Source organism: Antechinus flavipes, chromosome X (genome assembly GCF_016432865.1).
Source record: "Antechinus flavipes isolate AdamAnt ecotype Samford, QLD, Australia chromosome X, AdamAnt_v2, whole genome shotgun sequence".
In the NCBI taxonomy this organism is placed as follows: Eukaryota; Metazoa; Chordata; class Mammalia; order Dasyuromorphia; family Dasyuridae; genus Antechinus; species Antechinus flavipes.
Window position 1 is genome coordinate 36,480,385 of NC_067404.1, and position 62,560 is coordinate 36,542,944.

The 62,560-nt window shown below is 41.6% G+C and overlaps 1 protein-coding gene across 1 annotated transcript; it reads left to right on the forward strand.

The window, feature by feature from the left end:
• The first annotated feature begins 34,851 nt into the window (after positions 1-34,851).
• SOX3 (SRY-box transcription factor 3) lies at positions 34,852-36,706 on the forward strand. Its single transcript, XM_051968487.1, has one exon. The coding sequence runs from the start codon at positions 34,873-34,875 to the stop codon at positions 35,899-35,901; it is 1,029 nt and encodes a 342-aa protein (XP_051824447.1). The 5' UTR covers positions 34,852-34,872; the 3' UTR covers positions 35,902-36,706.
• Positions 36,707-62,560: the final 25,854 nt, after the last annotated feature.

The window sequence follows — 62,560 nt, forward strand, 5'->3', positions numbered from 1 at the left end:
ACAATTAAAGAACTATATCTATCTATTTACTAGCTCTGGTCCAGAAGCATATTTTCATATACTTGGGGGTGTTTTAGCCATGGGAACAATAGCGATCACCCTGATTTTCGAACCATCCCCCACGTAAGGTTAAAAAAAATAAAAAGGAGAGGCTCCACAGTGTCTAGTTGTATTTGTCTCATCTGCAGGATGCAAAAATTCACTAGTGAAATATGATGCTGACCGTTTTCATAATACTGAATTCTAAGTTGTAAGACAAGTAGCTGAAAAGGGAAGGTTTTGTTTGGAGAGAACAAAAACAAATGAACTATCTTGTCAAGATATATAAGGTACCTGTGATGAGACAGCTCATCTTAGAGGTACAGTAGATGGTAAGTTCCAGGGGCATATTTTTAAAAAGCCTTGATTCTTTGAGTCAGCCCTGAACACCTGCAAGAACAGTTAACATAAATGAATACAATCTCAGATGTGTTACTATCTTTTAGTACTTGTGCTTTGGCTAACATAATAGCTGTTTAAGGTACCCTATTATTTCGATTTGGAAAATTGCATCCTTTGTGTTAGGTCTTGTACCCTAGGATGCAAGATGGATATAAGTATTTGATAAGACACAATTACAGATATCTATTACTTGAAAGGTGAGTCAGAATGATTTTTTTGCAAGGAATCCTTAGTTCAGTCCAAGTCTTCCTTAGTTTTTCAGTTCTCTAGATCAGTAGCTGAGTAAAATTCTGGCAGGTAGTCAGCAGGAAAGGATTCTTACAGTCTTTGCCAATTCCAGAGCTATAGGTCAGATACACGGGCTGATAGAAACTGGCATTTATGGGTAGCAAATGAGTATTTACAGATGAATAGCTCCACTGGACAGTACAAGAACTGGTTTTAAGTAATAAAATATTAACAAAAGTTAATATATTTCATGTGCAAATGTAAATAGGAGGAAAAGGGCTAGCATTGGGGGCAGAGGACCTATTCCCTGTGACTTAGCATCTCTCTCTCTGTGTAACCTTCAGTTCAGCTCTCTGGGCCTCAGTTCCCCATCTGTAAAAAGAGGCACTGAACTAATGTGGCCACTGAGATTTCTTTCAACTATAAAGTGATGTTCCCAAGATGAGAAGAGTCATGTGTGTACATCTTCCTAGAGAGCTCACCTTCTGGATGGAATAGAGAAATGAAATTTTCTTGAGGCAAAGTCCCAAAGAGCATTTTTTGCCCTCCAAAGGGGAAAAGGCTGAATGAAACCAAAGGACAATATGCTAAGTTCCACTAGAATTGAATGGATGGTAAATAGATGTTTTTCCTCAATGGCATGAAAAGCAATGCTCAAAGAAGGAAGAGGCCCTCTTCCTCAGCATAAGTGATCCTGAAGGCTGGAAAGGTCAGTTTAGGATTTGATGGCCTTTCCCAAACCCCCTTAATTTTAGGGCCTTTCCTCTATTATCTCCAGTTTACACTGTGTGTGTATGGGAGGGAGGGGATAGAGACAGAGATCCACACAAATGATACCCATATGTATGGATAGATATAGACATATTGTTTGTATATAGTTTGGGTTGTTTTGCACATTGTATCTTCCATTAGACTGTAAGCTCCCTAAAAGTAAGGACTGGGGTTTTTTTGTCTTTCTTTGTATCCTCAGTGCTTAGCACAGTGTCCTTCCCATAGTAGGTACTTAATAAATGCCAGTTGGTTGAATAGTCATTTAATACAAGTCATTTAATGTCTCCAAGATTTAGTTTTCTCATTTGTAAAATGAAGGATTATGCTAGTTTGCTCCAAGACCTTTTCTACCTCTAAAGCTGTAACTTTTAAAAGCTAAGAAGGAAATGACTGAGGGTTCAGTTGAAGTCTAAGAAAAACTATTTTATGACTAAAAGGATTATTTCAGAAAGGCCTGGAGAGACTTACATGAATTGATGCTGAGTGAAACAAGCAGGACCAGGAGATCATTATATACTTCAACAACAATACTATATGATGATCCATTCTGATGGACCTGGCCACCTTCAGAAATGAGATGAACCAAATCAGTTCCAATGGAGCAGTAATGAACTGAACCAGCTACTCCCAGCGAAAGAACTCTGGGAGATGAATAAGAACCATTACATAGAATTCTCAATCCATTTTTGTCCTCCTGCATTTTTTATTTCCTTCACAGGCTAATTGTACACTATTTCAGAGTCCGATTCTTTTTGTACAGCAAAATAACAGTTTGAACATGTATACTTATTTTGTATTTAATGTATACTTTAACATATTTAACATGTATTGGTCAACTTGCCATCTGGGGGAGGGCATGGGGGGAAGGAGGGGAAAAATTGGAACAAAAGGTTTGGCAATTGTCAATGCTGTAAAATTACCCATGCATATAACTTGTAAATAAAAAGCTATTAATAAAAAAAATGGGAAGGAAAAAAAAGATTAAAAAAAAGAAAAAAGAAAGAAAAACTATTTTGCCTATCAATACTAGAGGCATTTGTAAGTACCACTGGCCCCAAAGGAAATAAAATACAGAAGAGAAAGATAAGGAAAATGAGAGAGGGGAAGGAACTTGGAGAAAAGGAAAGAAAGACAGGGAAACAAAAGAAAAAGATGCATTTGGTAGGATGACATTTAAAAAAAAAATCATTGTGTGCCCCACCCTCATTTGGTACCAGAATCCTAGATTGCCTCCTCCTGGCTCGACCAGAAATTGTTGCTACTAGCCTTTGGCAAAGGATTCTAGGAATCCTCCATCAGGTAACAATCCATGATCGCTGCATTCTACGGCTAATGCACATGGGGGACACCTAGCAATCATTAAAAAAAAAAAATCTGAACATGAACACCAAAAAAAAAAAAAAAAAAAAAAAGAATACACAGTGAGGTTTCTATAGGAAATTGTAACTTTCCATTTCCAGTTGCTTGGCAATTACTTTTTATCATGTTAAGGCAAAGAAAGTATCTCTCAACATAGTAGGTGGTAAATTTGTTTTTTTTAAAAATCCACTCATCAGTGATGAAAAATTATCCATGCATATGTTTTGAAAATAAAAAACTGTAATAAAATAAAGGGAAAAATCTATCCTACATCTATTATTATAAATTTAGAGTTTTATGAGTTTTCTAGAAAGCTTATCTTCCTGATATTGAAACCGGTCTTATATTCCTGGTTAAAAATATCCTCCTTAACCATCATGTATTCTTTTTTTTTAATCTCTTCCTTGGTTTTATTTGCCAGCATTTAGGTATTTTGTAAAAGACTTGGGCTGGATCAGCATGGGCAGTGAAGAGGGAAGACCTTGCTTGGAGTCACTGCTGTGCCATTTCCTGGCTATCCGGCAATTTCAGAGTTGGGAAGAACTTAAGCAAGCATCTGGTACAAGCCATACTCAGAGGAATACTACACTAGAACATATGCGATAAGCAGTCAGCCAGCTAGCCTCTGCCTAAAGATCTCTAGTGACAGAGAACTCATTACCTCCCTCCTGAGACAGCCCACAACACTTTTGTACAGCTCCAAGTATTAACAAGTTCTTCTTAATGTCAGGCTTAATTTCCACATATTGCTGCTACTAGTTCTGACCTCAGGAGAGAAACAGAACTATTATCGTGAAAACTTTCTTAATGCAGCCTAAGATCAAATTAGTTTTGTTTGGCTACGACAACACGCTGACAGCTCAGGTTTAGCTTATAATCCACTAAAAGTCCCAGATCTTTTTTTAGATGAGCTAACTGCTGTCTCACCATGCCTCCTCACCCTGCATTTATGGAGATGATTTTTTAATCTAGGTGGAAGACTTAATATTTATCCTTATTAAATTTCACCTTCTTAGTTTTAGCCTCATCTGCTAGCCTATCAAAATTCTTTGGAATCCTCACTGTCATGATAATTCTCCTTCCTAGCTTTGATCATATGCAGATCACATGACCTTAGAGAGATCACCTCCTCTCTCTTTCAGTTTCCTCATCTGCCAAATGATGGAGTTAGACTCAGATGGCTTCTAAGGGACCTTCCAGTGGTGATTCTATAGTTCTATCCTGTATCATCAATATGGCTCATTCATTCTTTTGGCCTGCATCTTAATGTCCCTACTACGTGTCATTATTAATTATTATGTGACAGCAAGTACCACACTTAGTTATAGCACAATTATATATATATATATATATATATATATATATATATATATATATATATATATATATATATATATATATATATATGGATAATTCAGCTTCTCTCACCTAATGTTACATGGGCAGGGTAGCAGAATGGCAATATCAATATTCTTGGATATGGATTCATATCCTAGCTCATCTCCTTAATATATGTATGAGCTTGGACTGCCCTATTTTGAGCTTCAGTTTCTTTATCTGTAAAGTGAGGGGACTGGACTATTTAGTCCTCTAAGGTCCCTTGTAGATCTTACGTTCTACTTATTACTATTACATCAATTTCCCCTCAAAGTTGAAGATCATTATCACTCATGGGGAAAGTTCCTGACACATGTGATGCTGGTTTTTCTAATCTCTATATTGACAATACCTCAGTCAATTTGGGCCAGAGTTGGAGAAGGGAAGCATCAGGAAAGCCAGAAGGTTCACAGCACTTGGATGGAGCTCTGTTTTTATGTGATTTGTGTACATTTCATATTCCCTAGTCCCTCTAGATTGGGAGGGAACGATGGAGAGTAGAGACCTGGATCTATGCTGGCCTCTATGTTTCCCCCACAGTCACAGTACAAGGCTTTACCCAAAGTAGTCATTCAATAAATATTTGCAGACTGAAACAAAGGAATATAGGCCTACACATAGTAGGTACTACATAAATGCTCATTTGCTCCCTTTTCCCTCCCCCCCTTCACAGAGAGGTGACATAACTTATCAAGGTCACACAAGCAGAAATGGCAGAGCTGGGTTTGGAGCACAGATCCTTGGATGTGAGCACTCTTTTTACTGCCCTCCCATGGCATCCCGGTTCTTATGTGGTGCCCATATGTAAATGGAAGGCATAGTCTCTGGCGAGCATGTATTGTGACATATATCTATATATGTGTAATGTATGCAAAGTGCTCTGCAAACAACAGAATTGTGAACTACCATTATGAAGTGCTATTATTCCTATTTTACTGATGAGGAAACTGAGACTCAGAAAGGTTAAATGAATTAACTAAGGGCACCCATTTAATAAAGTATATGAGGCACAGAGCTCAATTCACTATACTGTTCCCTCTATTGGACCAGGGGTTCTTAACCTGGAGTCTATGAACTTTTTTTTTAATATTTTGGTAATTATATTTCAATATAAATGATTCCCTCATAATCCTATGTTTTATTTTATACATACATTAAAAACATGATTCTGGCAAGGAATCTATAGTATTCAGCAGACAGACCAGAAACCGGCCAAGTTACAAAACAGCTGAAGAACCCCTGTTCTAAAACCACACTATATTCAAATGTCCATTAGGAGATACCTTTGAGAAGAAAATGGCCAATTCTTTTCCTAACCGTTCTAATAACTTTCATTTTTTGATGAAGAAAGCACATTGCCTTAACCTAGTCAAAATGACCACAAATTACAACAAAACAAACAAACAAAACCTGAGTGCTGGGAAGCATAAAGTGGCCTTTATTATCTCCTGGTCCCTACCTCCCCAAAGAGCACTTAAACCACTCCTGATCTTGTCAAATTCACCACTAGCAATCTTGAAATCTCAAGGAATCTACTAGTCCTACTCATTCACTTTAGGAGCAGAAGAATATAGTTCCACACTTCTCTCTCTCCAACAAAATTAGGAGTTCCCAGAGCACAAGAGCCATGTTATGTTTACCTTGCACCTCTTACATAGCTTTAGCAGTTTGTTTAATTGCTGGTTGAATCGAAACTTCCCGTACCCATAAGTTCTCAAAAAGTACTTGTTGAATGATCCAATAACTAGATAATAGAATTTAAATCTGGAAGGGGCCTTAAAGACTTCTAGTTCAATCTCCTCAACAGACAGAGAAGTAAACTGAGGCCTTTCCCAGCCCCTTTCGTAGGTAGTGAAAAGCGGAGCCTGGAACTGAACCAAGCCCAGTTAGTTTCCTACTCCATTGTTCTTTCTACTGCTCCATACTACCTACTACCTCTCACCAGAGGCATGATGTAGGAAGGAAGGGAAGAAAAAAGGAGAGGCAGCAACAACAAGAAGAACCGCATCTGCATACCTCCCTCCTTTGTTAAAGAGGTAAAGATGTAGAATGTTGCAAACTCTTCCAGAAGCAGTCACTACACCACTTGATTTTGCCTTACTCTTTTTTCTTGTAACGAGATAACTGAATATGGGATGGGATGGAGAAGGGGAGTGTGATATAAAAACAAAAATGTTGTTTTTATTCAGCCTTGTTTGACTCTTTGTGACCCCCTTTGGGGTTTTCTTGATAAAGACACTGGAGTGGTTTGCCATTTCCTTCTCTGGCTCATTTTACTATGAGGAACTGAGGTAAACAGTTAAGTGACGTGACCAGGGTCACAAAGCTAGGAAGTATCTGAGGCTGGATCAGGCTACGGGACTCCAGGCCTAATACTATATTCACTGTGACACCTAGCTGCCCAAACAATGCTGATACAACTTTTTTTTAAAAGACAAATTAATGGCCAAGCATTAGAGCATATGCCTATGATGTTAGCTACCAGAGAAACTGAATCTTGAAGATTTCTTAAGCCAGAGACATCAAACAGGCCGGTATACTTTGGCAACACTCCCAAATGTAGCCAGAACTAGATTAAAAATGTAACTGGGAAATACTCAACAAATAAATAAAAACTACAATAAGGCATAGATAATACCACATTTTAAAAATAATTTGAGTTTCATCCCACTGTCTTAAACTCAAGAATCCAAGCTACAGTGAGCTAAATTGGTTGAGAATTTATTTATACCACATTTGGCAAAAAGATGGTAAGATCAGGGGGCAAATTGGCTCATGTCAGAAATGGACAAAGGTCCTTTCCAGATTGGTGGTGAGATTGTGTACTGGCAGAAGATGCTGCTAGAGGTAGGAATTCAATGCAAAACTCTGCTATTTGCTACACACGGGATCTTGGGCATGTTTCCAGCTCTAAGTTTCCTGTTCTAGCAAATAAAAGGGTTTTAATTTAGGATCTGTGATAGTCAAGGGCTCTTTGATGGATTTCAGGGGGTCCATGAATTTGGATTGGGAAAATATGCATATCTCTAACTGAAACCTAGCACTTTTTTTCAATATTTAATGTAGGTGACAAACCATTGCTGTGAGAAAAGTTCCATAGGCTGTGCAGAAAACAAGATAGTATGCTGCATGAATCAGCTCAGCCCATTGGAAAGCAATGTGGAACTAAGACTAGAGAGTGACTAAATTAAGCCTATACTCTGTGGCAGATATCAGTTAATTAATATAACACAGAAAAAATTCCCAGAAAAATAAGCATGGTACTCTTGTGTCTGGTAAACCCAAACAATCTACCTCCTACAGTAAGAATTATTTACAAAAATTGCTGAGAAAACTGGAAAGCAATCTGGTAGAAACTATATACAGACCAATACTTTAGATCATATACTAATGGATATATAATTTAGAAATAAAAGGCTATATCATAAATGAATTAGAGTAGCAAAGGAGAAATTGCCTTTCAGATCTCGGAATGGGGAAGAGTTCATGACCAAATAAGGGATAGAGTATCAAAGAAAATAAAATGAACAATATTGATTACACAAAATTAGAAAGTTTTTGCACAAAGACAAAACAGCTAAATTTATAGAGGAAACAGATAAATGGGTGAAGAAATTTTTGCAGCAAGTTTCTCTGATAAGGATCTTATTTCCAAGAGATATAAAGAATTAATTCAAATTTATTAGAGCTATTTCTCAATTGATAAATGGTCAAAGGATAAGAATAGGTCATTTCCAAAGAAAGAAATCCAAGAGATCAATGGCCATAAGAAAAAAAAAAATGGTCCAAGTCCCTAGTAATTAGAGAAATGCAAATTAAAGCAACTCTGAGTTGCCACTTCACTTAAGATTGGCAAAAATGACAAAAAAGAAAATAGCAAATGTCAGAGGGGCTGTTGAAAACAGGCACACTGATTCAATACTGGAATTGTAAGGTCTTACCATTATGAAAAGCTATTAGGAACCATATCCCCAAAGTCACTAGACTTTTAATGCTTTATGAATCAATGACAGATTTATCCCTCAAAGAGTTCATATAAGAGGGAAAAAAAGACCTATATGTACAAAAATATTTATTGCAGGTCTTTTTGTGGTAGCAAAGAACTAGAAACTAAGAAGGTACCTGTCAATTAGAAAACAACTGAACAACTATGGTAAAAAAAAAAAAGGGGGGGGGGGAGAAGCAATACTATTATGCTGTAAGAAATGATGAAGGAACAGTTTCACAGAAACCTGGGAAGACTTGTATGAACTAATGCAGAGTAAAGGAGGCAGAAGTAGAATAATTTCTACAATAACAAGATTGTAAAGATACAACTTTAAAAGACTTAAGAATTCTTATTAATGCAATAAACAATAAACAGTTCCAGAACACTTATGATGCTATCTATCTTCCAACAGAGAGGTGATGGACTTAGGGTACAGACTGTAAAATATAAATACATATATAATATATGTATGTATATATATATATATGTATGTGTATATATATGTATGTATATATATATATATATGTACTGGACATGGCCAGTGCAGGAATTTATTTTGCTTGAATATGTGTATTTGTTATAATAGACTTCACCAGACTGCCACAATGGTCTAGGACACAAAAGAAGGCTAAGAGCCCCTATTCTAATGAATTACTCTGGGACCTTCTTTCATGCTCACTGATCTATGAAACCTGAATCTAGGTAACCTTCAGTTTGATTCTGTATTCTTACAAAATAGCCGTAGTTACTTACTTGCATTATTATGCCAGTTAAAATCGCAAGTCAAGACAAATAATAATAGTAATAATAAAAAACTTAGCAACAACTTGGAACTATTTTTAGAACTCAGTCAAATTTAAAACATGCTTGAAAATTATCAAAAAAAAATCTTGAACTAGGGACAGATGATTTAGTGTTTTTCCACGAATATTTCAGGACTCACAGTTTCAGGCTATCCTCTCCAGAAATAACCCAGTAACAAGATTGCTGGGTCCTGTGTTTGGCACTCAGAGTATATACACACAGATAAAAAGAGTTCCCTACCCTCAAAGAGCTTCCTTCTTACCACAAAGTCAAATTGAAAGTATCCAAGATTCAGAGCTAGAAGAGACCTAAGCAATCAGTGATGCAGTGATAGATATCGAGTGGACAGAGAAGACTTAAGTTTAAATTGTGCTTTACATACTTATTGGCTCTATGTACTTGGGCAAATCTCTCAGCCTCAGTTTCTTTATCTGTAAAAAATGAGATAACAAGAGTATTTACTTCACAGAGTCATTGTGAAGATCAAATGAAATACTGTATGTAGTGATTTGCAAAGTTTTTTTTTTCTTAATAGCTTTTTATTTTTTCAAATCCATACAAAGACAGTCTTCAACATTCATCTTTGCAAAACCTTGTGTTCCACATTTTTCTCTCTTCCTTCCTCCACCCCTCCCATAGAGAGCAAGCAATCCAATATAGGTTAAATATGTGCAATTCTTCTAAATGTATTTCCATTTTTATGATGCTATGCAAGAAAAATCAGATCAAAAAGGTGAAAGGAAAAAAACAAGCAAACTACAACCAAAAAAAGTGAGAATATTAAGCTTCCATCCACATTCATTCTCCATAGTTCTCTGTCTGAATGCAGATGACTCCATCACAGATCTATTAGAATTGCCTTGAATCACCTCATTGTTGAAAAGAGCCAAATCCAAGTGAATTTCAAACCTTAAAGCACTATATAAATGTTAACTATTTTAAAGTCAGCCCCTCTATTTTACAAAGGAGGAAGATGAGGACTGTTTGGAAGATTTAGGATTTGAACTCAGGTCCTTTGCCCACAGAGCTCCCAGCTTTTTCCACTATACTGCAATGACTTGCACAAAATAGATGCTTAATCAGTTTGTTGAATGAGAAAATTTCACATTGCCTCCCCAGTGAAAACTCCTTAGATCAGAGACCAGATCTAGTTTATCTGGAACCAAAATTAGGTGAAGGTCTACTGTACTGTAGACTCCAGAAACCACTCCAGACAGAGTGCATATATCTTATTTTACAACAGGAGATCTTAACCTTTTTTCCAATACAAGTTCGCAGATGCCCTGAAATAGTTTCAGGGACCTGACACCTCAAGTTAAGAATCTCTGTCTTAACTGGAAACTGAGTGGATGCCCATCAGTTGGAGAATGGCTGAATAAGTAAAGGTATATGGATGCAATGGAATATTATTGTTCTGTAAAAGCCAACTGGTTTCAGAAAAACCTGAAGAGATTCACATGAACTGAGGAACAGAACCAAAAGAATACTATACACAGCAACAACAAGATTATGTGATGATCAATCCTGAGGGATGTGGCTCTTTTCAACAATGAGGTGCTACAGGCCAATTCCAATGATCTTGTGATGGAGAGAGCCATCTGCACCCAGAGAGAGGACTGTAGGAACAGAGTGTGGATCACAACATAGGATTTTTTCATCTTTTTGTTGTTGTTTGTTTGTTTGCTTGTTTTTTTCTCTCATGTTTTTTTTTCCTTTAACTTTTTGATCTGATTTTTCTTGTACAATTTGAAGAAAGCGGAAATATGTTTAGAAGAACTGCACATGTTTAACATATATTGGATTGCTTGCCATCTAGGGGAGGGGATAGAAGGAAGGGAGGGAAAAATTTGGAACACCAAGTTTTGCAAGGGTGAATGTTGGAAACTATCTTTGCGTGCTTTTGAAAAAATAAAAAGCTATTAATTTAAAAAAAAAAAAGAACCTCTCTCCTAGAAGCAACCAGGTATCACTGGGGCTTTTTAAATTTGGGACCGACGGAGTCAGACTTGGGCTTTACAAACAGCCATTTGACAACCAGCAAAGGAATATTAACTTAACTTCTCTGAGTTTCTACTGTGACAGGCATGGCATACTATTAACAGTATTTGTTGTACCTGACCTACTGGATTGTTGTAAGATTAAAAGGAGATAAGGAGTACGAAACATTTTGTAAACTTTCAAAACACAAGAGAAATGAATGACTGAAAAGATACTTGTAGCAAGTCTGCTCTCAGGCCTCACTCTCCCAGACAAGGGCCAGATACATTTCTCCCCAAGGGCTCCAGGACTACACTGAGATATCCTAGAGGTATCTCTTCTGCGATGTTCTTGGCATAATCCCCCACTATGTTTCTACTGCTGTTATCCATCAGTGACTAGTGTGTCAGTTACATGACAAACTCAATGTCAATTAGCTTTTATAAAGGGATATCTATTTCAAAGATATAGCAAAAACAAAATTACAAATATTTACCTTTAATAATCTGGGGGCACCTCTAGACCACACAGAGGTCCCTGGGGAAAATGGGTCCACTCTAAGCACAGTTTCTGCATAGCAATAGTCTCACGGCATACATATCCAGATGCATGATGACTGCCAAATGAGATGTCATTGCAACTACTCCTGGACTAAGTCCCAAAGGTCATTCCTGAAGGTTACTCCTTGAGCCTCTGGGCATCAATGCTTAGGTACTTGCAAAATTCAGATACTAGGGTACGGGGATGCTACTCTCCTGACCTCTCCAAGCTCACCAGGTCAGAGTTCTGTGCTTGTATTCTCAGGTTCATGCAACCTCATAAGACAAAATGTTGAGTGTCTCTCTCCCTTATAATACTGTCTCACTGAACACCATGATGGAAGGAATCAGAGACTCACCGAAATCAAGCAGCTGAACATAGCGGCCAAGGAGCAAGTCCCTGGTTCCTTTTTATCACCTCTGGAGCCAATCAAAGAGATTCTTATTTGCCAAGTGGCAACTAGACATACTCCAGAGTCTTTCTGAGGCATTGCCAATCATACCCAGATTTAGCTCTGATACCATAAGAGATAAGAATACTTTTCTGATTGAATTAAACAAAGTGAGTGTGTACAAGGCCTGTTACAGCTCCTTGAATCAAAGTCATTATGTAAGATACTGTGTCCTAAACAAAAAGAATAAGTTATCACAGAACTTAGGGAGAGATTATGAGAGTCTGGCTTGAGTAACTGGAGCCAGGACATCTTCATGGGGACCAAGTAGATCTCAAGAGCCATTACATTGACTTCTAGGCTTAAAACAAGTTAATTATTGCCCATATTTATCCTCTATTTTACTTGTTCTTTTGAGGAGGGGGGGAGAAAGGAAGAAAAATTTGGACACAAAGTCTTATAAAGATGAATGTTGAAAACTATCTTTACATGTATTTGGAAGAATTAAATACTATTAAAATAAATGTAAAAGGAGAAGTTAATTATCGTGTGTTACAAATCAATAGACCAGAGGAGAAGATTCCAACTTAACTTTTTTTTGTAGTAGTAATGGTTGCAATCACCCTCAATGTCCCTTCTTTTTGCCCATTCCCTAATTTAAAGTAAGCTTTTTGAAGGCAGGAACAGCTCTTTTTTGCCCACTACACAGTGCCTTGGTCAGAGCAGGTGTTTTATAAATGCTTACTGGGTTGTGAATCAGAGGAGGAAGGACCACTGGAGTGCTTTGAAAGCATCAACACTTTCATGAACCTAAAAGGAACCCTTCCAGGTTGCAATCAGTTTTCTCACTGGTGGAGTGATCTCTCACCTCTGTGCTCTTCAACAGACTATTCTGCAGACTTGGAATCCCTTTACTTTTGCTTTGGTGAATTCCTGACTTTGTTCTTGACTCAGTCACGATCCCATCTCCAATGGGATACCTTTCTTGATCTTTCTAACATTAGAGCTCTTTCCATCCTCAAAATATCAACTACCCTGGCCGCCCTCCCACACACATGGAAGACAATCTCCTTATGGGCAAGCGGCTGGATTTCATTTTGAGTCTTTGTATTTGCACCACTTAGCACTGGCCCTCAAAAATAACAGGAATGCAATAATGCTCAGAGCATGGGACTGCCTTGAATTTGAGACAAAGGAAGTGACTTACTCTTAGTTATTTAAGGATCTAAAAGGAGAGCTGAGTATGAAGCCCAGATCTTCCTGCTTCCAGTTCCTTTGGCTTTCTCCTACAATACACGTTGTAGAAGCCTACAACTCAGAGATTCTGGGGTCCAGAGTTCTAGTCTCATCTCTGGGTCTCAGCTTCCTCCTCTGTAAAAGGAGAGGGATCAGCTAAGGTTTGCTGAAACAGTACAACACATGGAGGAGGAGACAAGAGGGAGCACATACCATGTCAATCAAATGACCTCCATCACTTTGAACACAGCTCCTCTTTGAGCATAATGGAGATATTCCAGGCCCCTAAAGCCAAGAGCCTTGGGAATAATATGCTTTCAACCCAATGCCCTCAGTCTTCATCCTGGAAAGCCTCCAACCCCACTGCTGTATGCAGCCTGGTCACTGCTCCAACAAATACTATATATAGCCAGAGATCTTGAAGACTTGGAAAAGAAAGCTCCTGGCATTATCGAATGGTTCAACATCAGAAATAAATATGATTTGATCGGTGGAAATGACATGAAATAAGAGGCATTACTATCTGTTTTGCCACCACTGTACCCTTAGGACTATGTGACCTTTCCATCTGACCTGCAGCCAAACATTTCCCTAAGTGTTGTCCCCCTGAACTCCTTGAGAACAGGGACTAGCTTCCTTTGCTATTTGCACCCCTGGGGCTTAGCCCAGTGCACATAGTAAACGTTTAATAAATGCTTTATTCATTTGCTTATTCATTTCCAACACTGCCATTTTATGATTCTATAATTCGGTGATTCTACCCTTGCATGTGTTTAATGTAAGCAGAGAAAAAGATTGGACAGAATGCAATTTGGTGTAGTTCACAAGGCCCTTTCATTAAAGGACCTCCTGGAAACAGGCTAAGGCAGAATGCAGGGGCCTTTTGACTCACAATAATAAAGGGAAATAAGTGTCACTCTAAGAGCTCGGAGCCCATTACCTCCATGGCTCACACAGGCAGCATATTAGCTTACCTATTCAGTCTGGCTGCAATTTGAGCGTTGATTTGAATCTGTTTACCAGGGTAGTTTGGGGGATGGTCACCTCCTCATCCATCACTCTTTCCTCTGGGCCAGCAACTATTAATGCTGAAAAATAATTAACATCTATATAGTGCTTTAAGATTTAATAAAGCTCTTTATGTACTTTATCTCATTTGAACCTCACAGCTGCCTGTGAAATAGGATCTGTGATTATGTTCATTTTATATGTGAAGAAACTGAGGCTCAGAAAGGTTATGGGATTTGTCAAGCGGAATTTTAATCTAGTTCATCCCGACTCAGAAGTTCAGCATTAAACCAACTTCTCTCTCAATGACCAAAGATTCCTTTGGGAAATGGAGGGAGGCCATTTAGAGGAAAGTTTCTGAATGGGGAGATGGCCAAAAATTTGGCAACAGTAAAAGGTATCAAGGATCCTACCAATCTTTAACTCTTTATGTAAAAATAAACACATCCATTTCATTAGTATGCAAATTTGCTTTCATCTTTAATATATGGTAAAATTATATGTATACCAAAGAATTGTTTTAAAATAAATTTCTTTAGTATTTATTATCAGTAAATGTTTGATTTGTATATCCTATATATCCTATATACCTATATAGCCAGGGTTGCATAAAAGGGTCTCGAGCAAAAAGGGGTTGCAAGCAGAAAAAATTTAAGAAGCCCTGATCAGAGTGATACGGGGTAGACTATAGGGATTCAGGTTTGTAGGAGTTAATGGCATTACAGGGACCCAGAAGCAATACCCACAGAAAATCCAAGATGGGGCTAGAAGGCTTCAGAGAAAGCATTTCTAAAAGACTCCTGTTCAGAAGGATTATGAGGGAGGGGAGCATGTGCAAGTTCTCAGACACAGAATTTCTATCAAGGGATACATAGGGGTCCAAAAAGCTTCACCCTAAAAGGGGGAGGGGAGTAGAGGCTGGAATTACCTCATAAGGAGTGTGGAGTAGGCATTTCTTGTTCAGGAACAGTTAGGACTAGATGGTCACCATAGCTCCTTCCAACTTGGAAATTCTGTGACCTTGTAAACTCAGTACCACCATAATATATCCCATTTCTATGTTGCTTAAAGGTTTCTTAAAAACTTTCAGCCATATAAAATAAAACTGGAACTGATGGGGTAAAATGGCAGATGCAAAAATTTCCACTTGATGTAATCAACCAAATTAATCAATTTACTAAGTGTCTAGATGGCCACGTGCAAGGAACTATGGCAAGCCTATGGAACACAAAGACAAAAATGTAATAGAACCTACCTCAAGAAGCTTACATTCTAAAAATAGATGCAGAATATATGTGAAATAAATTCAAAATAATTGTATTTATTTAGGGGAAGAAATTGTATTTAATGGGAAATTAGAAGATACTAGGAACTGGGGGATCAGGAAAGAGTTGCTGTAGAAAATGTGACTGGAGCTGAATCCTTTTTTCCCAACAGTATTTTATTTTTCCAAATACATACAAAGATAGTTTTCAACATTCACTTTTGTAAAAGTTTGTGTTCCAAACTTTTCTCCCTCCTTCCCTTATCTCCCCTTCTCCAAGACAGCAAGCAATCTGATATAGTTTAAATATGTGCAGTTCTTTCTTTCTTTCTTTTTGTGAAGCAGTTAGGGTTAAGTGACTAGCTCAGGGTCACACAACTAGCAAGAGGTAAGTGTCTGAGGTTGCATTTGAACTCAGGTCCTACTGACTTTAGGAGCAGTGCGCCACTTAGCTGCCCCAATATCTGCAATTCTTTTAAACATATTTCCATGTTTGTCATGTTATACAAGAAAAATCAGGTCAAAAAGGGGGAAAAAAAGCAAACAACAACAAAAAGATGAAAATACTGTGCTTCAGTCCACATTCAGTCCCCAGAATCCTCTCTCTGGATGTGGATGGCATTTCCCATCACAAGTCTATTAGAATTGGCCTGAATCACCTCATTGTTGAAAAGAGCCACGTCCGTCAGAATTGATCATCATACAATCTTGCTATTGCTAGGTACAATGATCTCCTGGTTCTGCTCACTTCATTCAGCATCAGTTCACATAAGTCTCTACAAGCCTCTCCGAAATTATCCTACTGATAGTTTCTTAGAGAACAATAATATTCCATTACATTCATATACCATTTACAGCTGATGGGCATCCATTCCGTTTCCAGTTCCTCGCCACTACAGAAAGGGCTGCCGCAAACAGTTTTGTACATGTGGGTCTCTTTCCCTCCTTTATGATTTCTTTGGGATATAAGCCCAGTAGAGACACTGCTGAACCAAATGTTTGTTAGCCCATTAGGGGTAGTTCCAAACTGACTTGAGTAGGATTTTGAAGGAAATGAGAGATTCTAAGGAAGCAGAACATTTCAGGCACTAGAGATAATCAGTACAAAGGCAAGATGACTAGTGATAATATGTGGTATGTAAGATAAGAAAAGAAGGCCAGTTTAACGAAATTGTAGAATTTAGAAAGAGGAGAAAAAGTATAAAAAGGCTGGAAAGGTATGTTTGATCTGAGTTCTAAGCCACTCGATGCCTCACTGTGATGTCTAGGTTCTCTAAGGTTATGTCATCAAACAGAGCTGAAACCCTAGTCACTGTGTGTCTATTATTCAAAGACCAGCCTAACAACATGTGAAGAAAGCCATCCCCAAGAAGTTTGCCTACAAGATACAAATGGGCAGGAGGAGTAACATGGGGAATAAACAATTCATGAAAATTGTTTCCTAAAGAATGAAATGGTTGTAAGAGAGTGAGTAACCACCTCAAGAAATCATGACTCTTTAAAGGAAAAAAATTCCACAAGTCTTCATATGAAGCCATATTAAAAAGATACATGTATCCCTTTTACCAATGGTCAGGGGTTTTAGTGAACACAGTGATGCACTTATTAGTTAAGTAATTGGCTTGCATTTGTATGAAACTGTTTCAAATTTAAGAGCCATTCTCCAACAAATAAGTGGTCAAAGGATCTGACAAGGTAATTTTCAAAGGAAGAAATCCAAGCTATCAATAGTCATTAAAAATGCTACACATCACCAATAATTTAAAAAAAATAATAATTAAGACAACTCCCAAGTTCTACTTTATCGAACCAGATTGACAAACATGATAAAAAAGGAAAATGACAGTTGTAGGAGTGGCTATGGGAAAACAGGCACTTTGTTGCACTGTTGTGGGACCATTGTTGATCTAGGCATTCTTTATTCATTTATTTATTTATTTTTCCTGAGGCAATTGGGGTTAAGTGACTTGCCTAGGGTCACACAGCTTGGAAGTGGTTAAATATCTAAGGTCTGTTGTGATTTTCTTCTTTTAAAATAATAGTTCTCTCTGGGAGAAGGTTTCTCAGGGAGGTTTTCTGGAGGCAGCCTTAGTTTCAGTTGAAGGTAATAATCACCCAAAACTCAGCCAGGTGTTAAAAGTTCAGATCTTTTATTGCTTCCAATATAGCCCAATTAGCTTAAAGGCCTATCTCTCTGCTTGGTTCCAAGAACTCCCTCCGAATGTCTCTAAATCCAAAAGTTTGTCCTTCAGCCTCCAGCCAGCCAGGTGGAAAATGGAATAAATCTCTCTTGCCTCTGAGAGAGGGCTTCTGGCTCTCAATCTCCCAGAGTGCTCTGTGTCTGTCCCAGCATGCTCTTCTCCAATCTAATTCAGCTCAACTTCCAACTGAGTCCGCTTCTTATATATCATCTCCCAAAGGTTGACTCCTTCTTCTGGAGGCACACCTAAAGGAGGTGTGAATTCACAAAGTTACAAAGTTTGCTTTGTGAATCTCCCATACTTGTGAACTCCAATGGGTACTGGTGTGAACACAAGCATTGTATCAATTAGTTCTACTTAGTACCTTGTCTCAGGTTCTGGCCCAAAACATCTCCTTGTAAGATTAGATTATTCTCTCTTTAGCATGAACCATGCTAAATTAGATAATTATTGTCTCTATCAACTCTAATGACTTAACAATTTGTAAAGATTCCAACAAAAGTCAAATTTGAACTCAGGTCTTCCTGATTTCAGGATTGGTGCTCTACCTACTGTGCCACTTAGCTGCCCCCATCTAGCCATTCTTGAAAGCAATTTGGAACTATGGCAGACCCTTTGACCCTGATATAACTACTACGTATATACTCCAGATACATCAGTTAAAGAGGGGAAAGACCCAGAGGTGCAAAATGTTTATAGCATCTCTTTTTGTAGGGGTCAAGAAATGGAAACTAAGGGCGTGCCCATCCATTGGGAAATGGCTGAACAATTTAGGGTATAGTAATATAGTGGAATATTATTGTGCTGTAAGAAATTATAAAAGGCATGGTTTCAAAGAAACCTGAGAAAAGTTGGACCAACTGATGCAGTCAAGTGAACAGAATCAAAAGAATAATTCAATAATAACAACACTGCAAGAATACACAACTTTGAACAACTTAACAACTCATAAATTCAGTGACCAGCCATGTTTCTAGAGCAATGATGACAAGGCATACTACCCACCTCCTAAAAGAGAGGTGATAAATTCAAGATACAGAATAAAATATATAGTTTTAGACATGGCAAGGAAGAAAGAAAATATTTATTGTCTACCTACTATGTGCCAGGCACTACATTAAGCACTTTATACACATATGATCCAATTTGATCCTCTCAACAATTCAGAGATAGGTGCTATTGTTATTTCCATTTTATAATTGGGGAAACTGAGGCAGATAGTGGCTAAGTTACCTGCCTAAGGTCACAAAACTAAGAGATATGTGAAGTAGCATCTGAACTGAGATGTTCTTGACTCCAGGTCCAGCACAGTAACCACTGTACCTACTACCTAACCCCCTCTGTGGTGTGTATAATGCAAAAATGGTTCCACTAGGAATCAGAAGCCTAGTTTTACCACTTTGACTCTCTTACCTTTTGTTTTCTTACTTAGTAAATGGACATAATGAGCCTGGGCCTGACTGCCAATCAGGGCTCCCCTGAAGTTGAAATGACATAAGTGATGGTGAAATACTTATAGAAACTGTACAAGGTTATACAAATGCAAAGAATTAATTTCTTGTTGTCATCCAAAGTGCGGTGACTCTTCCCACGAATAATATGGCAATCTCTGCTTTCACTTAGTCAGGCTCCCCCTTTTCCAACGCTGAAAGGCATATGTCCTAAGGCACAGAGCCATACTTTCATCTCCACTGCCCCATCTTCAACAACTTTTTCCCCCACCCAAGTGGTATGCTGAGACCTGAGATTCTCATCATTATAGCCTTTGGTTTTTTGTGGAGAATTTTACCCAGAAATAAGTAGACTTGTTTTTTCTCTCTTCCTTTCACTTGTGATAGCAGAAGTCAAGCACAAAAAATCAATAAATAAATAAAAAGAAAGGAAAGAACATTGCACTTGGAGTCAAAGTACTTGTTATAAAATTCCTGTTCTGCAACTGACTTCCTATATGAACTCAAGAAAGTCATTTCCACTCCCAGAGCCTCAGTTTCCTTGTCTGTGAAATAAGAGGGTTTGACCAGAGGACTTCTGGGGTCCCTTTCACCTCTAAATCCATGTTCCTGTGTTCCTATACAATCTTAACATCTGGCTAGAAATCTACTAATGGGATTTATTTCTGCAGAAACAGAATTGGAGAGTGGAGTAAACAATGAACTGGGATTAAGAAACTTGCACTCTTGATCCTGGCTTTGCCCGTTACTGGATAGGCTTGGGCAAAATCACAGTTTCCTCTCTGGACCTCACTTTTGGCCTCTCTAAGAAGAAGAGCTTGGATGAGATGATCCAGTTCTGATATTTAAGGACTAAATTCTTGGCTTCCCCTTATAGTGGCTCCTAAAAGACTTTGAGCTCCGTGATTTTATTATTAAGTCGTTTGATATTTTGATAGGTCCATAAGCCTCTAGAAAAGGAAAAAAAAAGTCTAACATATAAGTATGAAAAGGATTCTCTCCTAATCACTAAGATTCTTGATGCTACCTTGAGAACAGTTATAGTCTCTGTAGAAAATTCCAAAAGTTTAGAAAAATAATTTAAATTATGGTGTTTAACCCAAAAGAAAGGGCTTCAAATTCTTCTGACATTGGCTGCTTCACACATTGTAGGTATGTATCAATTAGCAGAAGCATGTGATGCTATTAGAGCAGAAAACAAAAGAGGCATCATGTGATGGACAAAATAATCACCCCTGAAATCCCACCAGAACTCCACTGAGATCCATGGCAGAGACTGACTTAATTATATGCTATAGATGATGGAGGGTTTGAGCAAACAAGAGTAACGGCTATTTACCCAGAAGAGCTTTAGGCAATATCTCAGCCCCACATCAGGGCTTCAAGGTAGGCAATATTGTAGATATTGTTATTGCTATTTTTAAGACTCAATGAGCTAGATGGCTTCTCTGTGGCCACACAGATACTTAGTATCAGAGACTGGATTTTAACCTCATTCAACCTGACTGCAAGTTCCATATTCCACAAGTATTTACTGGGTATAAATAAACTGTAGGGAATGAAATAATTACCATTAAGATCTAGTCAGGACAAAAGACAAACATACACAAGGAACTTATCTACTGTACCATGTTCTAATTTAAGGGCCAAGGGGGCCAGCATAGCTGGAGGGTGCTGGGATTCAGAAAGAAGAGGGATCGTACACACAGACAATGGTGGATGGCAATCCCGATGATGCAGAATGATGAGGAAAACAAAAAAAAAACAGATCCTGCCTGAGATAATTTACCTTTTTTGTCTCCTCTGAGTTCCAGTCTAGTCCCAGGGACAAGGATGAAGCTTGGGACTAAAAACATCCTCAGGAGATCAGGTCATCACCTGGCTGAAGGACTCTGATTCTTAGAGTGATGGGAGGCATCTTAGAGATCATCTAGTCCAAACTCTTCATTTTCAAGATAAAGAAACTCAAGAGTAGAATAATAATAATAAGACCTAAGATTTTTACAGCCTGGGGCTTAATATGTGCCAGACACTATACTATTGTTGCTCTAAAACAAAGCGATTGGATGAGATGGTCCAGTTCTGATATTTAAGGACTAAATTCTTGGTTTCCACTCATAGTGGCCCCTAAAAGACTTTAATTTCAGTGATTTCATTATTAAACCTTTAGATATTTTTATAGGTCAATTGTACCTAGTTCATAATTATAATCTCATCTGATCCTCAGAACAGCCCTGGGAAGTGTGTACTATAATTCTTATCCCCGTTTTATATTTGAGGAAACTGAAGCACACAGAAGTTAAGTGATATGCCTAGGGTCCTACAGGTATAGGTTACATTTGAATTCAGATCTTCCTAACTGGATGCTTGGTGTTCTATCCACTGTACCTCCTAGCTGCCATGGAAGCAGCTCTTCCAAAATCATATCAAGGTGCTATGTAAATATGAACTATTATTATAACGTGGAAGTGAGGGGGCAGAATAGGCCAAATGTTCTGAAAAGTCTCTCTTTTTCTTGTCACCATAATGTGGATAACTATAGTACTGCTAAATTTCATAAGCACTTTGGGCAAAGAGCACGGGATCTGGAGTTGGAGAAACTGATTATACATATAACCCTGGACAAGTCCCTTCACTTATCTGGCCTCAGTTTCCTCATGTGTAAAATGAAGGGGCTAACTTGGCAGCTACCCCATGAGTTTAAGAAGTCAGGAGTTCTTGGGTGTGTATTGGCAATAAAAAGTACTCCTAACAACTAGCCCTTTCTCGGAGGAGATTGTGACCACCATCAGGAAAATAAGCTATGTATACCTGGCTAGTCAGAAACTTGAACAATGCAAGTCTAAGAAGAATGAGAAATGTCTCCCAGGAGTCTTTATCTCCCAGAAAAGTGGAGCAGAGGTGGCAGGTTAGAGTTTGTGTTGTAAGGATGCATGAAGACGGGCTTTTCCATCTTTTGCATTTTAAGAAATGTGAAAGAAGAAATAAATAGCTACCCTATTGCTGATATCTACTATTGCTTATGATGAATAACTTTTCTAAATGGGATCCTGTAGGTCCCTTTTAAGGATATCTTATACATGAGCCAAATTGAAATTTTATTGAAGAGATTTCAGGACTCTGAAATGGAGACATAATGAACCAGAGAGAACCAAAAAAAAGTCTGATTCTTCTTTCTTTGGAGTAAGGTTTCCCAAACACTGAATCTAGGTTCAGTTGGACCAAAAGGGAGGCAGCTAAGTGGGGGTAGTTGATAGAGCATTGGAGTCAGGAAGCTCTGGAGTAAAATCTGGCCTCAGATATGCACTAGCTATGTGACCCTGACCAAGTCACTTAACTTCTGTTTGTTCAGTTTCCTCAAATGTAAAATTCAGTTAAAGAAGAAGTGCACCTATCTCCTAGGGTTGTGGTGAGGATGGAATGAGATGTAATAAAATGCTTAGCACAGCTCCTGGTGCATAATAGGTGCTTAATAAGAGTTCCCTTTCCTTGGGTAGGAGAGGATTACTCCCTCTGGGATATCCTTTGAAGGAGCAATTTGATAGAGACTCTAAAACTTATGTTTTCAGTATAATCTTCTTAACCAAGAATTGCTCATTTCTACATTAAATAAAGGCTCAACTATTGCTCAAGTGAAATATTCATGACCAGGTTTTAGCAATGTGCCTTCTTCCTTCCAGAATGAGTGTTTTCTGGCATGTCCACATTCAACATCCAAGTGTTCTTTTCACCCTTATACGTTTGGGTATTTTACTAAAACCACAATTCGTAGGCCTCAGATTTTACATTCTAGTACAAGAAACTTCTTGTCTTGATCAAAGGGGGAAAGGTTCTCTAAAATCCTAACCTTTCACTGCAGCTCTCCATGATGTCACTCATGCTTCTAGACTGCTCAGAGTCCTGTTTCCTAAATTCATTGACTTCTCTGAAAATGTAAGCTATTTGTCAAAGCAAAGGATGTTTCTTTACTAAATATAAAATAGCTCAAATAAAGGAAACTAAGAGTAGCTTCATATCAATCAATCAACCGAATGCCTAGATGAAGAATAAGGCCCCTTGCAACTTTCAGTGTCTAATCCTTTGAAATCCTCCTTTTCCCCCTAAGATCCGGTATGGATGGTCTGTGCCCATTACTCATTCTCCCCCAAAGTTAAACATGGTACACATGTGACTGTCTGTGGGCTCACAAATGTAGAGACCAGCTTCATTTGGCCCTGTGTGGGAAGCTCTTTTTTTCTCCAAAGGTGACTATGGCTAATGCATTCTCACCAAAGCACCTATTTTCCTACTGTTTTAAAGAGCCACATGAATGACCAAGGCAGGAAAATCGCTTAAGCGGAGGGGACCTAATTATTTTTGTAGTTAACTTTTCCCTTAGAAAAATCAACTCCTGCTTTTACGGGTGATATGAAAGTAAAGAGAAGCATGTCTTGTTATAATAAGCAGACTGGCCAGATCCAGTGACCTCGAGGATTCCCACCATCCCAAACAGACCACCCACCTTCAGCATAAAAACCTCCCATGTTACAAAGAAATAGAGTTAAACAAACAAAAGAACATAATAATGATGTCTGACAATGTATGCCTCATTATGCACCTATCATCCACCACTCCTCTGCTAAGAGGCAGAAGACATCTTTCACAAGCAACTACCTTTCCCCCACCCTTATATTACAGATAAATAGACTGAGGCTAAAAGGCAACATTTTCTTCCTTGGTATCCAAGTGTAGAGAGAATATAATACTCTTATTATAGCTCAATTAGGTGGATTTGAAGATGGAATTTTGAGTGATCTCTTACCAGTAGATTTCAATGGATGCTTTACTTTCTTAAGGCCTCCAAGGAAATGTGGAATGACCTCTCAGCCTTGGGTCAATTCTGCTAAGTGCCTTTCACTACTGTGTTCTGAAGCATCCATTGTGGCAGAGCAGCTCAGAGGTGAGTCTTTGCTAGGAACAAGAGAGACCAGGTTTCTAAAGGAAAATATGTACATGTAGGTATTCACACACACACAGTCAAAACCATTTAAATGGAACCATCCAGGAAGATGCAATGTGCCTAGAAAATACAGGAACAAAGAGCCTTTTGTTAAAGATTTTTTTCTAATTAGGGGTGATTTAATAATCATGCCAGTAACTCTATTCCCTTTATTTCTCTTCTAAGTTTAAAGATGATTTCTAAGTTGGAAAAAGGGCTCCAGTTTGAACAGAAACAAAATAAAAGGAGGAAAAGGAAAGAATAGGTTTCTTCTTGGTGGGTGGCCTCTTTATGATTAAATAAGGTTTCATTTTATTGAAATTATTTCAGGAAAGATAAATTTCGAACTCTGTGGGGAATCAATCAATGGCAAATTTGTTTTTGTGATTTCTTCAAATAAAAAAGAAATTCATTCTATCAGGCTCAAATACTAAGATCTCATATACTGTGTTGGATTGCACTGCTTTCTCGGGTGTGATGATTTTTTTTAAATGTGCCAACAGGTGGGCGCTCTGCTGATAAAAGGCATGGCCAGTTTCTTCCACAGCAGAATGGTTATGTTTCTGAGAATCAAGCTTGTATCTTTGCAAAATGTGATTTATAACTATTAAAGATAAAGTCTCTTTTCCATGTTCCTTTCTTTCTTGTAGATTAAAGGTTGTATTTTGGAGTCCACAATAAAAACAAGACATTTTCCATTTTCCTTCTTATAGAGAGACATGTTTCCAACCTAGTTTCCTGTTTTCTAGAAAAAGAAAGAAGAAAGGAAGACCAGGAAAGAAAAAGAGGGAGAAGGAAAGGAAGAAGAAAGGAGAAACAGACAAAGAAAGGGAGATAGGGGACAAAGAGCGGGGGAGGGGGTAAGAGACTTAGCAGGACAGAAGAGAGGGGACAGAGGCAAAAGGGGAGAAAGGAAGAGGAAGGGAAAGAGAAAGGAGAGGAAGGAGAGAAGAGAAGAAAAGAAGAGAGAATAAGAGAGACAGAGGGGAGGGAGGGAAAGAGAAAAGAAGAGATGGAGAAAAAAAAGAGAATGGGGTAGGAAAGAGGGAGGGGAGAGAGGATGAGAAAGATGGAAGAGGAGGAGGAGGAGCTGAAGAAGAAGGAGAAGGAGAAGAAAGAAGAAGAAGAAGAAGAAGAAGAAGAGAAGAAGAAGAAAAGAAGAAGAAGAAGAAGAAGAAGAAGAAGAAGAAGAAGAAGAAGAAGAAGAAGAAAAGAAAGAAGAGAGAAAGAGAGAGTCCATATAGGCAAAAAAATTAAATGGAATTTTATCTACAAGATCAAGACCAATATGAATAATCAAAATTCCAAACTCATAATGGTTGAAGAACAATTAAAATTAAAATGCTTAAACTTAAAACAGCGTTTCAAGATGCTAGGCAAAGATCTAGGAATGAGGACACACTTTTTAAGAAACAGAAGTACATGCTTTATATGAACTGAGATGCTCGGTATCCAGAAGGCTGCTCAAATGCGTTCCTTCATCTTCTGGCCCCTCTTTGTCTAGGCTTCTCATAGGTTTGGTATGGAATCTACAAAAGAAGGCTGGGGCCCCTCTTCAACATGTTTTTTTTTTCCTCTGCAGTCCAATAGAAACTAGAAACTGTACATTTCAGCTACAGTTGCTTTTTCACAGGAGTCCAGCTTAGAGTATGTGAGGCTGGGTGGGGGAGGAAGAAGCAATGTCTTACATAAACCCCAGTCATTTGAAACCTATAGGATTAGCTAATTGGTGAGTGCCCTGTACTGGGGCCTTTTTGGACAAACTGAGTTTACGTTGGTGTCTTTGTTTTTTTTGTTTTTTGTTTTTTTCTCGCCCCCCTCCTCTCCCCTTTTCTCTGAAAAGCAAGCAAGAAACTCCACGGTTTATAGAAATAGGTGCTGTTAAGAGCTGTGGCCGTCTAATTTTCTTCCTATTGCAGGGCAGGCTTCTATTGTCTGTCCTTTAGAGCTAATTTCTTTTCTGATCAAAAGGCCCCCATCGTTGAAAAGGTAGTAATGACTATTCATTTGGCTGAAGCCTCCATTCTCCGAGCTGTAAGCTTTATTTAGAAATTGCTACTTCTTTCTAAAAGGAAAAGCTCATTTATGTCCTCTATAATGTCAATTAAAGAGGAATATATTTTAATGATTTATTCTGTAGAAAACCCTTTTTTAGGAACTCAATTTCTCTGGCGCAGGCTGCCTTCCCTGCACTGACTTTGCCGCTACACGCCAGCTCAGTGATATCCTTGCCCCTCGGTGAGTCTGTGCCACCAAGGAAGAGTTTATTTGCTACTAATTAACACGCCAGAACGTTACAATTAGGGTCGGATTTCTGTAATACTCTAACTCCAGCAGGGCCTCGGAGCCCAGGTTGGGCCAAGGGGTTCAGGAAAACGGGCTGAGCTGTCCAGATGTGTGTGAGGGGGGATTAGAGACTAATTTGCCCCGGTTCTGGGTTCCGAAGGCAGAAGCTAGGGCACACGGGCTGCTAGCAAAGCCAGAGCGGCTGCCTCCCACCCCTCCCTTCCCTGTCCCGGGAAATAACCTGGGTCACAGCTGGCCTGAGGCTTGCCGGGCACCAAGGGCGGTTCTGGAAGCTCAACGCAGCTGGCCAGTCCCTGACACGCAGGAAGGAGCCGATGGGCTCTTCCGAGGCGGGATAGGCTCTAAGGGTCCTTGGCAGGCTCCTTCTCCCGTAGGCTCCACTCCCCGAGCCGCACCGCGCCCCCCCCCAGCCCTCCACAGCGTGGGCTCGTGGGTAGCCTCTCAGTAGCTGGATGTTGGATGATCCGTGGCTATTCAAGGCCCACTTCCAGATATCGGAGGCTGGCCTTCTGGTTAAGTGCGCCAGGAGAAGGCAGCCACCACAGCAGTTCACAGAACTGCTCCAACCAATGGCAATTCCCTAAATCCTAATTCCCCTATCCGGAACCTAAAGAAGGACCCTAGGGAGGTGTGTGTGATGCGCTCCCCTCCCCCCGGCACCCCTCTTTTCCCCCCCACCCCCCGCGAGTTTTAGGAAGAGAAACAGTTCTTGCACACGCCCTGAGAATGAGAGTTCTGCTGCGCCTGGGCCAAATTTGCCACCGCTGTCCTTGGTCCTAGGAGCCCCGAGACAACTGCTCTTCTCCTTATTTGAAAATAGTAGCAAGTAAGGAATACATTTATACAAAAATTTACGCATGAGAAATGAAGCGCTTCCACTGCTCTTGTCCGGGCTTCCCACAAGCCTGAGGGCAGTGGGTGGGGAGCTGTGCAAACATTATCTCTCCCATTTTACAGGGGAAGAAACCGAGACCCAGAGAGAGGAAGTCATTTGCTCCTATTACCCTGTCAGTTAAATCAATATCTGCTGGTCTTCTGCTGCACTGGCCCCCACTGGAATTCCGACATAAAATTTGGGGTTGCTTTCGGGACCCTGTCACTGCTCCGTGGAAAACAAAACCGAGAGACTTGGGGATTGAGTAAAGAAGACTTGGATCCGTTTACACAAATGCGGAGAACCTCCTAAGGGTTAATGGGGATTTGGAAAAAGCAAATGGGGAGGGACGGGAGAGGTTGGACAAGGAAAGGAAGAAGGGAAAAGTGACGGTTCTGATTCTTTCTTTATCTGATTCAGAATTGACGCCTCTTCCTTCCCCTCAGAAAACACAGAAAGTACAAACTGCACCCCGACACACACATTGTCATCTTATTATCAGAGTTAACTTCCCTCTACATTCTGGGGATCAGCCCCTCTTGCTCGGTACAGCAAGCAGCCCGGGACATCAGAAAGACTGGAATACCAGGCAATTGTTCTTGGGCCCATTCCTTCCTTCGTCTATCCCCCACCTTACTCCGGCTGCCCCATGCCTGTGGTCTTCTGCGAAGCTAGGTTAATTAGTACTTTAGAATGAGAGAGAGAGAGAGAGAGAGAGAGAGAGAGAGAGAGAGAGAGAGAGAGAGAGAGAGAGAGAGAAAGGAGAGAAGGAAGGAAGGAAGGAAGGAAGGAAGGAAGGAAGGAAGGAAGGAAGGAAGGAAGGAAGGAAGGAAGGGAGGGAGGGAAAGAAGGAAGGAAGGAAAAGAAAGAAAAAAAGAAGAAAAATAAAGAAAGGAAGAAAGAAAAAAGAAAAGAAGGAGGGAGGAAGAGGAAGGAAGGAAGGAAAAGAAAGAAGAGGGAGGAAGAGGATGGAAGAAAGAAAAGAAAGGAAGGAAGGAAAAGAAGAAAGAAGTTAAGAAAGAAAAAAGAAGAAAAATAAAGAAAGGAAGAAAGGAAAAAGAAAAAAGGAGGGAAGAAGAGGATGGAAGAAAGAAAGGAAGGAAGGAAGAAGAGGGAGGAAGAGGATGGAACAAAGAAAAAGAAAGAAAAGAAAGAAAAGAAAGAAAGAAAAAAAGAAAGAAAAAGAAAAGAAAGAAAAGAAAAGAGAGAAAGAAAAGAAAAGAAAGAAAGAAAAAATCCTTATTAGCGACCAGCCTTGTTTCAACAGTCTCTTTCTCCACTCTCCCATGCCCACCAATGACTGAGGTTATTAGGCTGAAGCAACTACGTGCCGATCAGTTTTCGAACACCTGAATGGGAGAAATAACAGGGCCAATTAAGAGCAGTAACTGGTAGCTGGAGTTTAGAGGCGTGTGCATCAAGGGGAGGGGGGAGGTTAACCAATGCGGGGGCGGGGGCGGGTGTGAAGAACAATCTGCTTATTCAGAGGAGTCCTCCGGCTTCTGTCTTTGGTAGTCAGCTTCAGAAGGCGGGGAGGTGGGGGAGGTGGGGGAGGTGGGGGAGGTGGGGGAGGTGGGGGAGGTGGGGGAGGTGGAGGAGGTGGAGAACAAGGACTGAGGGGGTGTGAAGGGGGGCTCGAGGAGAAGCGATCCCCCCTCCAAGCACTTGTTTGGAGGTTTCTGCTCTTGTTCATTTGAAATTCCATCCACGAGGGAAAAAACTCCAAAACAAGGCGATGGCTCGTTTGCTCGGGGTTTGGGGTTTGAGCTCAACTCTCACTAGAAGGAGATCTGGTTTAATTCTTCTAGTTGGGGAAAGGAACTGAAGGAAAGTTGGACCACTAGTTAACTTCTTGTACCTCAGGACAGTTAAGCGTGGAAAAGAGAGAGGAGGGCCAGAAGTCAGAGGGCTCCTTATCTGGGAGACATAGAACGAGCCTTTGGAACTGGCCTTTCGCATTCAAGGAAGCTAGGTGGGGGCCTGGAGCGGGGCAGGCTAAACAAGCAGGGAAGGGTACTGGAGAGAAAATCCCAAATGACTATAGGAGTCTACACTTGTTTTGAAAAATGAGGAATCCAATCGCATCTCGTAAGACTACATTCTGCTGCTAAATAAAGGTTTTGCATATATGCACATAACAGGCAAAACCAACCTTTTTTTGTTTTTAAGATCCCTAACTTTAAACATATTTGAAACTCACAGGCCTGTCAAAATTCATTTTCTGATCCCCAAAGGAGAAATGTTTCCCATGCAAAAGGAAAAAGAAATTCATGCAGACGTGGCAATAATCTGTCTTGGACCGCTCTAAAATCCGGTCATTCCTATACAGATTCTCCCGCTCGCTCTCTCTCTGTCTCTTTCTCTCCGTCTCTCCGTCTCTCCGTCTCTCCGTCTCTCCGTCTCTCCCTCTCTCTCTCTCTCTCCCTCCCTCCCTCTCTCTTCCTCCCACCCCATTCTTAATATGTTTTCTTCGAAAACATAAACACAATCAGGAGATCAAAGCAAGAGATAGGCCGGTGGATACAGAAAATGTCCCCCAAAGGGCAAATTATCTCGTTTGTTAAAAAGCAGAGCTCATTTGGGGTAGCCAAGACTTAGGGAGTCTTCCACTTCGGAAAGTGGCTGGAGTGAGCAGTTATTTTGACCCTACGAGCCCTCCAACTGAGGGACAAATTGACCGCGGCCGAGGACCGCAGGGCCAGGTCCCCCTCCCCACTTTCCCAAAATGACAGCAGAAGAAACGAGACGCCTGAAGAAAACAAAAACAGAAACCCAAATCGGAAAAAAAGAGTATGCAGTTCCGCGTGGAAGTGAGTCTGGCCAGAGGCCCGGACGTTTCTGACTCCCTTCAGAATGCACATGGTTTGGGAACCGGGTTTCAGCTTGCAAGCCCCCGGAGGTGGGAGGGCAAAGAACTATACCACCACTACTAGTACTAATACTACTGACGAGATACACAGATGATAGAGTGACTGACAGACAGACAGCTAGATGGACGGATTATTGTCCCTAGCAGTGGACTTACGTGTCAGCCCTAACTCGCCAGCCAGCCCACCCAGTTTGCCAATTCTTGGGGTCGTGCATGACCCTGGGCACCTTCGAGATTCGAACCCCCTTTCCAACCAGACCTGCCTTTACGCCAGGCAGCCCGTGAGTCCCGGGCACCACTTCCAGAGTGCTAAGACCGGGTGGCTGCCAGGTCGCAAGGGCCGACTTTCCTGAGCCCCCGGTTCCGGCACCGTCACTACCCCCAGCTGTCAATTCTTCCAGAGCTGGGAGCGCACTCCTACAGGTGCAGATACAATCGGATTCTGACGAATTTGGACAGGGTTAGCAAAGGAGCGGCGGGGTGGGGGTGGGGGTAGGAGGGTGGCGTCGGGTGTTAAAGAGACACCCATTTGGGGGTGATGTTACTGGCCGCAACCAATAAGGGGCGATGTTGCAGCGCCCGCCGTGTCTAGGAGCAATCTGGCAGCAGCCCAGGAGTGTCAGAGTTTTGCCAACTAGTCGGCCCAGAGACAGAACTGCGGGGAAGGGGATATGGGGAGATTGACTCAATGGGGCCCTTTCTGGAGGGAAAAAGAGACTGCTAATAAGGGGCGCTAGCTGACTGTTGTTTTTACAATTCTTTAAATATTTTATTCCCCTTAATATGGATCAGGTTCTAGAAAATAGGGCCCGAGTTCTAAGCTCTGGCTTAGAAATCTGAGCTTGGAAATGCTCAACAGGCTCTAGTCTCTTATGAAAGTGAATCGTATCTTTGATTAAAATCTCCCAATCGGCCTCTTAAGGTGGGGGAAAGATTCGATCCTAAAAGAAGACCCCAGTTCTAACTGCAAGTCTGCCTCTAGCTCTTCAAGTGAAGCCTGACAAGCCAATCCTCTTTAGCTTCGATTTCTCCATCTGTAAAAATAAGGTGACACTGTGACCAAAAAATAAAGTTGGTCAGATGGCTTCCCCCCCCCCCTAGAACCACCCTACTTTCTTCAAAGGCATCATTTGACTTTGGAAAGTAAGAGTATGAGGGAAGGGAAAAAATGTGGTTGAGAGTTCTGTAGGGAAAATGCTTAGTTCTCAGCTCTGGGCATACTGTTGCTTTAAAGCCAGGGCTGGGGGGAGCTATGAAAAAGAAGTACGAGAAGTGATTTCAAAAAAAGTTTAGGAAAAGGATTTTTGTTTTAAAATGATTCTATTCCCCTGTTTACATTGTTACCAAAGAAGTGCTGAATTGATCCCTGAATCTCACTAGCCTCTTCCGAGTGCAGCACAAGACCTCTGGATGGCATAGCAAGCAAAGCAGAGAAGAGTATCAGGAGCTCTTCCTCACCAGGACTGAAGGCAGCGGCAGGGAATTCTGCTCTAAGGAGAGTTTGCTGACTGGTCCTAGGCTTGGAATCAATTTTTGGCAGCCCTTCCGATTAAAGGACCAGGGATCCCAGAAGTGGCCCACCAGATCCGAGTTCCCTATGTTAGTAATCTCTGGCCGAAACACACACCCGGACCAGTTCCTGGGGAGCCACCAAAAAATGGCACTTCCCATTTCCCATTCCTCTTGGCCCAGAAAAGCTGCTTAATTATCCAGTGAGTGACAGCTTGAAATATTTTTCAAAGGTAAATGCAAGGCGATTCCTCACCCACAGCCTTGTTTTTGGGCCATGCTCGCCAATACAGTGTCATGGTTATGCAGACAGAGACTCCATATGTGCTGATTTACACGGATACACACCTGCATGTGAGTTCAGACACGATGATCGTTTGGGTTTTACATGAAGCCCTTGCACTGGATGCGGAGGCAGGAGACCCAGGTTCGACTCCTGCCAAGGTCGCCCGCTATTTTATAGCTAATCCTAAACCTCAGCCACCCCCTCAACCAAATGAGGCTCCTGAATTATAGTCTTCAAGGTCTCTCTCGTCCGGTTTTGCCAGTCCAGGAGTCTCCTCTTGGTGGTCCACCTTTTAAAAGGCCTGATTTGTTTTCCTTCCCCGGCCTGTCAGCTGCGCCGAGGTGGGGGGGGGTACTTCGAGCGCCTGGTGGCAAGTCTCTCGAGCCCCGAGAGGCTTGGGGGCAAAGCCCGGACGCTGGCGCCAGCCGCCTGCCCCGCCCTGCCAGACTCAGCTTTGTAAGGCGGGGATGGGGGGTGGGGTGGCGTGGGGGTGAGCTGTCCCCTACATCTAGGATTCCCCTTCCCCCTTCTCTAGGCTGAAAATGGGGCGACGTCTACTTAGGTAGGGGGCAGAAGATATATATGGCATGCATTGTACTGCGGTACATGTTTCTAGATTGGAATAGAAATGGGGAGGGGTGAAAAAAGCACAATCCTACTGGCCGTTTGGCCTCGGAGTCCGGGCTTCCCAGCCGGCCGCGCCTTCCTTTCACCCCCTCTTTCCCAGAAGGTGAAGGCTCGAGAGCCCAGCACCTCAGGCTGTCTAACTGGGAGAGGAAACTAGGGGGCTGAGGGCAGGGGCCTCGGAAGGGAACTCTGGGCAGGAGGAGGGTCGGAGTCCTCCAGGGACTCCACCAGGCACCCGCAGGTGGGCAGCGGGAAATCGAAGAACGGCTTTGGGATGAAGCCCAGCTTCTAACTCAGTACTAGTCACTGCGCGCCGCCTCCACCCCTCAGCACCCTCCCCCCCCCCCAAAAAAAAAAAAAAAAAGTTCTTTCTTTCACTGGAGGCTTCGGGTTGCCATGCAAACGGATTTTCCGAGGGCCAGGCCCCGCCCCTTCAGCACCAGCGGAGTGGAAAAAACCCGAAATGGCAAAAGAGGAGAAGAAGGGAACGGGAGAAAGCTGGGGGTGCAGGAGGAGAGGAGGGAAAAGGGGGGCCTGGCTGATTCCTCCTTATCCCACAAAAGAGACAGCTTGGAAAGAGCACGGGACGGTGAACCAAGGACGAATGTCCCAAAGCTGCTTCGGGCCGCCCCCCCCCAATACTGTGACCTGCGGCTCGTCTTTTTCTTAGTCTGAGCCTCAGTTTCCACTTTTCAAATGAGGGGTGTGGTCATTCTGGGTCCTAATAGCGAGCACCCGCAGAAAACCAAAGGCAAACACCAGTTTCCCTTTCCCCAAGTTGAGGGGGACGGAGGGGGAAGAGGGAACCCTGGAAGGAGCTAAGGACACTCTTGTACTCTTCGCAGCCCCTCTCCCGCACTTCCCCGCAGTAATGTCTGAATTCGGTTTGGTTCCGCCGCTGGGGCTCCCGGGCTGGGCAAGCTCGGCCTCCTCCTTCCTACCGCCTGCAGGGCCCTTTGCTCTCGTTCTCCAAGGCCTGGGGGTTCAGCGGTACTTTCTACCCCCTGGGGCTTGGGCGCGTCACTCTCCCCTCTCCATCCCCAAGCTTCAAGGCTCCGGAACTGATGGGTGGGCCGGGATAGATACTGGGTGCTGCGAGGGCAGTGGACAAGTTAACTGTGGAGAGGGAGAGGGAATCACGGGAGGAGGAGTGTGATGTTAATTTATTAAGAGATTTCAAGTCTTTAAAAGTGAGTCGCGGGATCGAATCTACTCTCTCCAGAGGGTTCCCTGTCAGCAAAGTATCAGAACAGAAGAAGCTCAAGTGCCGTAGAAGGCTACGATTGTGGTCCTAATAGCATCACTTCCCCCCAGTAGTTATGGGGCACAAAAACAGCTAAATAAAGAAGAGGGAGTGTCCAAGGAGTTCCCAATATTGCCCGGGAAGTGCCGGGACCCCGGCGCCACACCTACTCACAACTCACTAGCTCCAGATTCACACTTTTTTTTTTTTTTTTTTTTTTTTTTTAAACATCTAACAGAAAACGAGGGAGCTGAAGGTGCACTCTCTCTCCTACCGGGAATTCCGGGACCGGGCAGCAATGAAACCAGAAGAAAATCCCGGCCTCTTCTCTTATCATTTAATCGCTTCCAGTTCTGATTTATTCCAGGGGAGCCCTTAAGGTTAAAAGGCCCTCCAATTTAGATCAGCGGCGGCGTCCTTCCCCCCACCCCCACCGCACCCCACCACCCCCCGCCTCTGTCTCTCAGTCTCTCTCCCGACCTCCCTCCTTCTTCCTTCCTCCTCCTCATTCCTTCCCCCCACCCCCGCCCACCCAAGTAATTCTCCAGATCCCGACGCGGAATTGAATCCGACACCGGGTGACAAAGAGCACCCCCACCCCCCAGCGAAAGTTTTACAACTGGTCAATTCGTCTTCTCCGGGGCCTGTCGGGATCTGCGCTCTGATTGGCTGTCGCCTGTTCATTTATAGGCAGTCAATCAGGCTCCTCCAGGGGAGAGGAGACCTAGAGAGCTGAAGGAGCGTCCGGGAAACCGGGAGCTCCGGAGGCATCCCAACTCGCGAGTGTATGTGCGTGTTTGTGTTTTGTGTGTGCTCGTTCTTAGGGACACAGACGCCCGTCTGTGTGTTTTTGTGTTCCCCCACCCCCCCGAACCCGGTGCTAACCGCCGGCAGGCAGTGAAGGGAGCCCCGAGGTGCCGAGAAGTGCGCGGCGAAGAGGTAAAGCGAGGCTCAGCCGGCGGCTGGCGGCGACCACAGAGGCCACGGTAGAGGCGGAGGTCGAAAAGTTGCTGCAGTCTCTGGGACCTCAGACTCTTCCCGCCCCCCTCCCACCCAATCCCCCACCGATCGTTTCTTTCTCTTCCCTTCCCGCCTCGCGAGCGTCCAACAGGCAAACTGGCGCACCTCCTGCCAGCCCCTGCCATGTACAGTCTCCTGGAGAGTGAGATGAAAAGCCCGGTAGTCCAGGGGCCTCCTGCGGGAGCGGGCAGCACCGCAGCCCCCGGGGGCACCGGCAAGAGCGGAGCGAACGCGGGAGGCGGGGGAGGGGGCGGCGGCAGCGGCGGCGGCAGCAGTAGCGACCAGGACCGAGTGAAGCGGCCCATGAACGCTTTCATGGTGTGGTCCCGGGGGCAGAGACGCAAGATGGCCCTGGAGAACCCCAAGATGCACAACTCGGAGATCAGCAAGCGGCTGGGCGCCGACTGGAAGCTGCTGACAGACGCCGAGAAGCGGCCCTTCATCGACGAGGCCAAGAGGCTGCGCGCCGTGCACATGAAAGAGTACCCAGACTACAAATACCGGCCCCGGCGGAAGACCAAGACGCTCCTGAAGAAGGACAAGTACTCCCTGCCCGGCAACCTGCTCCCCCCCGGCACCGCGGCCGTCAACAGCCCCGTCGGGGTGGGCCAGAGGCTGGACACGTACGCGCACATGAACGGCTGGGCCAACGGGGCGTACTCGCTGATGCCGGAGCAGCTCAGCTACACTCAGCACCCGGGCATGAACAGCCCCCAGCTGCAGCAGATGCACCGCTACGACATGGCCGGCCTGCAGTACAGCCCCATGATGCCGGCCGCCCAGACCTACATGAACGCCGCCGCCGCCGCCGCCGCCGCCTCGACCTACGGCGGCATGTCTCCCGCCGCCGCGGCCGCCGCCTACGGCCAGCAGCCCGGCGCCGCCGCCGCCGCCGCCGCCGCCATGAGCTTGGGCTCCATGGGCTCCGTGGTGAAGTCGGAGCCCAGTTCCCCGCCGCCGCCCGCCATCAGCGCCCACTCGCAGAGGGCTTGTCTGGGTGACCTGAGGGATATGATCAGCATGTACCTCCCGCCGGGGGGAGACGCCACAGACGCTTCGTCCCTGCAGGGCAGCCGATTGCACAGCGTTCACCAACACTACCAAAGTGCCGGGACTGCGGTGAACGGCACCGTGCCACTGACTCATATCTGAGCCACCCGACCGGCCCAAAGCAAACCAGACGACGAGCCAGCAACCATCCCTTGTGCCCTGCTCTTCACCTCCTCTCCCGCTGCAGCCTTGCCTTCCCGAGCAGCCTTCTCTGAAGTCGGGACTGCCTCCAGCTTCGCGTGCGTGGCTGAACCGATCTGAACTATCCAGTGACTTGGGGAAATACCGAGTATAAGATTTCTTTTCTAGTGCACAACATTCCTCACCCGCCGCCCCTCTCCCCTTTCCCTTCCATTTCCCCTTTCCCTTCCATTTCCCCTTCTCCTTCCCCTATGTTTGCTGGGCATTTCTGTGATGTTTGGAAAACAGAGAAGGCCTCCTCTTCCCCCTCCCCCTCCCCGTAGCTTATCTATCCGTAGTGCCAATTCTTTGTGTTTAATTCAATATCTCGCATTGTCAGGTTTTGTTTTAGACGTGGAATAAGTTGGGGAAGCAGGGAAAGGGGGCCGACTGTTTACACTTGTTTAAATAGTTCTCGCTTCACCTAGTCTCGTTTAGCGTTCTATCCCGACCATTTTAGCGTCACGCTCCCCGTCTCCTCGCCTTGGGGGGAAAAAAAGTGTATTCTTCAGGTCGCAAAGGCAAGCTTCTAATTTATAGTAAGTCGTGTGTTCTTTCCTCACCGCGCTCTTGGGTTTGTAAGCTTCTGTATAAAAGTGGGGTGGGAGTTTTCGATGGATGCTGAGTTCGTGGCTTCTACAAACAAAAACATCAGAAGCGGCAGCAAATGTGTTAGGGTTTGGGGGTGGGGTGGGTGGGGGGATTTGTGTGAGCTTTTTAAAAGACTTTCCCCTGATCTCCGAGAGGAGAGCTCAATAAATTTTAGAACCGGTAATAACACGAGTCTTGGCGATTTTGTAACATTTCGTTTTTAAACTGGGGGGGGGGGGGAAGGCGGGGGGAGGAGTGGGTGCTGTGGGGCTTGGGGGGGGAAGGGAAGGAAAGGAGGGAAAACTTGCTCTTCTTCCCCGAAGGGCGATTAGAAATGGTCTGCGGCCCCACAGTTTGTCGTGAAGTTTTTTCTCAAGGGAGAAGAAAGGACCAATCGAATATCAGAGAATCTACCTTCCACCATCCTCACCTTTTAACTAATTCAGAGTCACCTAAGTGGGCACAAAGCGGGCGGTTCGAGTGGCAGGTTCGGGCACTAAGGGGGCTGTAACTTGTTGCATAGTCGGACCGAGCAGCTGAGCTGGGTTTCCCGGGAGAGGTTCCCCGAGCCGCAAAGAGCAGAGTGTATTATAGACCTCCTAGCTGCCCCTCGGGGGGAGCTGGGCTAGTTGCTCCAAACCCGAGCCGAACTGGAATTATCGCCAAAACTAAAAACCTGGCGGGAGAGCTTAATTATGACATTTCAAAAGAAAATGCTTACCCGTGGCTCGGGCGAGAAGATAAAGAAAACAAAGATTACCGTTTGGGGCTTCCCTTCCCTCTCTTCCCCTTCTGCGCCCCGTTGCCCCTCCCGCCTAGAGATCTCCAGACCGCTTTTAATGTCCCATTTCCCCTCTTTTTAAAAAGCTGCCACAAACCCCAGCTTAGAGTGTTTTCCTCCCAATCATTAAAGCCTTCCCTGGTTTCGAGCTCTCACCCCTCACTTACCCCCTTCCTCCTCTCCCCGCCCTCCGTGCCACCGAGTGTAGCGGGGAGTTGGCTCGGGAGAGAACATCTGACTTCAGATCCCCGTTCTGTCCCCCTTTACTACCGGGGTGGCTTCCGGCAAGTCCCTGTACCTCGGTTTCCTCATTTGTAAAATCAGGGGCTTGGTCTAAATGACCTTCCGTTTCTAAATGTCCCTTTTGCGCTCCAACGATCTGAGGCATTAAAAAATACCACCCAAACCGAAGGTTTGTTTTCTTTATTTTTGTTCGCCCGCTCTTCGGTCAACGAAAGGTGGCTGCGGTAATCCCTTAAAAGTCCTGTCACTCGGCCGACCGCAAGGAACGAAACTTCGGCTGCCCGATGACCCTGCCCTACTGAAATATCTCAGTGTGTCCCGCTCCGCTTCTGGGCGCTTAGAGTGTCCCAAGGAGGTAAACAGAGGCTCAGGCAGCAGATTCACCTCCCGAGATTTTTCCCGCAGGCTTCTTGGGAGGGAGCACTGGGGGAACTTGGGGCTCACGCTTCCCCACATCACTGCAAATTTCTGAAAGAAATCTCCTAGGCTCCCCCCAAGCACCAGACTCCAGCCTTAGCTTCCCTGTTCCCAGGATTTCACTTCCAAGTCCCTAAGCCGACTGCCTCACTGACAAAACCTCAAACCTTCCGCTCTTTACACACGGAAGACTTTTACCACTTGCTGCAGTGGCCCGAGGCAAATTTCTATCTTCCTGGAGAGAGCTGAACTTTTTAGTTTCACCTACCGAGGCTTAAAAAATGTTCTAGGCTCCAGGGTGAGTTTTATTGAGGAGAATTGGGTCTTGAGACTTTACCCCCTCCCTTTTGTTCCCTCCAAAGACGTTAGCGAAGTGTTTGACACAAGCAAGGCCCCATACACTCCTAGTTGGATTTCTTTCAAGTTGTCTCCGGTGTGGGGGGAAATACGAGTTGGAATGAGTCCAGGCAAAGAAGGATTCGGCCGGCGTCACCTCAATCAAATTCGCACAGGGTGATGATTTGGCATTTTTTTTTAAGCCAAAAGGTAGGAGAAAGTGCCACGGAAGAAAGAGAACTAGGAGGATTTAGTGTGCTTAAAGCCTATGCTGGACTATATTCTAAAAACTGGAGCCCGCCCTCTCACCAGTCAAGGGCATTGTTATACTTGCCAGTTACTTTCCAGGAGTACAACGTAAAAGAAAGCACTTAGAAATATATTGGGAGAGTTTCAGAACAAATAAAATAGGTAGGTAGAGAGGTGGGGGGGAAGGAGAGGAAGAGAGAGAAATTCAGGTGTTGTGCTCTAAAGTAAGGGAGGAGGGCTAGATTTGAAGTCCCAGGACCCTGTGTCCTGTGTTTAATGCCTAAGAAACATTAAGGCAAGTCACTTTTCCTGCTCCAGCCCTCAATTTTCCTCATCTGTCAAATGAGGAGATTGGATTAGAAAAGTGAGGTCCCTCCCAGTTCTAAATCCATAATCCTGTTGTTATGTATATACCCAATATCTTTTAATGCTGTAATGGTTCAGGAAGAAGAGTTGTCAGCTTGTGTGATGAGATGGGTAAGGGAAGTATAAAAGATTTTGATTTCAAGTCCCACTATCTCCATCAGTCCAACAGAACCTTAATTATCAAGGTTTCTCTGGAAAAACAGTTAACTGGTGATATAAAGACATATAATCCCTGATGCTTGAATAGCTCCAATAGAAAGGAACTGATGTGGGAACAACTGCCAATTCTCTGGAAATAAAAGGGACTATCAGGGATAGAGGCACAGCAGCTTTTCTGCTAGGACTCTTCCCAAAATGCTTTCACACCTCTCTATAAAAACAATTCCAACCCCAACAAAAATCCTGAAACACACCAGCTTGTTATCAGAGGAAATGAAAATTCGACACAAGGGAAGCTTTTAAGTGGTTAAGAAATATAGGATTGAATGAAGTTGCCAGCCTACCTGAGAAAGCCATTAGAAGTGATTCACCTCTTAGTTTCTCTTCCATAATGGGGGGTGGGGGTGGGGGTGGGGGCGGGGGTGGGAGGAGGGGAGTGATTAACCTTCCTGTTTCCTTTTCTTAGAAACCGGGTACAAAATACAGGCTAGGGAGAGAATATTTCACCATGGTCCATGATTAGGAAGCAGGAACCACTGAATTAGATGAGTAAATAAGTATAACTATGGATGAAATGGATAAGCTTTTCTTTAGTACCAAAGTGAAGGGAACTTTGGGAGAATCCACGTAGCTTTGTGTACCCAATGAGACTGGTCCTGGCACTGAGGAGGAAGAAGGCGGGATCACCAACATTGGAGAACTGGGCACCTGTCATCGGGTAATTTACAGGAGAGTAACAGCCCAGAGGAATATGGCTTGCTTGTGACTAGAACATGCCCCTCCGAGGAGTAAGCAGAGTAGGAAATCAATTACTTGTGCCTTTGAATATTCTTCGGATGCTGGAATCTATCATGTTTGTGAAAAATAAGTATCTCATCTTGCCATAGTCAGAGGGCACATATAATATTATCAACGACATAAACTGACAATTATGCAATACCTTCTAAAGCACTTCCCCTACATTATCTCATTTGAACCCCACCCTAACTCCAGGTCTCATTAGGCCATTTACAGCTGAGGAAACTGAAACTGAGAGGTAAGTCTGGGAGGTGGAATTCAAATCCAAGTCTTCCCAGCTCTAAATCTTAGCCCTCTGTCTACAATGCCATGAAGCCTTTCATGTATTAGTATGGAAATGAAATCATGAGCAACAGATGCAAGGAAAGGTTTTTGCTCTGGTCAAAGGCACCTGATGGTCTTTCACAACTCCTGCTGCAGTTGCAGGAGGAAGTGGAAAATGAATTTTCACTATCAAATTCAGCAGTTCCCACTACAATGTGACTTTCCCTACCTGCTGAACGAGAGCAGAACTTCATAGAGAAGGCACAAGTGCTATTTAGGATACAGGTTTTTGGAATTTTCTAAAACGCCTCTTTTTGGTGCAGACTTTGATGATAAGAAACTGTCTAGCTAGCCCTAGAGTTACCCAGTAATTCGGGAGAAAGCTCACTTCTCCAACATCGATGCACTAGGTCCAGCTCGAAACCCACTAAGAGGCTGTTTAGAGATGGAATCAAACAGTGGATAAAAAGCTAGCCTCGAAATCCTGAAAACCTGACTTCAAGTCTTTCCTTCGACACGGACCGAACGTGTATCCTTTGGACAAGGCATTTTTCTTAAAACCAAGTTGCCGAGAAGCCAGTCCACATCAGAAGAAGAAATTCTGGGCACCAAACGATCCCGACATAGAAGAAATCACAGGGCCGGTCAAACAAAAACCATTGCTTTTTATCCCAGTAAAGATGTGTCTTCCCACAGAAAAGGAGCAGGCTCCTTATTTTTCTTCCCAGTCTCCCCTTTCCCCCAGGGGAGAGAGAATCTCCCTAGAGAAATTCAAGCCCCCCTCCCCCACCTTATCTTTGTAGTAGCAGCTATATGGAAGAGACTTTCAGAAGCCACAACTACAGGGTTTGAAGGAATAACAACTGTGAGTTAAGAAAAAAGGCTCTGGGGACCAAGCGGTTAAATTCTCAGACACCTTATCTATGCAAAGTTCAATAGAGGTTTCAATTACCTTCTCTCCCAGTCATTCAATTTTATTGGTAACTAAGAAATCTGCATTTGAATGTAAGAATGCCAGGAAATCCCCGGTAAGGCAAAAATAAACATCGGTCATCAATTTAAGTGTTGGAAACGGCCTGAAAAATCATCTAGGCCCTCTCTCTCTTTGAACTGAAAGCTCTGGGAGAGAGAACTGACTGGCCCAAGGTCACACAATAAGGAACCCAGTTACACGACACCCAGGTTAGAACAGAATTCCCACCTCTCTGTGGCCAAGCCCCTCGACTCTTTTTGAAATAAAATACTCATGCCCAAAGAAGCAGTAATATCAAGGATTCATGAAAAGCGATAAGGCGCCTCCAAAACCCCAACCCCGATGCCTGGAGTATTCCACTCCGGGAGAGGTCATTTTCTAGCTGACAATGTTAAAACCCCATTTCCGCCCATACCATTCAGCACCGGCGAAATGTCTTCCCGGCCAATGGCTTTCTTATTTGCGCCATCAAAATGCCTGGGAGCTCTCAGTAATGGCAAAAGCAAACGCTGAGAGTGAGTGAGTAAGTGAGTGAGTGAGTGAGTGAGTGAGTGAGTGTGTGTGTGTGTGTGTGTGTGTGTGTGTGTGTGTGTGCGCGCTCGCCCCGCGTAGTCCCCTCTGGGATGACCTCCAAGGTCCCTCCCAAGTTGAAGACTGAACATGACCCTAAAGTCCAGCGGTTGGCTCTCTGGAAAGTGACAAGCCCCCAGTAGTTCGATTCCGGAGGTTTGTACAATTGGAAAGGCAACAAGTTCCAAGGGAGTTGCAGAAGCAGCACGGGGGAAGGGGCAGCGCTGTTAACACCTCGGCTGGGGAGGAGAGATAGCCGCCTGGCAGGCTGTCCACAAGCTCTGTTTACATTCTGCAGGTTAGCTGGAGGCAGGGACCCGTAGGCAGGACCATCTGCCTCTCATTGTTCCAGCATTTTTTCTCCTCGCAATTTCTATTGCAACTGTTGCATATATCATGCAAAGGGGTTCACATGTTCGGGTCAGGCTAGGAGAAGAAACAATACGGGGCTCCAGTGAAGTCACCTTTAATTGTTTGGGGTGGAAAAACAGCTGCAAGGCTGCTAAGCCCAGATCCTAAGCGAGCTGGAAAAGGTTCAAAAGGTGGATGGGGGTGGGGCGGGGGTGGGGCGGGGGTGGGGGGAGGCCTAAGAAGACCCCTGAACTCGGAATGCCTGGAGGAAAAAAAAACCCACTGGCAGCACAGTAGTCGCTTTATGTTTGAAGGGCGATGGCGGAGCGTTTGAGCGAGTTCCCGGCAGCCGGCATTCAGCCTAATCAATTACATCTCGTTTGAAGATGAGAGGGAGAGGCGGTTATAACAAGGGCCCAGTGAACTTGAGGATGGAACACTGATTTCCTTTTTAGCTTGCATCAAAATCGAAGGAGCCACCCAGGCCCGGCCAGTGTTTAGCCAGCGGCCCAGCGGGGGGTGGGAGGTGGGAACCTGTTTTATGCAGGCATTTCCCAAGCAGGAAGAATGACCTAGCCGAGAGGAGCCCGGAGCCTCCGGTTCTCTTAGAACTGGACGGGAACTTAGGGGTCACCGCGTTCAGCCCTCCCTCGCCCCCACCCAGCATAGCCTCTTTTTACAGAGGTGGAAACGGAGGCTCACGACAGGGGAAGGGGCTTGCCCAAGGTCACACGTCTAGGCAACGGCAAGTCTCGGGCCTCCCAGGCCAGAGTTTCTGGCCCCAAGCAGCTACCCTGGGGGCAGGGATGTGAATTGCCCCACAAATGGTCCAGACCGGGGAGAGGGGAGAAAAGTCGGAGCTGAAGGAAGTCCCGGGTTTCTCGCGGCTCTCCCGCTGAATAGCTCCTTAACATACCAAAAGAGCTCTCAGTTAGCCCGATAACAGGAACCTGCAGCAGCAGGTGCCGCCCGAGGAGCTACGGCGGCCCCAGCAATTCCTGTGCCAGTCGGGACTAGAAATGGGCCTGGCCGAGAAGCTGGCCGGAAATGCCGGGAAGGAACGAGGTGGAGGCGGGGACGGGGGTCAGCTAACTGTGCTCAATGAGTCCAGGGCCGAGGGCCGAGGGGGAGAAGCAGCCATCGAAGATGTATTGGAGCCTCCCCAGCTCCCCTCCTGTGTCCTGGCTGGCTGCCCGGCCATTTCAGCAGCCTGGGCGGACCGGTCCTTTCTTAGCTACTGAGATCTGTTAGACTTGCATGTGAGCACTGAGTCGAAGCCACTGCTCCAGGGTCACTCGGCCGGTACTTGTAGCCGAATCAGAACTTGAGCCCGGTGGTCCAGACTCTAAGACCGCCTACCTACTCTCTCGCTGCAAAATCTCTGCCACGAGAGCGCCCCTGATCCGTACCCCCTGATCTCACTACTGACCACAAGATAACATTTCCCAGGGCATCCTCTCTGGGTCATAATAAATTCTTTGGCATCCTCACTGGGTCAATTATCTGGCCCAGAAGTTCCCACAGGCGGGCCATCCTCCCTTATCCTCAGACTCAGGATTACGATCTAGTGTAACAGCTAAGGTAACAGTAATCATGGACCTTTTTTAGAGGGGGATTCGAGCACACTATCTCATGGGTAGTGATCTCTCTTAGAGATGAAGGAAGGGGTGCATCCTTGGCTACTGACTCACTTCCGACTTTCCCCGTCCATTTAAATACACAGAGTGGGAGAAGAAGCTGACATCTGGAAGCACAGAGAATATCCCAAGTGTGGTTTAGGCCTGGGAAGAACCAAGCTTTGTCTTCTTGGAGCTAAGGACCGGGCAGGTGTCCAATCAGTCAATGATTACAAGGGAAAGGGCGCAGCCACGAAGAGCTTTCCCTTTTCACAGTCAGCAGCACAACAGCCGAATCGGTGTCCCGGCTTGGGGGACCGCCTTTGGTGAATGCATCTGAGATGCCTTCCACTCACAAGTGTCCCTCGTGTCCCTTATGCTTACTGCCTGCCTTTGATTCATTTCTTCATGCTTCAAGTCTGTCCTAAACAATTCCACATTTGTTCAATGCCAGATACTCTACAGAAACTGACTGTGCCCAGGACTGGAGGCAGCCAGATGCAAAACAAAACAAATACGGCTCTCCCACACCCCAAAACAGAAGAGTCCCAGCACTTCTAGAGCTTAAGTTCTATTAGGCAGATATGACCTGCAAACTGTGCAAAAAAAAAAAAAAAAAAAAACCTAAAGAAGTAGAACAGATGGGTAGGGAGTTGGGGAGAGGAACAAATGAGAGATCCAGACAAAGTTCTCTAGAGAAATCGGGCCAGAAAGAACACATAGAGAAGACTTCACAGTGGAGAGGTAACACTCACAATGAGCTTTGAAGCAAGAAAATTCAGAAAGTTCTAGAGAAAGGACTACATTTAAGGCAAAGTAAAGGCCTGTAAGAATGAACAGTGGGGAAGGTTCAAGTCAGAGAATACACAGTGTAGTTTGTTGGGAACCCACATTTCAAAAAAGGAGACTGATGTGTTCTAAGTCTAGAAAGAGACATTGAAGCCACATGTGGAGGGTCTGACATGTTACACAGCAGATTTGTGAGCTACTATGGTCAGACTTGCGCATTAAGTAGTTATCTTGGTAGCTGTGATAGATGAAGACAGGAAAGCTTAGAAGGCAGAGATCAGTTAGGAGGCTACTATTGCATCTCAAACAAGAGGTAACAAAAGCCTTAACACGGGTAGTGGTTGCAAGTGGAGAAAAGGGAGAAGATGTTGAGGAATACCATAAAGGTAGAATCCACTAGACTTGGCCAATGAGTGGTTGAGAAAGGGGGGAAAGCTAAGATATCCTAGCAGCAAGGAAACTATGGAAATGGTGGTACTATCAATGCAAGTAAAAAACCTTGGAAGCACTTTGACACAGAGAAGAGATGTTGAGTTTAAGGTACATGTGGCACATTTGGGAAGAAGAATCCAGTAGAATCCAATCTACCTTGGTCCTCTAAGTCTTCTCTTTTCCAAATGAAATATGGTCAGTGCTTTCAATCAATTCTCATATGGTATAATCTAGAGGGCCTTCATCATTCTTGTTACCTTCCCTCCTCTGAATACTCTTCAATTTATCATCATACTTCCCAAACTGTGGCATCAGAAAATGTCACATAAAATGACGATCAACTGTGAAAAATTTGGCTTGTCCAAATGTAGCCAACACTTTGTGACTCTATTTGGGGTTTTCTGGGCAAAGATACTGTAATGATTTCTTTTTTTCCTCTCTAGCTCATTTTACAGATAAGGAAACAAAGGCAAACCGGTCTTGCCCAAGGTCATACAAGTAGTAAGTTTCTGAGGCCAAATTTGAATTTCAGGCCTGATGCTCTATCCATTGTACTATCTAGCTGCCCTAAAGACCTGAATACTCTGACATTTTGATTCTAATAATCCCAAATGATTCCAAAGGACTCATGAAGAAAAATGTTGCCTAGAACACAAAAAAAAGAAAAACAATCTAAAAAGAGAATTGATGAACTTGGAGGGAGTGCATATCAAAGCAGACTTTAAAATTTAACTTGTTTTTTCTTATTTTTTTGCAACATGGCTAATATGGAAATATGTTCTTATAACTTCACATGTATAATATCTTATTGCTTGCCTTCTCAATGGATGAGAAAGGGAGGGAGAGAATTGGAAACTTAGAATTGTTTTTTAAATGAATGTCAAAATAAACAAATAAAGCATAATTTAAAAAAAAAAAAAAAAGAAATGCCACATATGTGATTGAGTAGGACTAAGTGTTATCATCACTCTAATCCTAGTCAATTGATAAGAATTTAAATTGTTTCTCAGTTGTGTCTGACCCAAGGACCATAACACAACAGGGCTGCCCTTCTATCTTTCCCTATCTTCATTTAATTCATTGTTTCTATGATATTATCTATCCTTCTCATCTCCTGCTCCCATCCCCTTCTCCTTTTGCCTTTCAATCTTTGCCAACGTCAGGGTCTTTTCCAATGAGTCCCTCTTCTCATTATGTGGCCAAAGTGTTTGAGCTTCAATATTTGACCTTCTACTGAATAAAGCGAATTCAAATCTTTAAGTATTGACTGATATGATCTCTTTGTTGTTCAAGGGACTCTCAAAAGTCTTCTCCAGCATCACAATTCCACATTCTTCAGTGCTTAGTTTTCCTTATAATTGGATTCTCCCAGCCATATGTTGCTACTGCAGAAGTGATAGCTGTGACTATACGGACCTTGTCAGCAAGGTGATAACTCTGCTTTTTAGTATACTGTCAAGATTTGCCATAGCTTGCTTACCAAGAAGCAAATGTCTTCTAATTTCATGGCTGTAATCACCATCTTCAGTGATCTTTGAACCCAAGAACATAAAAGCTGACCCTGCTTCCATTCCCATCCTACCCCCATCTATTTGCCAAGAAATGATGGGACCAGTTGCCAAGATCTTCGTTTTTTGGGTGTTAAGCTTCAAGCCAGCTTTTATACTTTCTTCTTTCATGCTCAACAAGAGGCTTCTTAGTTCCTCTTTACTTTCTACCATTAGAGTGGTGTCATAGCTGAGACTGTTACTATTTCTCCTGACAATCTTGGTTCTAGTTTTTGATTCATCCAGCCTGGCATTTTGCATGATGTAACGATAAATAAGGTAACAATAAACAGCCAGATTGGACTCTTTTTCCAATCTAAAACCAATAAATTGTTCCATGCTGCTTCTTGACATACATACAGGTTCCTCAAGAGACTAGTAAGATGATCTGGTACTCCCATCTCTTTGAGGACTTCCCGTATTTTGTTGTGATCCACAAACTCAAAGGTTTTAGTGTAGTCAATGAAGCAGAAGTAGATGTTTTCCTGGAACTCCCTTGCTTTCTCCATAATTCAGTGAATGCTGGCAATTTGGCCTCTAGTTTCTCTACCTCTTTGAAAACCAGCCTGCTCTTCTAGTAATTCTCATTTCACATATTGCTGAAGCTTAGCTTGCAGAATCTAAGTATTTATTACATTAGTCAGTCAACAAGTGTTTATTAATCCTTAATTATGTTCTAGGCACTGTGCTAGTTCCTATACATGTGTGTATGTGTGTGTATATATATAAACTCTAATGATCTACAGAACAGATATAGAGTAAAGGGAAGGTAACATTAAAGAGAAAGCTGCCAGCAACTGCAGGTAAGGGAGAGAACAGAAAAGTACTTCTAGAAAAGGTGGGATTTGAGCTGAGTCTTGAAGGAAGTCAGAGATTCCGAGCGTTTGAGGTTGGGAGAGAAAGCGTTCCAGGAATGGGAATCAGCAAGATCAGACAGCATGACTTAAGAAGAGGCAAACCGAGGGCCTGAGAGATAGGCACTGCATTCATCTACCCTCCTTCTGTGAGTCATGACTGAATTAGAAACAAGCCCAGAAGCCCAAAGAAACAGGGGAGGTTAGAGGTACTAAGGAAAGAGGAGGGGGATTCACCTTTCCCTCACTTCCTGAAAGACAACATGCTATCCAGTGGTTCTGAAACTTTTGTTTTCAGTATCTTTATTCTATTAAAAATTATTGAGGATCTCTCCAAAGCGTTTTTGTTTATCTGGATTATATTTATAGACATTTACCATATTGGAAATAAAAACTATTTTTGAATTTGTATACCCTCTAAAAGGGTTTCAGAGATCCCCAGGATTCTCTAGACCCTACTTTGAGAACCACTGCAAAACAATAAGTTGCTTTGGAAAAAGTGCTGGACTTGCAGAAATAAGATTCAGAGTTACAAAGTATTTGAGAATCATGTAACCCCTCCCTCTCATTTTAGAGATAAGTCTCTTGGAGTGGGGGGAGGTGAAAGCAACTGTCCAAGTTCACATAGGCTATAAGCCTCAGAGGCAGAATTTGAAATCAGGATCCTCTGACTACTGCAACAGACCCTCTTCTCCTGTTCCTGAAGACCACAGGCACTCATGACACTTTAAATAGAGCTAATAGTCATGGTATCACCTATTTCACAAGGCTGTAGTAAGAAAAAGTATCTTGGAAATCTTAAAAGTACTTGATAAGATTACTCTTCCCATAAGCGACAAATAAAGCATATTTTTTTCCTGGAGAATTGAGAATGAAGGTGCTGCAGAGGTAATTTGGCGTGTAGATACACAGGAAGACCCTACTGCCCCCTTGCTATCCCTTCTAGCTTTCCTCCATTGGAACCATGCTGCAGCAGAATATTTCCTAGAACAACCAGCAATCCCGGGGCTGTGTCTCTTCATCTGGCAAGGTGGATACTCTTCAGTTTTACTTGCACTGGCTGCTATGTCCCAAAACAAGCCAGCCACAGGAAGTTTGGTTTTAGGGGCTTAATGTACACATTTATGAATAGCTAAATCTATTCAAGAGAACCGAAATACTAAGAGGGCTAAGATGGGCTAAGATAATTTAGTTTTGCCCAATGTGAATTCCTAACTAGGGCAGTCAGTTTGCAGGATTACACAGCTTTAGAAGGCAAATTAAAATTGTCTTATGAATGGCCTTCTTCATACTTTCTTAATAAAAAAAGAAAGGGGAGGAGAGAGAGGAGAGAGAGGCAGAGAGGCACAGACAGAGACACAGAAAGACAGAAAGGATTGTTTCCCTTGTACCATAGCACTAGATATCTACAATATCTCTCTAATTCGACTTTCATTTTCAGTAAAATCTGAAAGAAAAGAAATACTTAAAATCAAAAAACAAGAAGAAGAGATGAAGGTAATTAAATTATTCAGGTGATTTTCAAGATCTGAAAATCAACTTTCAGGTCTGAGAATTTCATGCTATTACTTTGGTTCCAGAGAGGGGGGCAGCTTGGTTCAATGGAAATAATGCTCAATTTGAATTTGAAAACAGAAAAGCTGAGTTCGGTTCCCTGTTATGTGGCTTACTATTGACCCTGGGCAAGTGTCTTTCTTTTGATGGGTCCCTGTTTCCTCTTATTTTAAAATTAGGAGGTTGAATTATCAGACCTTCTAAAATCCCTCCCAGCTAGAAATTCATGCATTTACTTAGTCAATAAACATTTATTAAGCACCTACTACATTCCTGGCATTATGCTCAGTGCTGGGGCTAGAGAAACTGGCAAAAGATAGTCTCTGCACTCAAAGATTTCATCATCTAATAAAGGAGGCAACAAGCAAATATGTGCATATAAACTATATACAGTTTATTTAATAATTAAAGGAGGAAGGTGATATCTCAGATACTATATGTACAGAAATAAGTATAGCATAAGAAAAATAGAGACGGCTTGTGCTTCATGTTTATGAAAAAAAGGGCCGCAAACGTCAGTAGGACTATTTCACACAGTCCTTCAGGAAAGAACAATGGCTCTAGAAATGGAGGGCCTGGGTTTAAATCTCAGACATTTACTGGTTGTATGACCATTGACAATTCACTTGCACATCATGGTATCACTTCTTTGATGTCATAGTTCAAAGGACAAACAAGAAGAAGAAGAAGAACTTTTATATATTCATTGATTCTGCTTCTTCGTGATTCACTGGTCATTTAATTGACTGTAAGGCTTATTCATTTTTTAAAAATCATAACTAAACTCAGAGTACTGAATTTCCTTCATCACTAAATTAATGGCACTCATCCTGAAAGTACACTTATCCTCTAAGTTAATACATTTAATAAGTAGTAGCAATGTGTCATCTAAGTGAAAAACATATCTCCCTGATTTCTAGTACATCATAGGAGCCTAAAACATTTGGAGTGATCACTATAGTTTAAACTAGATATTACAGGTAAAGAAAGTCTCAGAGAAGAGAAGTCAACTGCATCCCTGATTGAATGGAAAGAGTGACTGATTAAGGAACCTAGGTCTAAATTGAGGCTTTCCCACTTTCTGCCTGTGTGGCCTTAAATAATAAGTCAATTCCCTTTTCTAGGCCCCATTATTCTCTGGAACATTAGAAGGTTGGACTAAATGAACTTTTATGTCCCTTCTGTCACTAAAACTAGAATTCTTAAAAAAATGATTTTCTTCAAGGTCACACCAGTAATAAGTGGCAGAGACTGTGGGATCTGAAATTTAACAGTAATTCCTCAAATCTGTCTTTCCACCACTTTTTAAAATTAGTGTCTTGTTACATAGTTAGCTCACATTTGTATAGTAATTAAAAACTTTCAATGTTCACTAAATCAACAAGTGTCCCTGGAAAAGTCTCCCATTTGTGAGTCAAAGGAAATTCAAGTCTCTAAAGAAAGACAAATTATGTTTCCAATTGCTTCTCTAATTAGTGTTCAGGGGAAATCCTTGGTCAAGAAAAAATGCTTTCTCCTACTGTTGTATTTCTCACTGTCATTGACTGAAGGCTTTTTTTTTAAACCAAAGTAACTCTCCCTTCTGATAATCTTTCTTTTGTTCACTTTGGCATTACTAGCCTGAGTGATGATGTGATTGGGCAGGAGTGTCTGGGAAAGCTCTGCTACTATGGGAAAACATTAAGGTGAAAAACTCCAGGGCTCCGCCCCAGCTCTCTCTTTTTCTCTCTCTACTCTCCTACTTAGTGACCTCATTAGCCCCCTTGGATTCAATTCCATCTCTCTATGGATGACTCCCAAATATATATATATATATATATATATATATATATATATATATATATATATATATATATATAATTAATTAGCCTCTAGTCTCCATCATAAACTCCAGTCCTATATCACCAGCCAAAGGCTGCATGTACCTTGCACGTCCTGGAACTCAGCATAATCCCAAATGGAAAATGAAAAGAACACTATATTTGAAGTCATGTGACTTGAATTTGAATCTTATTGGTAGTGTATCCCTGAGCAAATGATATAACATCTCTGGACCACAGTTTTCTCTCTGTAAAAAAAGAGGGCTGGAATAAATGATCGCTGAGATCCCTTCACAGTCTCTAAATCTATGGTCTTATGTCTAAAATATAACTCATTCTTTCCCCCAGCCCCCAAACCTCCCAATTTCTGATGAAGGCACCACCATTCTTAGTCACCTAATTCTGCAAACTCAAAAACATGCTTTATCCTTCCTTCTCCCACAACCTTCCATTTCCAATCATTTTCTGTGCTCTGTCCATTCTACTTCTATGATACCTTTGAACTCATAAGATTCCTAATTTAGTTCAAAGCTTTCATCATCTCTTACCTCAAATATTATAGCCTCCTAAGTTAGGCCTCCAAGCTTCAGATCTCTTTTCTCTCCAATCTATCCTCCATAGATGAGAGGTGCCATAATTGCCAAAATAATTTTCCTAAAGCATATGTCTGACTGACCATGTCATTCCCAGATCAAAAAGCTCCCCTAGTTCCTTATTGTTTCAAAGAAAAACGGTAAACTCCTTGGCCAGGCAATTAAGGCCCTCCATGATTTGGGTCCAACTTACTTTTCCAATCTTATTTCACATAACCTTCATTAATATACTCGATGGTCCATCCAAACTAGACTACTAGCTGTTCTTCAAATTCTGAATTCATTGTCCAGGTTTGTTCTTATCTCCCTTCTTCCACTTTTTCTCCATGTCTGGAATACAGTAGCACCTCACCTCCTGTTAAAATCCTTGCCTTCCAGCCCTCTTTGTAGTGGCTAGAAACTGGAAACTGAGTAGATGCCCATCAATTGGAGAATGGCTGGATAAATTTTGGTATATGAATGTGATAGAATATTATTGTTCAGTAAGAAATGACCAGCGGGATGATTTCAGAGAGACCCGGAGAGACTTACACGAACTGATGCTGAGTGAAATGAACAGGATCAGGAGATCATTATATACTTCAACAACAATACTAAATGATGATCAATTCTGATGGACCTGACCATCTTCAGCAATGAGATGAACCAAATCAGTTCCAATGGAGCAGTAATGAACTGAAGCAGCTACACCCAGCGAAAGAACTCTGGGAGATGACTAAGAACCATTACATTGAATTCCCAATCCCTATATTTTTGCCTGCCTGCATTTTGGATTTCCTTCACAGGCTAATCGTACAATATTTCAGAGTCTGATTCTTTTTGTACAGCAAAATAACAGTTTGGTCATGTATACTTATTTTGTATTCAATTTATACTTTAATATATTTAACATGTATTGATTATCCTGCCATCTAGGGGAGGGGTTGGGGAGAAGGAGGAGAAAAATTGGAACAAACCAATGCTGTAAAATTACCCATGCATATAACTTGTAAACAAAAAGCTATTAATAAAATAAAATAAAATCCTTGCCTTCCTTGAAGTTTCAGGTTTCATGTCTTTTGGGACTCCTTTCCAGATGTCTCAGTTGTTACTTTAAATTTTCTACTTTAAATTTCTTTGTATTTCATTATCTGTGTAGCTGTTGTATATCCCAATAGTGTGCCATCCTGCCTCCTCCAATTCCAATTCCAGAATCTAAGCTCTTTTAGGGTTAATAGGGACCATTTTGGAGGGGTATTTTTGTTTTTGTCACTGCCTTTGTATCCTTGCAATAAAGTAAATTATAGAAAAATTGCTAAACTGCATCAATGGAAAGAATATCCCAAACCAACGAAATCATAGATTGAAAGCAAAAAATAGAAAAAGCCCTAGCACTTAGCACAGTGCTTTGTGCAAAGAAAAAAAGGAACTAGAAAGAATCCTTAAATTCATCTGATAGATTTGCCATCAGAATACTTGTGTTCAAATTCTGATAACTCTGTAAAATGAAACTGAACTCTGAGTAACTGAAAAGCCAAGTATGGTTCTGGAGGAAATTAAATATACCTCCCTCTTCTCAGTACAATACTACATCTATTAGCAGAAGTGGTCGCTGTACAGCTTATTTCTGTTTAACTATTTTTCTTTGATACAATAGAATATGCCGACAAATCTGACAATCTAATTGACCCAGATGCATTTTGTTTCTATCTTTCCCCAGCAAAAATTCGTATATAAAACAATCACTCTTAGTAGATGATATTGTATACTTAAAAAATCAACCAAAAAATGACTTGAAACAATTAACAACTTTAGCAAAGTTGAAGGATAGAAAATAAAACCGAATAAATCATCAGCAAGTCTAGATATTACCGACAAAGCTCAGCAGTTAGAGACAGAGAGAGAAATTCCATTTAAAGGACAGTAGACAAAATAAAATATTTGGGAGAAACTATATGAACACAGGAATTATATGAAACCCAGGAACTATATGATCACAATTATAAAACATTTTGCACATGAATAAAGTCAGATCTAAACAACTGGAAAAATATCAATTGCTCATAGGTAAGCAAGATAATACAATAAAAATGACAATTCTACCTAAATTAGTTTACTTAGTGCCATGTCAATCAAACTGCCAAAAGTGATTTTGTAGAGTCAGAAAAAACAATCATAACAGAATTATTCTGGAAAAAGAAAAGATCATGAATATCCAGAGAATTAATGGAAAAAATTCAAAGGATGATGGCTGTACTATAATAGTAACTCTATTATTAAAAATCAGTCTTCTAAACCATCTGGTTCTAGCTAAAAAACAGAGAGGTAGATCAATGGAATAGATTAGATACAGAAGATACAATAAGCAATGACTATGGTAACCCACTGTTTGATAAACCCAAAGACTCCAACTTCTGGAATAGAAACTCACTATTTGACAAAAATTGATGGTAGCACTAGAAAATAGTATGTCAGAAACTAGGCATAGACTGACATCTCACACCTCATACCAAAATAAGATTGAAATAAATACATGATTTAGGTATAAAGGGTGATACCATAAGCAAATTAGAAGAACAAGGAATAGTTTACCTGTCAGATCTGTGGAGAAGAGAGGAATTTATGGCCAAAGAAGAACCAGAAAATATCATGAAATGCAAAATGGATCATTTTGATTACAATAAATTAAAAAGGGTTTGCACAAAGAAAACCAATGCAGCCAAAATTAGAAGGAAAGCAGAAAGCTGGACAGCCATTTTTACAAAGTGTTTCTGATAAAGGCTTCATTTCTAAAACATATAGAGAACTGAGTCAAATTTATAAGAATACAAGTTATCCCCAAATTTGATAAACGGTCAAAGGATATAAACAGATAATTTTCAGATAAAGAAATTATAGTCACATGAAAAAATGTTCTAAATCACTATTGGTTAGGGAAATGCAAATGAAAACAACTCAGAGGTACCACTTCACACTTATCAGATTGGCTAAGATGATAAGAAAAGATATTGAAACATGTTGGAGGGGATGTTGAAAAATGAAGACACTAATGCATTGCTGGTGGAGTTGTGAACTAATCCAAGTATTCTAGATAATAATTTGGAATTATGCTTTAAGGATTATAAAGCTGTTCATACCCTTTGATGCAGCAGTGTCATTACTGGGTGTGTATTCCATATCATAAAAGGATCCACATGGGCAAAAATATTTTTAGCAACTCTTTTTATGGTGGCAAAGAATTGGAAAATGAGTAGATGCCCATTCATTAGGAAATGGTTAAATAAATTATGGTATATGAAAGTAATGGAATATTATTATTCTATAAAAATGATGAACAGGATGATTTTAGAAAAGCCTGGAAAGATTTACATGAACTGATGTTGATTGAAGCAAATAGTACCAGGAAAACATTGTACATAGCAAATAGAAGACTGTGTAATGACCAACTGTGATAGACTTAGATCTTCTCAGCAATTCGGGGATCCAAGGCAATTCCGAAAAAATTTTGGATGGAAAATGATATCCATATCCAGAGAGAGAACTATGGAGACTGAATGCAGATATTTTCTCCTCTTGTTTCTTGTTTTTTTTTTTTTTTCTCATGGGTTTTTTTCCTTTCTGTTCTGATTTTTCTCTCCCAATATGACTCACATGTTTTATGTTTTATGAAATGTTTTTAAATGAATGTATATGTATAATCTAAAAAAATAGAAGATCAAAATAATGCACTTTTTTGTCTTTTCTGGAGAGGTGAGAGAACTCTGACTGTCAGATTGTTTACATGCTGGTTAGTTTCACTGAATTAATTTCTTTTCTTTATTTTTTGGTTACAAGAGATTACTGGTTAGGTAGGGTGAGGGAGGAAAGCAATATATTTGGATATATTTGAAAACAAAAGACATCAATAATTGTTTTTTTTTTTTTTTTTTTAATGAGGGACTTGAACTATATGATTGCTAAGGTTACTTCTAACTTGAAAATTCTGTGATTTATCAGGATTGAGACTAACAAATAAATACCCACTATTTAAATGTTTTTTTTTAAAAGACCATAGAGAAAGTGGGGCAAAACATGTTTTATTCCAAACAGATCTTCTCTCTGTCCATTAATTTCTCATTCTGTAAAATCAAGGGGTAGTAATTGTTATGGTCCAGAACTTGAAACAAGGTGATAATTCAATGGAATTAATAGAAACAATGCTTGTGTTTACACCTTTGAGAGTTCACACATTAGCTCACACATTAGAGTTCACATGTTGGGAGATTTCAGTATTCAGTATGAGATTCACGAGTTTACACCTCCCATAATCCCACTCTCGGAGGAGGAGTCAATCTTTGAGTTTACACCTCTAAAAGAACATAAAAAGGAGCTGAGTCAGTGGAGTCAGTCAGTTCAGAAGATTGCCAGGAGTTGGAGTTGAGCTAGAGGCAAAAGCTGGAAGAGGCAAAAGACTAGCAACGAGAGCTCTCGGAACCAAAGAAAGCTAACTGGACTATTTTGAAAGAGACAATAAAAGATTGGATTTTAACTCCTGGCTGCATTTGAGGTGATTATTACTCTGAACTGAAACTAAGGCTGCCTCCAGAAAACCTCCCCAAGAAACCTGCTCCCAGAGAGAACCATTAAATTCTAGAAAAGAAGAGAACACCACAAGTAATCACAGGATTTTCAAGATCCCTTCTAGCTCAAAATATTATTGCCCTGTGTCCTTAGATATATTCCGATATTTCAGCAAATTTTAAATGAACCAGCCAGCAATAAATATTATGGTCAAAGCACAAAAGATGATGGATCATAGGCTGATGAAATATTGAGGTAACTCATGAAAATATATGTATACTAGCCCATGTAATATATATCTATAGAGATATTAACTGTGCATATGCCTCAGTCCATACAGTGTAGCATAAGCAATGACTTGTGATGATGTTTCTAGTTGTAAAGCTAAGTGAGTTTCCTATGTGCTTTTTACTCTTTTCAGTAATGACAAACATGGGATTATGAAGCCAGAAGCTGAGTAAAAGATGTCACTGAATAATAATGAATATGAGCAAGAAAAAAAATAAAAAAAGATGGGCTAGTCATATAACATAAATTGATAGATAGCTAGTGAACTTCAGGGATAATTTTGTGATTCCAGAATGTAATAGGAATAATATCTTTTAGGATCCCTGCCACACAGACCAACTTTCCTTAAAAGGGATGAAAACTATCTATGAGACTTGATTGGTTCAGGGGCCTAGGAAAGAAGAAAATAAGCATTTATTAAGCCCCTATGATGTGTAAGACACTGTACCAAGTGCCTAAAAATACTATCTTATTTCATCCTTAAAACAAATCCTAAAGGACAGGTGCTATTATTCCTTATTTTACAACTGAGGAAACTGAGGCTCAGTGTTGGTGAACAACTCTAGTAAATATGAAAGCTGGCCATTCCTAGATGGTTCTCAAATGTGTTGTAGTATGTCTCTAAATCAGGACAAAAGAGAACCAAAGTTCGTATTCTTTCTCTTGACATAGTAAATCACAAGTCAAATTCCCTGTGTGTGTGCATTATATCAATTTTTCTTGACTCCTATAGACCAACACAAATTTAGAGAAAGACAAAGTTCATACACATCAGAGAAATATATGCTTGAGATGATCCAGTTATGAAAGCAATGGGAGACATTTTTAAGAGGCTCATAAAAGGGGACTCAATTCAATCCCACAATTATTCATTTATTTATTTGTTAGAATAGTATTTTCCCCCAATTATATGTAAAGACAGTTTTTAGCATTCTTTTTTTTTCTTTGCTGAGGCAATTGGGGTTAAGTGACTTGCCTAAGGTCACACACCTAAGAAGTGTTAAGTGTCTGAGATCACATTTGAACTCAGGTCCTCCTGACTTCAGGACTGCTACTCTATCCTCTAGGCCACTTAGCTGCCCCAGCATTCATTTTTATAGAATTTTAAGCACCAAGTTTTTTTTTCCTCCCTCCCCTCCCCTCTTGCTAAAATGTTAAGCAATTTGATATAGGTTATACATGTACAATCATGGAAAACATTTTGCCATATTAGTCATAGTTGTGGAAGAAAAAACAGACCAAAAGAAAAGACACAAAAATTGAAAATCGTATGCTTTAATTTGCATTCAGAGTTCATCAGTTCTTTCTCTGGAAGAATCCCACAAGTATTTATGAAGTGCCTAATATGTGTCAGATACTATGTTAGGAACTAGAGGCATAAAGACAAAAAATAACCTCCAGTTTGTGCCCTGAGAAAACTTAGACCCTATTAAAGGGAAGATACTGAATGACTGAAAAAAATCACAATAGTATTATTTCATCATCAATTCAATTAGAATTTATTAAAAGCCAAGTACTCTTAGTAACTGATGAGGAAAGTGGTGTACCATAAGTATCAGGAAAGGCTTAGCTAGTAGCTGGAGGGGGGTGGTGTTAAACACAGCTTTGAAGGAAGGTGGGGATTCTAAGAGGCAAAGGTAGGAAGGGAAAATGGTCCAAGAATAGACAGCAGGCATGTGGGAGGTGGGGAGAAGGATGGGGATTGACATGGGGTAGGCCAATTTGATAAAAACGTAGAGAATGTAAAGGGAAATACTATGAAATTAGTTTGGAAAGATAGCTGGACCTCCCTCCCTTCTTTGTTGAGGTGCAGAGCAATTGCTTTTTATTTTGATTTGTTACAAGGGATGGCTCACTCCCTGGTTAGGGGAGGGAAGAGGGATATAGTTGGAAATAAAGGTATAGAAATAAGGAAATAAAGCACTAGATAACTGTCAATTATTATAAAAAGAAATAAAGAAAGTGTGAGAGAGAAACAGAGAGAGAGAGCGAGGAAAGAAATGAAGAAAAAAGAAAGGAAGGAAGACACAAAGGAAGAAAGAAAGGTAGAAAGGAAAAGAGAAAGGAAAAAAAGAAAGGAAGGAAGGAAGGAAGTAAAAAAGAGAAAGAGATAAAGAAAGAGAGAAAAAGAAAGAATAAAAGAAAGGAAGGAAGAATATAGGAAGAAAGAAAGGAAGGAAGGAAGGAAGTAAAAAAGAGAAAGAGATAAAGAAAGAGAGAAAAAGAAAGAATAAAAGAAAGGAAGGAAGAATATAGGAAGAAAGAAAGAGAAAGGAAGGAAGGAAGAAGATAAGAAAGAGAAGAAGAGAAAAAAAGAAAAGAAGGGAGAAGAAATGAAGGAAGGAAGGAAGGAAGGAAAGAAGGAAGGAAGCAAAGAAGAAAAGCTGTAGCCAGAATGTGAAGGATTTGAAAGGCCAACAAGATGAGTCATAGATAAGGGACAGAAGAAGCTCCTGAGCCGTAAACCTAGTTTCTAAGCTCTAAAAAACCACCACCACCAGTAATTCCCTCCAAACAACTCTGTAGGAGCCCCTGGTAGGTCTATGGCACTGGCCAGAGAGGGGACAGGATGATGTTGGCAGGGTAAAGGGAAGAAAATGAGGAGAATCATGAAATGGCTGTAGAAGAGGAAAAGGGGGGTTAAGGAGAGTAGAAAAGAGGAAGAGTGCTGCCCCTGGAGTCAGATGTGGTCTCAAACCCGAACTCTGTGACCCTGGACAAGTCATTTAACCTACATCTGGCTCAGTTTCCCTTTCTGTAAATTGGGGATAATAATAGTACTTAACTACCCAGGTTGTAAGGATGAATTTAGGGTTGTAGAGTTCTTTGCAAGTTTCAAAGTGCTAAACAAATGCTAGCTCTTTGCATTATTATTACTATAATTATTAATAAAATAAAGAGTTTTGTATAGTATCCAGTTACAGAGGCCCATCCATAATTCCTTCAGGCTACGGGTCTTATTCTCCTGTTTCTGGCTTCTCAGAGCACTCACTGCAGGGAAAGCTTTCCTCCTTTCTTTGTATCCTCTGTATACTTTGTATACCAGGGTAGTGCCTGATACAGTCAACACTTAATAAGTCCTTGCTGACTTGCTTGTATACAACAAACATTGTATCCTGTAATTGTTTACTCTGGGCTCCTCTCTTTCGCTCCCCTAGATTGTCCTTGTGGTTGGTCCTTCATTTTCAGAGAACTTGTAACATTACAGGAGGTGAAGTGAGACAGAGAAAGTCCTTGGGGGCAGAGCCCAGGTCAGATGCTCTCCTCTCAGTTTTGAGCATGGGGATATGGGAACAGAGGGGTTTTTTTTAACCAATACTTAGTGAAGTGCCATTGTTTTCCTTAGCACAGTGCTGGGGACTCATGGTAGGAGAGTAAGGGAAGTCCCTTAGCTTTCAGAAGAATTGTCCAATCTAAGGAAAGCTATAAACAGATGTCAGGTTCAAATCTTAAGAAACAAAGTATGTTCTTGGGAAGGCCCTTGTTTCTGGAATTTCCTTCCCAACTTTCCCCAGCAAAACTCTCGTTTACTGACACGTATTTAAAAAAAATACTTATATTTTAGTTTAAGGAAGGGAATCCAGATTGCATCTCTGAAGCTCTCAGCTAAATTCCAGGAAATACGCCTCGTGGTGTTGGGCATATGATCAACCAGTGGCCTTCTGGTAGGAGCAATTTTACCTCTGAAAATCCACAAGCAATTGTTTTAATTATTTTACCTTTTATCAACAATACCACTGAATTCAAATAGCCCCACATTTCAGATGGTATACTGATTTTTCTAGAATGAGTCTTTCTTGGGTGGGGGGAAGAGGAGGAGAGGGGAAAACTGGGTGCCAGAGCTAGGGGAACCAATTTGCACTTCAGAGATAATGAGATAACATCAGTGAACCTGAACTCAGTGGAGTTCCAGGACCTCGGAATTTTGCTTCCCCCTCCTTCTTCCACCTGGTTCCCCCCCTCAGGGGTTGTAAATTACAAAGGATATAGACCAGGAAACAAAATCCAAGTAGGAAGGAATTTGTGAAAAGTCCCTGCCAAAGCAGTCATTTTATGTTGGGGAAAAAACAGGATGAGTCCTTTTTTTTTTTCTTCAAAAAACCTTAAACTTTTAAAAAACCAGATAAGAAGACTTTGGGACATTTACATATGCCCCATTTCTTTACCTTTTTCATTTTATTAATTGGTCTGTAATCCTAGGTATTTAAATGGAAAAAAATTCATTTAAAAAAAAAATCCTCCTTTAATGGATTATTTTTATCATCAAAAAATTTTTACACCTGTGAAGCACTTGTAACCACTTGAGATCTTGCCTGAGAAATTGCAGACAGATCTCACATCAATTTTGTCTGTGGCTATTTGCCATAGGGTGCATTTTGAAAGTGTGAATTATCTCTTTTTTGATGTCTTTTTCCTTCCCTCCAATATGCTGAATTCAACTGCTGTTGGACAAAGAAATGGTCACTTGGAAAAAGGACTCAGATTTCAACTAATCCATCCCTTATCTGAACTGGCATTCTATCTCTAACAGACTCAAGAAATTGTACTAAAATTTGATGTTCTAAAGTAAATATGATTTCAGAAGTTATCTGACCAGGGTAGTGACCTCCTGAACAATATAGTCCCTTGTCAAGGCTTAAGATTTTATTAGCTTTTTTGGCTTCCAAATCAAAATATGTGATTTATCAAAAGGAGGAGTTTAGCTCTTCAAACTTTTTTTGGCATTGAGCTTTCAGTCTACTGAAACCTGCAGGTCTTTTTTTTTTCTTTCTTTTTCTTTCTTTCTTTCTTTCTTTCTTTCTTTCTTTCTTTCTTTCTTTCTTTCTTTCTTTCTTTCTTTCTTTCTTTCTTTCTTTCTTTCTTTTTTTTTTTCTTTCTTTTTCTTCTTTCTTTCTTTCTTTCTTTCTTTCTTTCTTTCTTTCTTTCTTTCTTTCTTTCTTTCTTTCTTCTTTCTTTCTTTCTTTTCTTTCTTTCTTTCTTTTTTTGAGACAGAAATGATTAGGCTATTTTTCCCCTAAACCTATTTCCACATCTATCATGTCGCACAAAGAAAAATAAGATCAAAAAGGAAAAAAAATAAGAAAGAAAAAAAGAAAGCACACAACAGCTACAAAGGTGTAAACATCATGTTGTGATCCACACCCAGTCCCCACATTCCTCTCCCTGGATTCATATGGCTCTCTCTATCACAAGTCCACTGGAAGTGGCCTGAATCAACAGGTCTTTTTTTCATAAGAAGTCTTGGCTTGTCATGCCTCCTCCAGCTTCTACTTGTCCGATTAACTTTTTAATCCATATAATTTAGTGCAATTTACCATTTAAATTTGGTGCATCATTCTAATTCTAACCTACTGAAATCTCTTTAGCTAATATTTTGGTTATCCCTCCCAACTTCCTGTCTTCTAAAATTTGATGAGTGTCTCACCCCTGATGTCATCCTGAATAAAAAAGTATTCAACAGATATTGGTCAACATACTGCTTGGTCAAAACATACAACAGATCCTTGGGAACTTCCATTAGAGACACTCCTCCATATCTTCTGTGCAGGAACTAGTTCTCTTTCATTTAATCAGTTCTGAATCCATCTATATATCTCTTTGTACAATCAATACATTTCTAACATGAACTGAAATATATGTTGAGAACTTTTGTCAAATAGTCCCTGAAATTCAGGTATACTGAGATATTCCATTAATCTGCCTGTCTAATAACTTGTGGCAGATCAAACCAGGTACAGATTGTTCATTCATTAATATACTCCTCCAGTGGTTCAAAGTTTTTTTCACACTCTCAAAGTCCTCAACATTACTTTGACATGACCTATTCTTGATAAAGCCAAATTGGCTCTTAGCAATCACTACTTCCTTTTTTTTTAAAGTTCACAAACTATTCCCCTTAACAATATGCTCTGGAATTCGGCTAATAATAAAAGTCAAATTAGCCAGCTTGTAGTTTGAAGAATCTACCTTTGGAGGTGGGTGGAAATGAGACATTTGAGAACATCTAAGCACACAGTCTCCTTGTCAACTTCACTTGGACTTCAATTTTCTGTTAATCACTTTTATTCAGAATATCCTAATTCACTGATCATTTTACTTGGCAGAGAAATAGAAACAAAATAAGACTCAAATAATTCTCTCCTTTTCTCAAGTATGTTTTCTTTTCTGAGATATTATTTCTAATCTTTACTTTTAGTTCAACTTAGTCTCTAATCTGTTAAACACTTCACAGAATATTTACCCAGTACCTACAACTAAGTGTAAGATATTGTTCTTGTTGGACCCAAAGTATGATGTACTGGATAGAGTGCTGGATGGAGGCAAGAGGAGGAAATCCAAATCCTTTCTCTGACACTTATTAGCTCTGTAATCTTAGAAAAGTCATTTAACCTCTATAAGCCTCAATTTCCTCATCCTTGTCGTGGGGATAATAATAGCTGTAGTGCCTTAT

Bases quoted from the DNA above. Each gene is read 5' to 3' on its own strand.
- SOX3 (XM_051968487.1), top strand. From the start codon at position 34,873: ATGTACAGTCTCCTGGAGAGTGAGATGAAAAGCCCGGTAGTCCAGGGG.